A 72089-nucleotide genomic window follows, 5' to 3' on the forward strand; every position below is an offset into this window, starting at 1 on the left:
GCCATATCATCATTAAAGATACTGAATATATTATCAATAACTTTCCCACAAATATATCTCAGGTAAAATTTATTTTACTGGTTAATTTGATCAGACATTTAATGTAGAAATAATGTCAATCCAACATAAACTCAGAAAATAGAAAAGGAAAAAAAAGCACTTTAAATTATTTATGAGGCTAGCATAACTTTGAAACTTTGGGGTAGGTAAAGTAAAAACAAAATATAAATTAGACATTAATAAAGACATTATACCTTAAAAAGAAAGGCAACATTATAAATATGAAATACCAGTAAATAATCTATGGACTGGTAGAAAATACCACAATACATACAGATGAGCAGGATTTCCATCTCGAACATATAAAGAATTCATACAACTCAATTATAAAAATGAAAAAAATAATTTAAAACATAGACAGAATATTTGAATGGATAATTTAGGAATAGAAGGATCCAAATGGACCACAAGAACCTGGAAAGATGCAAGTTGACAAAAGTATGGAGTGAAACAGTCATTTAGTAAAACAGTTTGGGGGTATTTTATAAAGCTATGCACAAATGCCATTTGATTCATCAATTCTCCTATTTATCTAAGAGAAAGAAAAACATGTCTGCACAAAGATTTCTATGTGAATTTAATAGTGGCTATATTTATAATAGCCAAAACTGGGTGGGTGGGTAACAAAACACATGCTGGAGGGAACCAATAGATGTGTCTCTCTCACATCATCTATGTTTCTCTTTCTCTCTGTCTCTCTGTCTCTCTCTCTCTCTCTCCTCTCTCTCTCTCGCTCTCTCTCTCCCCTTTCTTCCCTCTCTTCTATTCTCTCTAAATAACCAATGGGAAAAATATCTTATGGTGAGGATTAAAATTAAAAACAAAATAAAAAGTATCCAGTTTGTCGTAAAATTAAGCCATCCACTCTTCAAAATATCATAGAATCACTATCCACAAAATCCACTGCATGACTTTCTGTGGGCCTCAGTGAAAGTGTTCTGAGAGCTACCTAACAGTGTGCCATATAAATATGTGAAAGATATATTTGATTGAACTTGGGATACAAGTAGTCAATAAATATTGGTGTGTTTTTTTTTTTTTCTTACTTTTATTCCCAGGGTTTCATGGGTAAACAGTGTCCTTGGGTGGTTGAAAATGCTGTGAAAACTTAAGACCAAAAAATAGCTTTTGAGATTAGATCTTGTAATATATCTTATCCATCTCTTCCTCTCGGCTGAACATAAGCACCAGTGTATTTACTCCTGTTCACTAATGTGGAAGTCACAAGCAGTAATGGCCCACACTCTAGTAGGTACTCTCAACTGCAAAAATGCACTCTCAGTCAATAACTTTCAAATCAGTGAGGTGTGTGCCAGGACCATCAGGGGCAACAGATTGTTAAGTCCAAAGAAAATGAATATTGAAATTAAGTTCAGTATATTTACTCATATTTAAATTAGCATGTCACTTCTACAAAGAAAAGAATTGGCAGTTAAGTGAAGAATTTATTGAGGATCTTGAAAATGAAAAAATACAATTACTGAAATTTTTAAAAATTAATAGGTGGGGTGAGTAGTGGAATGCATATAGCTGAACAAAAATGAATGGTGTGGAAAATTAAGGGAGAAATTTTTCCATCAGTCCAGGATAACATGGAAACGAAATAGGAAAAGGGAAGAGAGGTGAAGAATAGATACGGAGGTGCCAATCTCTCTGGCAGAGTTTCAGAGTAGAGAATAAAGACTAAGATAGTGAGGCAATTATTAAAGTAATGAATGCTACTAGTTTCCCCCTATGAAAGGAAGATAGAATCCTCAAATTAAAAGACTTCATTGAGCATCAATCTGGTTAATAAACAAACAAACAAAAAAGAAACAAACGAACAACAAAAAAACAACTACACATTTCAAAACAAAATGATAATTTTTTTAAGGCAAGGAGAAAATCCTAAATGCTAGTAGAGTGAAGACATTAATGACTTACAAAGCAATGAGAATTAGATTGACTTCAGAATTAGTTTCACCAGGATTCACATTAATAAAAAACAATGAACACTTTATGCAAATACTAAAGAAAAATAAATTAGATTTTATAAATTCCTTCCCAGACACATTATTTTGTATCCCACAATTTGAATAAATCTTAAGATGCTAAGTAAACATTTAGCAAATTTATCTCTATCAGACTCTCCCTGACCCTGGAAAGATATACTCCACTGAGGATGAATAGATTAATACAGAAGGAAAATAAATAAATACTAAAAGCAATGTTAAGCAAATAAAGTAATGAACTCACTTTTGTACAAGTAAGCATTTAAAAGAATGCATGTTTTTATACTAATCTAAAAATAAAATGTTGAAAGTATGAGTTAAGGGGTAGAAGTGTTATAATAATTAGCTAGTTAATATTAATAAAAGGAAGAGAGCAAAGGGAAGTCAGACATTGTAAGCATGGTCACCTGGGAGGCTTTACCAGGAAGTTGTAGCTTCACCCAGCATTGTTCCTCCAACGGATTAACACCCCTTCCCTTCTCCCATGGCGGGTTGTAAACTGAGGGACAATTCCATTTTAGAGAAAGAGACAAGACCACTAAATATAACCTGTGCTTCTGGAAGGAATACTAAACCATAAAGGAAAAATACCTTGTTGAGACCAGTGCCACAGTATCAATGGGGTTGTTGGATTGGATAGGAGAGTGTATTGATGTTGTTGGTTTCCTCAATTGGAAGATTATAAATGGGTTATTAGGAGAATGTCTTTGTTTTGGGGGAATACTGAAGTATTAACAACTTGCTCTCAAATGATTCAGAAAAAGACCAACTGATAATATTGAATGTTGTGTGCATTGTGTGTGTTTGTTTATGAAATGTCATGAAATGTTAAAAGTTGGTGTACATCAGTAAACAAAGATATGGAAATTTTTTGTATTATATTTACTAATGTTAATGTATTTTTACAGCTTTAACAACAAAGGTTCTAGTTAGTGTACCTTTCTTACTAATTTTTGCCACAAATTCATCAATTCATTAAAGAAGGTTTTTTTTAAATATAGTTTTCTTAGCTTACTTAGAGCAATTCAGTAACTTTAAGATTCTGTCCAGCTTCCTTTTAATTAGATGAATTGGAGCACAGTTAAACACATTTCATAAATTATTCATGAAAATTTAGTAATAATTATATAATCGTCCAAGATGATAAGATGTTGTCAGTAGTTCTCGGTTTAGACCTGAAGTGAAAAATACCATAGTTTTAAACAGGTGTAACAAATTTATTAGGCTTTGACTGGTGGAACTCAGTGGTTAGAGTGTCACATCTGTCTGCTCACTGAGGTGTTGTGAGTTTGATTCCCAGTCAAGGGCACATACCTGGGTTGCAGAGGTTCGATCCCCCCACCAATCAGGGCACAGGTGGGAGGCAACCAAAAGATGTATCTCTTTCACATTAATGTTTATTTCTCTCTCTTTCTCTTTCTCTCTCCCCCTTTCTCCTCCTCTCTCCATTCTTTCCACTCTCTCTGAAAATCAATGGAAAAATATCCTCAGGTGAGGATTAACAACAACAACAAAACAAACAAACAAACAAACAAAAAAAAAAAACAAAGTTTAAGAAAATTAGTACCAGAATTCTTTTTTAAAAAATATATATTTTATTGATTTTTTACAGAGAGGAAGGGAGAGGAATAGAAAGCTAGAAACATCGATGAGAGAGAAACATCGACCAGCTGCTTCCTGCACACCCCCTACCGGGGATGTGCCCGCAACCAAGGTACATGCCCTTGACCGGAATTGAACCTGGGACCTTTCAGTCTGGCAGTACCAGAATTCTTGGTTATTGTTTTTAATGGACTCATATCTGTTGTTAGAAATGGATTGGCATCCAGTTATTAAACTAATAATGCTGTGTGCGTCTCATCATCAATCCATATCTATTAACAGTTCACTCTAACAAATAATATATATTGGGCCTCTAGTATATTATATAAAAATGTTTCATAATCAATATAAGCCACCTTGACTATGAAACATTTTTACAAAATACTAGAGGCCCGGTGCATGAAATTCATGCACGGAGGGGTGTTGTCCCTCAGCCCAGCCTGTACCCTCTCCAATATGGGAACCCTTGAGGGATGTCCGACTGCCCGTTTAGGCCCGATCCCAGCCTAAACGGGCAGTCGGACATCCCTCTCACAATCCAGGACTGCTGGCTCCCAACTGCTTTCCTGCCTGCCTTCTTGATTGCCCCTAACCGCTTCTGCCTGCCAGCCTGATCACCCCCAACCACTCTGCTGCCAGCCTGTTTGCCCCCAACTTCCCTCCTCTGCCGGTCTGGTCACCCCTAACTGCCCTCTCCTGCAGGGTTGATCACCTCCAACTGCCCTCCCTTGCAGGCTTGGTCCCTCTCAACTGCCTTCCCTTGCAGCCCGGGTGCCTCCCAACTGCCCTCTCCTGCTGGCCATCTTGTGGTGGCCATCTTGTGTCCACATGGGGCAGGATCTTTGACCACATGGGGGCAGCTATATTGTGTGTTGCAGTGATGATCAATCTGCATATTACTCTTTTATTAGATAGAATAGAGGCCTGGTACAGGGGTGGGGGCCAGCTGGTTTGCCCTGAAGGGCGTCCCGGATCAGGTGGGGGTTCCCTTGGGGTGTGGGGCAGCCTGAGCGAGGGGCCAGTGGTGGTTTGCAGGCCGGCCACGCCCCCTGGCAACCCAGGCAGAGGCCCTGGTATCTGGAATTTATTTTCCTTCTACAATTGAAACTTTGTAGCCGGCAACAGAGCCAAGCCTGGGGCTCCCTCCGAGGCCAGCAGCCATTTGTGTTGGGGTTATAATTGAAACTTTGTTGCCTTAAGCGGGTGGGCCTGGCCAAGGTGTGTGGAAAGCTTTGCTTCCCCTGTTGCCAGCAGCAACCCTGGCCTGCTCTCTCAAGCTGCATTCTGCCGCCATTTGTTTGAATTTGTTTACCTTCTATAATTGAAACTTTGTAGCTTGAGTGGAGGCTTAGGCCTGCCAAGGGCATTGGGAAAGCTTGGCTTCCTCTGTTACCTAGGAAACCTTGCTCTGTGGCTGTAACCATCTTTGTTTGGGTTAATTTGCATGCTCGCTCTGATTGGGTGGTGGGCGTGGCTTGTGGGCGTGGCTTATGGGTGTGTCGCAGGCATGGTCAATTTGCATATTTGTCTATTATTAGATAGGATACTAGAGGCCCAGTGCACGAAATGTGTGCAAAGGGTTCCTCCCTTGCAGCCTTGGCTTTGTCCAAAAATTCTTCCAGTAGGACGTCCAGAAGGTCATTCAGCTGTCCGGTCTAATTAGCATATTACGCTTTTATTATTATATATTTTTTTATTGATTTCAGAGAGGAAAGGAGAGGAAGAGAGAGATAGAAACGTCAATGGTGAGAGAGAATCATCTATCAGCTTCCTTATGCATGCCCCATACTGAAAATTGAGCCTGCAAACTGGTCATGTGCCCGGACTGGGAATCAAAGCATGACCTCCTGGTTCATAGGTCAATGCTCAACCACTGAGCCATGCCAATGGGGCTATTATGAAATACTTTTAATAAGTAGATCAAATAATGATCCTCTTTCCTTGGAAGAAATTCCTTCATAGTACAGTCATACACTGCTTAACCATGGGGGGCAGAGGGAGCTGTTCTAAGATATGAGTTGTTAGGTAACTTTGTCATTGTACAAACTTAATAGAGTGTCTAACACAAATGTGGGTGGTATAGCTTAGTACTACAATTGCATGTGCTTTATTTTTTTATGTAATTGGCAGCATAGTAGGTTTATTTATACCAGTATCACCACCAACCAAATAAAAGTAATTTATAGTGTAAGTCTGAGAGTTGGCTTTTCTTTGTGTAATGTAAGTAACTGACTTAAGCTTTGATGGACTAGGCATCTGCTACAAAGAGGTATTCATTCATATTTTTGGATTCTTTTTTCTTTTTGCTCTTCAGATCGGGTGATTTTTGCTTCCTCATATTCCAAATTATTGACTTGATTATCAGAATCCACTATTCTACTGTTGAATCCCTTTAAATTATTCATTTCAGTTAGTGTATGCTTAATTTCTGATTGTTCCTTTTTCATGTCTCTGAAATTCTCACTAAGATCCTTGAAGTTCTCACTAAGAACCTTGAGCAACCTTATGTTTTGAACTCTGTATCCAGTAGTTTGTTTGCTTCCATTGTATTTATATCTTTATATATATATATATATTTCTTCTGTTCTTTCATTTTGTGATATGTTTCCTTGTGTCCACATTTTGGCTGCTTCCCTGTGTTTGTTTTGAAGTATTAGGTTGAGCTGCTATGTCTCCAGGAATTGGTAGAGTTGTCTTGTGTAGTAGGTGTACTGTAGGGCCTAGTGGCTCAGTTTCCCCTCACCTGACATGGGCACTCTAGGTGCACCCCTGTGTGCATAATTTTGTTGTAGTTGAGCCTTGATTGCTATTGGTGTCACTGGGAGGAGTTGACCTACAGGCCAATTGGCTTTGAGGACCAGATGCAACTACAGTGGGAGAGCTGCTGTGCAGGAGACATCCAAATGGAGTAGGACTTGCTTCAATGGGGCTTTGGTGCTCACTGAGTCTACCCCTTGAGTGTGTCACTTGTGTATATGTAGACTTATAATCTGGTATAGTCTGAAGCTATCCATTGGGTGCAGTGGCTCTGGGCCAACCCAGGAGTTACAAAGTCAGCCACTGCCTGGGACCACCTGGCTGGAGTTACAGAGCAATTTACAGATGGCTATAACTTATACTGGGTTTGGAAGTGCCGAGGAGAGGCCAAGCTGTGAAGCAAGTGCCCAGTGTTGGTGCTCAGTCTTGGACCTCTTATTGATAGGAATGGGAGGTGCTGACATCAGCTCCTTCTTGTTTGAGAGATTTTAGGAAAGTCTGAAGTCTGAGCCAGGACAGGCCATTCATATGGAAAAGGCACCACAAACAGCTTGGGTGGAGTTGCAAATTGTATGGGGTGAGTCCTCAGGGAATCACCAGGGTGGAAAGAATAGTGTGAGCCAAGCTGAAGTAAACTCAGATATGCCTGCCAGTCAGCTGCCTGACAGGGGAGGTCCTAGCACAGGAATAGTGACTCCTGTCTGGGATAAAGTTGACCCTGAATTCCTACCTCGAAGCCGGACAATCCAGTTCCTCCCCATATGTTCCTGGTTCCCTTAATGCCACCACCAACATTGGAGCTCAGAGGGAGTGGGACAGTATAAATTCATGCACTGCCCCTTTAAGAGGAACTGCCTGGGATGCCAGCAGCTTCTATGCCAATGAGCAATAATCCCTGCTGGTTTACAGCTGGAGTTAAAAGTAATTCTGAACCCCTGGGCTAGGGTCTGCTGTGGGACTAGGATCTCTTGCTTCTCCTGGGAGGCCTCCAAAGCAGAGATATCCCTCCCAATTAAAAAATTCCATAGGTGCGTGTCAGCCTGGTCCATGCCCCCATCCCTCCTACCAGTCTCCATGTACTTTCTTCTTTACTTCTTGAGTTGTAGGACTTCCATGCAGCCAGATTTCAGGCGGTTCTGCATGATAGTTTTTCTGTATTTTAGTTGTAATTTTAATGTGGTTCCAATGAGGCATTTCTTAAGAACACATTGCATACAAACTATAGAGTTTAGTTTCAATTGTCCAATGGAGGAATGCATACATGAAATTTCTAAATATAATTTTAATGCTATGCCAAATTAAGCAGGAAAACCAATGATAAGATTTGATTACATTTAATTGCTATGTTGCTAAAGGGACTCTTTTATACCAAATAACAACAACAAAACCAGTCCAATTTGTGGGGGTTTTCATTCTGGGGAGATGGAATAGTCATGCTTTTCACTATCCTCTTACTGAGTACAAGTAAAAGCCATGCACTTACATGTAAACCAAACATAAGAAGACTTCGGAAAGTATTCCTTGGAAAATATTCTCCTAATGATTTGTTTCAGAAGACAATAATTTTCTTCAATTTGCAGAGTCATTGATTGGTGCTTTTAAAAGAATTAAGGCTTTCTGCCCTGGCTGGATAGCTCAGTTGGTTGGAGTGTCATCCCCGTACATCAAAAGGTTGCAAGTACAATTTCCGGTCAGGACACATACCTACGTTGGGGGTTCAATCCCCCTGTCGTGGTGGTGTGTATGGGAGACAACATTAAATTGTCAATGTTTCTCTTTCACATCAGTATTTCTCTCTCTCTCTCTCTCTCTCTCTCTCTCAAAATTAATAAAAACATATCCTCAAGTGAGGAATAAAAAATAAAATAATAAAATAAAAAATGTAGTCTTTCTAAATCTTACGATGATTTATTTATGAAATGATTAGGAAGGTGATAGCAATCTTGAAACTAGATGATATTCACACTGCCCCACACACTCTCATTTTCTACTTTTCAAATATGTTTCAGTTATAGGTGAGATGAGGGTATATAATCACCCACCAAACAATTTTCTCATCATTGATTTGTTGAAAGAGTATTAAATTCAGGTGAAGAGTCAACCATCCACTTATTCCTCCAATATTTGTAGTATTCTGTTTGCCTTTTATATGTCACTATTATGCTGAGTTCTGGCACAGTAGTGAAGAAAATAACATAATCAAATGCAAAGACTAGAAATGTTGGGGCAGGTAAGACCAGGTCTCGATTCCCCAGCTCGTGTTGGGGGACTTATGGAGTGGCTCTTCCTAAGAGACCAGTTCACCTAAACAGAAAGAGAATAATTTTCCTATAGAATGAATTAGGGGTGGAAGGCCAGGTACTTTAGCTGACAGCAGCAAAATAAGGAAAACAAAACAAACAAAATACATTTTAAAATCACATATAAAAGCCTTAAGATTGGGAATCACAATGGTTGGTGTAAAATTGAATGAAAACCTGGTCCTGTGAAATACCGCCACCCCCCAAAATGCACACTTGCATGCTATTTTCATAGATATGGGACTGAGATTTAATGTCTTGAGGAAGAGAGTGTCACAAACTGCTTTTTCTAGACTTAATCACAAAGGGAATAATTTCCTTCTAAATCTGGAAACACATATTTATTCTTGTTCCTAGATTATCAGTTTTCTCAAGGAACGTTAAAGAATACACTGCTTTAACAGATGATTATAGAATGTAATGTATATTTTAAATATGCAGCGGATAGCATAGCTGATAACAACCTTCACGTTTTGGTCATTAATTTTAAATTGTCTATTGGGAAAGAAATGCATACTCAGCACTGGCCGGCATCACTACTTTATTTACACATTTTTAAAAGTAAAATGGAAAAGTTCACTCAAGCTCTTTAAGGCCAGTTAAGAGAAACAACATAGTGGGCAGGATCTTATGGAAAGAGAATACAAATGAAAGGTGGTGAATTTCTCCATACTAATCACACACAAGACCTACTAAGCATTTGTTCTACATCAAATTCTTAGAAATTGTAGACCAGTCTTGGACAAAATGGAAATATAAAGCTACCACAGACCCTTCTACTCAGACAATTTAGTGAAGGTAATTTAATTCTAGTAGATTTTAAGCTAACCTACATAGCATTTGGTGAGTCTTAGTTATGGGGAAATGTAAATTATTTATTTTTTGACAGATGCAATTTAAAAAAATTAGAAATATAGAAGTAAAATTGGTAAGTACAGTAATTAGCTTAATAAGAGACCATATAGAAATGGAATAAAATAGATTTTTTTTCCTATAACGAAGCCTCTGAACTCTTGCCACAAATAATAAAAGTTAAAAAATGTTGCTTTAGATGATTATTAAAATGACAATTTACTTTGTTGCTCTTTCCAAGTACATTCCTTTCATTTCCAACCCTAAATTGAAGTTGATTATGTTGTAGTATAGTGAATAGTTTTCTATTTTTTACTAAATATATATATGACTGGACATAGTATATTTGGTTTGTCTTAAATTCTAAACCATATGCCTTTACCCAGCATCTCAGGATAGAGGATATATCCTCTAGACTGGCAGCAGGCCTGATGTGTGACATGAATGAGAAATAAACAGCATGGTTTCAATGACACTAGAAAGATGACACATATATCTACTTTTCTCAGTCTGCTTTCTACACCCAGGATATTGATTTTTGAGTATATGTTTTTTACACATGACTTTAGTTCAAGGGTTGACAAACTAAGGTCCACTCTGCAGGTGTTTGTATAGCCTGGTTTTTGCATTTTTAAAGATTAATGGAGAATGATGGCTCCTGACTTGTGAGAATTATGTGCAGTTGGAATGTCAATGTACATCATAAAATTTTGGTGGCACACAGCCACACTCATCTATTTACCTGCCATCTATGGTGGCTTTCACGCCATGGGGACAGAGTTGCATAGTTGTAGAAGCAGTTTATCCAACTTTGACTATTGTATAATTTTCCATTTTATGAATATGTCTCCAGTTTGTTATCTACTTCTCTATTTATTTTTTTTTTACAATTTTACAATGATTTGTTTTTTTTACAATAACATAGTAATGAATATCCTTATCAAGTCTCTTGGTACATATGTACTTCTTTTGCCTTTTGTGAATTAAAAAATAATAGTAAATATTAAAACTAAAGGAATCAAAGAAGTCATTAAAGCAGTACTATGTCCCATTATATTTTTACCAAATGACATCCAAATTGTCCTTTTGATTGTATATGGTATCTTACCTGATAAATACTAGTTATTTTCTAAATTCTTCTTGTTACAATTAAGTCCATAGTGTTTCTTTCCCCTTTTATGGCATGCTTTTTCTGACATGCATGATTGTTTACATTTAAAATTTGTATATACATACATATACACACATATACTACACACTTATATACATATGTTCTCATTTGAGAAAAGCCATCCATCCCTGAACTTTTTCTTTTAGCCTTTAATTATTATTAATAGATTATACATTTTTATGTGACTTTACAACTTACTTCTTACAAATTGTACCATAAAAGATTTTTAAAATAATTTGTTTCTTCTTTTGTCTTAAAAATATATATAATTATTAAAAATTTAAAATACCTAATATTTATAATTAAGATATTATGTTTAAAACATGGCACTTATTATCTATACATCTAAATATGTTTTGGGGCAAAACAAATTCAGATTTCACTTTATCTTGACTTGTACTTACAACTTGAGGGAATGAATAGTAAACACAGGCTGAGGTCATTTGTAAAATATTGATAACTCTAATTAGTTCAGAAATAGGAAAGTATAGTCATTAACCATTTCTTAAAGAAAAGAAAAAAAGATTGCCCTTGCCGGTTTGGCTCAGTGGATAGAGCATTGGCCTGTGGACTGAAATGTCCTGGGTTCGATTTCAGTCAAGGGCACATGCCTGGGTTGCGGGCTCAATCCCTAATGGGGGGCTTGCAGGAGGCAGCCAGCTGATCAATGATTCTCTCTCATCATTGATGTTTCTATCTCTCTTTGCCTCTCCCTTCCTCTATGAAATCAATAAAAATATTCTTTAAAAAAAAGATAATAATAAGTAACAAATGTTCAGAAGGAAATTAAAGATTTGAAACACTGGAGTGCTTACACACACACACACACACACACACACACGCTCACAAAGATACAATCTTTATTGAAGTGATTTTGAAGTTCTGAGATTAATATATTTTGTCACTAGCATTCCAAATGTGGAAGTGAATATCTGACATAAATGTTGGAATAGAATTGTATAATTTGTTTTTGAATTCTGAATGGTAGGTATGACAGCATTTCTAAAAATTGGGGCAAGCTAGCCAGCATTTTTCTAAAGAAAGAATCAGAATTTTTCTATAAGTCAAGAAACATAACCTCGCTATCTGTAATACTTAATATTCAAAAGAAAAGATGTTACTATTTTATTGATGTAAATTACATACAATGCAAGGAATCTCCAAACTTTACATTCTGCTACAGAATAACCTAATAGCTCCAAATCTAGGACAGGTATCAGCAAACTTTTAAAGCAAACACAGGTCCAGAGATGAAATATTTTAGGATTTGCAGACCAAGTGGCAAAACTGAAGATACTGCGTAACTTTCTTATTGCAGCTCCTCAACTCTTCCATTAAAGTGTGAGGACAATCATAGAAAATACATTAACTAACTAGTATAATTGTGTTCTAATGAAACTTTGCTTATAAACATGAACTTTTGATTATTCTTTTCATTCTTTCAACTATTTAAATATCTAAAAGCATTCTGTGTCCATGTGCTATATATACAAAAGAGGTAGGAGGCCAGGTTGACATGTGAGCTTTATTTGCCAATGCCTGATTGAGACTCTCAACAAAGGAGTGATCCTGCAATAGGGATACAATTTAGAGCTATAGGATTAAGTATTGATTATTTCAAAATCTGTTGATGACACAGTTTGGTGTGAACCGTGAGACTATATATATCTAAGGTGAATAGCTCTAAGTTCCTGAAATATTGGTATTTAGTACTGAATTTCTGACACCTATTTGGAATTCATCATGTCTAACTACCATCAAAGAAGAGAATGCACGCCCTTATCCACCAAGTAAAAACTTCTACTTGAGAAAACAATCTGTTGGAATTTTCAGAAAGAGCAGTCATGTTTCAAAAGCTATTCAATCTGTCATCTCTGTCTTCCTAAAGAATATACTATAGTGGAAAACAAGACCACTCTTCTTTTCTTTACCTCGCTGCTAAGTTGAATACTGACTCCCTCATCCTAGTTCCTGGAACCTATGAATGTTACATTATTTGGAAAACGAATGCTTGCTGATGAAATAAGTTAAAAATCTTGAAATAAAAAGATCATCCTGGAGTGTGAAGGTGGCTCTATGTCCAATAACAAGTGCCCTTACATGTGTTCTGACAGAAGAGGGGTAGAGCGGACTGGAGGGATGCAGCCACGAGTCAAGAACCAACAGCCACCAGAGAAGCTGGAAGAGGCAAGGGACAGATTTTCCCTAGAATATATGGGTGGGGGTGGCCCTCTCAACGTCTGAGTTTTGGACTTCTGGCAGCCAGAACTGAGAGGAAACATTTATGTTGTTTCAGCCACCAAGTTTGTGATAACTTGTTACAGCAGCCTCAGGAATCTAATAACAATGTCTTCATTTACTTCTTCAACAGGTAGTAATAAAGAATTAGACTCCATGACCCTTAAATACCATCTCTTTTGTATCAATGAAATTAAAAGGAGATTTGTGCATCTCTTTTAAACCACTCAATGAAAGACAGTTAAGGCATTGTAAAAGGGTGCAGATGAATTATGTATAAAAAGAATAGCTTTTCACATTAGCGATTCTTCTGAATATTAGAGAAGCCAACAAGATTCTAAAGTATCAAACAATTGACAGAGGAAGGAACGTTTTCCATATTTAAATATAAGCACCTTGAGGGAAGATTCTGTGATTTATTCATTTTGTAATATCCACAAAGCTAAAGATAGTGCCTCCATGCACTAGAAGGTCAATTTGTGCTTGGAATCAATGAGTGAATCTTGAAAGCTACCGTAGTTATGACATTTTTATTACTCTTGTGTTTTCACTTAAGATGAGTATTATAGTGAATAAATTGTCAGAGCTTATCAAACCTTGTTCTTTTGACTAGAGCTGACATTCTGAGTTTTTGGAGTATATAAAAATGACCTTGAAGCCTAAAAGCAACTTAGAAATACAAAGATGCTGCTAATTATCTCAAAGGCCATAAGAGCCATCCATGAAACTTTCTATTACTAACAACAAAACACTCTCAAAATTCCCTCAATATTTGTTTTATTTTAAAATGGTTAATAAATTTGAGCTAAGAGATTAAGAGCTTTCAATGAATCAAGAAGTTCACCTACTAAGAAATAGTTTTTATTTTACCTGTCTTCTCTGTTATACACTATAAGAAATGACGACTGCCTCATTTTATTGCTGTAGCTGTTGTTTATGGATTAATTGTGAAATAAATTGTTAAAAATCAGTGGACAGCCCTAGCCAGTTTGGGTCAGTGGATAGAGAGTCGGCCCATGGACTGAAGGATCCCAAGTTCCATTCAGGTTAAGGGCACATACCTTGGTTGCAGGCTCAACCCCAGCCCTGCTCTTGCAGGAGGCAACCAATCAATGTGTCTCTCTCACATTGATAATTCTCTCTTTCAGTCTCTCTCTTCCCTCCCTTCCACTCTCTCTGTAAAACAAACAAATAAACAAAATTCAATGGAAAGCTATACTCTGTGAAGATTAACAAAACAAAAAAAAAAAGAAAAATCAGTGGACAGCAATGTCTGAATCATTATTTTCCAAAGGAAAATAAATCTTGCATTGACAATTACCAAGTCCAGTTTGATCTACACGTGTTATAAAAATAAATGAAAATTTTCTTTAATGCCAAATATAATCCTATTCAAACTAATTTGACAGTTAGATGGGATAGATTTATATTATTTTATATGTTCTTAATATTACTATGGCCATTATTTTCCAGTTTTGCTTTTAATTAAAAACTACCTTTGGCAGTTATATCTATTTGCCCAGGGAAAAGTAAGAAATTTGCTTGAGGAAACATTTTTGCCTTGAAAATTGAAATATGTTTAATTCATTCACAGTTGATTTCTAGGCAAGAAAATAATTTTAAATTATGGAACAAAAATGTAACCATGATTAAAATTGATTATGTTCTCTCTCTTCCTCTTTCTTGCCCATTGAGGAAAAAAAAAAGGTACCGTATTTTCCGGCGTATAAGACAACTGGGCGTATAAGATTTTCCTGGGTTAAAAAGTCATCTTATACGCCGGAAAATACGGTACTTGAGTTTTTCACACTTAATTGGTTATCAGAGGGACAGAAATCAGCAAATACTGTATTTTCCGGCATATAAGATGACTTTTTCACCCAGGAAAACCTATACGCCCAGTCGTCTTATATGCCGGAAAATACGGTTGGTCTTTTTTTTTATGGACAACTGACTAGTATATGAACAAAAATCTAAATATGTAATAAAGTGAATTATTCCTAACCAAATATTATTTAAATAAATTATATTTATATAGAAGAAAAAAATTTTAAATGTTCTGAAATGTTAGCAAGATACCTTCATTCTGAAAGAGGAAATACTAATTTGCATAATAGGGTTAGATAATTTCCTAGAAATCTGAGAATTTTAGACTGTCTCCCCTGTACCCCTTCACTGAAATGCAATTCTAAGGATAAATAATAGCTATGATCATTAAGTATTTGTTGATTGTTGGTGAATATTAATCTTATTTGAGAGTTCATTTGCTACATGTTCTGATTGAATGGAAATGCATTTTGACTTTTGAATTCAAACACTGTATGTTCTTTCTACCATGAAACTGGTATATAGCATTATATAATCTTGCTTGGAACATGCAGGCCTGGATATCTGACTATATGGTCACATGGTCATTTTAACCCTGTATTCTTTTGAATTTCTTTAGTTTATGTAAATTACCATAATGGCTTATCTTGATAAAGAAACTAAAGACATTCTACCCAACTTTTAGTTTTCATTATCTCTTATATAACCTTAGGGCTCCTGTCATCATATGCCTCATCATTTGCCTTAAAACTGATCAACCCATCATAGAAAAAAAATCACTTTATCCAAGAAATTTACAGGATTTATGCACACACACTTAATTCCTTGGTGTTGAAACCCACAAATTTCTTATCGAGGGCGTGGAGGGTGGGAAACAATGTGTGGTGTTGTGGAGCAGACACAACAGAATGACCACTGGAGTCCAAGCCAATTGAAATTTAGGGAGCCTTTATTAGCCGACCAGCGACTGCTCAGACTTCCTCCATGCAGGGAGTCCAGAGAGCAGCCCCGACCTCAGGTGCAAGGTAGCTTTTAAGCACTAAAACCACATCCTTGTTGGCAGGCTAAGTGGAACAATGGCAACCTCAAACAAAGCAGTTTTCTTAGCTATATCGGCACACTGTAAAGGTATTAAACCCACATCCTAGGCACTCAGGCTAGCAATATCCTGTTCAGCTAAGCTACTGGCATCCTGTTCTGCAAGGTGCAACTGGATTTCATGGTCAGGGCAGTCATAGGGAAGTGCAGTTAAAATGTTTCCACTCTCTAACAGTGGAAGCAGGATGACACATTTCTCTTTTGTGGATTTGTTACCCCCACATCACAATGTAGCAACATCTTCTTGTTTAATTTGTTACACCACTCCCTATTTGGGGTCTCTGCCATATGCACCATCTCTCCTAATGAAAATGAGTTGCTACCATAATAGGTCCTATGATTTTTCTTAGTCCATTTATTTTTTTTTTTTTGCCGGAAACTTTCTTCAATATTGATTTCCCAAAAGCAGTATTACCAATATTAACATTTTAATAATTAAAAAGAACATACCTGTTAAAAATCACAATATATGGGCCTACAGATATAATTATTGATTAAGAAAAATATCAGGTCTTACTGTTCTGCTTTCTTTTTGTGTCAATTGAGGATGAAACATCTACTCTCCAGTGAAGTATGGTCCTTTGGAATATTTGGGTACACTTTATAATTTCTACAGAACCAAAAAAACTGCTAGTCAAATCATCTGCCATTTATTTATAGATCAATACAGTTGTGTGACACAATTGTTCTGAAGTTCCTAGCGAACAAGTGGTGATGAGCCTAGTATTGATTGACTCATGTCATAAGCTGTCATGGAAGAGAAGAGTGCTAAAATTATATGTATGGTGTAAAAATAGAAAGGGCTAAAAGGGAAAAAGCCATAATATTTATCTTTTATTTTCTCAGTTATTTCCCAATAAGGTTCTATAAAAACAGGATAGAGATGTGTTTGGATGGCTAAATATTTTATTAACACTTTGTAAACTATAAGTGTTACAAGTTTTTACTTCCAACCCATAAGTAAAAAAAAAAAAAATAAGTGAGAAATACAGAAAATACTATATAATAGTCTGTTTAAAATCCATATAAACAATGACTTTAAATGGCAGACCAGTATAAAAAGAAAGTTTCATATTTATTTCCATCAAGCCATGAGAATTATGAGAAAATTGATTTCTTTAAGCTGAGGAAATATTGGCATTAATTTCATAGCTGGCCATTGTGTTTCCAGTTTGAAAACATTCTTGATATAGTCAGACCTCAAGGAGCTAATGCAGGATTTGGTGATTTCTCCCCCATCTTGGTTATCTTGCAGAGCTCCAAAAACCTCACATTTCACTTAGTTGGAAATGCTGCACACTCCTCTTCCCCCTCCCACCTTCTAAATAAGTCACAAGGCGGTCTGTCTAGTTCCCCAGGGTGACCTCATTCCTCATCCTTCTCATCCCAAGTTGACAACTGTGCACAGGTAAAACACTGTGGATTTGTAAGAAGATTATGCCACATCCTGTGATTAAAAACAGAAAATGAAACAAAACAAAACATTGGCTCCGACTAATGTTTTGTGCTCATTAGTAAGTCTTGCTTTTCCTGGAGGAGATTGTTAATGTTGTTTTTTGCCTCATAATGATTCATTTTTACCGACACAACTTGTGAAGGTAAAATTTCCCTGTGGCTCAGTCAAGACGGTGGATCTGTAAGTCCCTGGAAGACCAGCTCTCTGGATTGGATCACTGCGGTAGTAATGTGCAGAGTGAAACTATCATATTTCTAGCTCACAAATGGTGATTTCACTAATTATTTAAATCCAGCCTCCAGTTGGCATACGCCAGTATGCTCCGGAGGTGCTCTTCCAACTTATTATTTGCAAATTATGCTCTCTTGTGCCAGATGAAATTTGAAATGTCTCCATCAATTTGAATTGAAATAAAGAATATCACTTTCTCACTTTCTTTCCCTGATAAATATATTTTTATCACATTAGTATTTAAATATGGATTTGGTCTCTTAGTAAGATGGGATGTGTGATATAAAAAGAGGGAGAAAAAGCAAAGTACTGGGAAGGAATCTTAGTTCCCTGATGGAAACAATCTTGAGCTCAGAGTTGGAAGCAGAGGAAAAAGTGCAGATACACTATGAGTACTCCCGAACTATGAAATATCTACATATAAATATTAAGGACAATGTAAAATATGCATGCATAATATTTCCAGTCATACACTAGAAAACAATTTTGAATCTTTCAGTGTTCTAATAAATATTTAATGGCCACATTTACCCATATGTTTACATCATCAGGCTTTTTATTTAATTCTCACTTGACAAAATCAAAAAAAGGTTTTATCTTACTATGCACTAATTTTAACAATTTTATACAAACATAGTTAATGTTGCATTTACTACATATAAGGGTTAATGTTATTTTCTCTTGATTTAAGGATGTAACTGTTGACACAGAGCTTCCAAATGAATACCCTAGGGAACTCACAGCAATACAGAGAACACAGGTTGTGTGTTTTTTTTAATATAAAGTTATCCTTAATGAGTATGTGTATGTGAGTGTTTGATATGAAAGCAGAGATAAGTTCAGTGTGAGGGACTCCATGTTAGCATATGCCACTAGATACAACGTACTACTAGGCACTGTTAGAATTGCTTCATCATTATGGATTCACTGTTTTAAATGAACTTAATCCATGCATTAGCACAAATATACCAGTGGCATAACATTTATGTTACTACATGTGTGCTTAACCCTATGTTCTTTCGAGAACCAATATCTTATCAATTTCGTAGGCTGACATTAGGGGAAATCACAATGCATGCATGTATGTCTGTTGTTGCAATGAATGCCATTGTTCTGTGACAGCACTACCTTCCCAATTTCTCCCTATTTTCCCCCATATCCTGACAACTGCTCTCTTCTGAGCTCTCACCATGTGAGTCCTGGACAACCTTCTTGTTCTGACCTGAACCTGACACTGGGTATGACTGATGAATATTTCATTGATTTTTTGCCCGATAAGAGAAAAAAGGTTTAAAATATCAACATCAGGACCTCTTGGAAATTCTATCACTCCATGAAGAGCAAGCTTCTCTGCTGCTCAAGAGAATGACAGCTGAATGCTGAAGTCATGACAGAATTCAGCTCTTCATTTCTAGTTAATACTGAGTCCCGGTGGCAACACCACTGTCCCCAAGATTAACTTTTTCAACCCCTCCATTAATTATGTAATGTAGTATTAGTTTTTGTCATCCAAATTGGTCTGAGTAGGATTTAAATAACTTACAAATAATGTGCTTTTTTGCGGGTGCCAGATACTGAGTAAAATGTGTGTTGACCCTGTGGGAACCAATTATTATTCTTTCTGTAACAAGGAGTGAGAAGTTTTTGTTGTTGTTGTTTGGGGACTTATGAGAACAACAACAAAATAAAATGAGTTAGAAAAATTGAGGCACTACAGGGAATTACTTTAAAACTTTTCATTTTTTAGTTAATTATTTTGAAAATGCAACATAAAAATAGATTTATTTGCAGAAATAAACTTGTTCTTAGAACTAAAATCCAGGGTGTGGCAGGTCTGTGCCTATTCAAATTCACTTAACCTCTGTGCCTATTCAAATTCAGTTATTTTCAGTTAATATAAAATTATATAAGTAAAGATAAATATTAAAGCACAGACCATCTCAGATATAGACGATCTAATACATATTAGATGATTTACTCATTTGTGAAATAGGAATTGAGGCCAACTAAATGGGGTGATGTCCAAAGCACTGGGGATACATGGTGATGAAGGAGAGAGGCCTGGGCTTCATGAATAGGGACTTGTGGTGGTGTTAGTATTGGTTCAAGGTTGTCAGACAATATAAAAATACATGCAGCAGTTTCAGAGATGAATATGTCCTACGCAAGAACTAGAATAAGACTGTATTATATAATGGTGAGAGATGGATAGATACACAAGGTAGGAAATAGTGATAATTTATATACAGAATCATGACAAAGACTGCCCACTACTGACCTGACATCTACATAACTTTTTTTTTTTCACTGAAGACCTCTCACTTAGCTTGCCAAGCTTAAATATTATTTTTACCAATTTACTTTGCCCTAAGACCAAGCTCAGGCCAATGAGAAATACTTGGAAGTGTTGTGTGGGGCCTCTGGAGAAGCTGCATTACGAAGTTAGCTCAGTTGTAGATGTGCCTTCTTTGCAAGGATATAATCTTTAAAATACACCCCCTCCTCCTTCCACTAAATAATCAAGTGAACTAGCCATAATCTCAGTCCTACTCTGCCAACTTATATTATGTGAGAAGTTCATTTTTACTTATGCAAATCTTCATCTATTTGGCTTTGTTTTACATTGGTTATGTATAGCCAAAATCAATCCTAACAGGTGTTCAGGCAAACTGTCTCTGAGGAGAAACTAATTTAAGCTAAGACCTAAATGTCAAAAAGGAGCTACAGTTAGGAATAACTCAGAATTTATATTGCATGATAGTAATATTTGCCATATTAGAATAGGGAACATTGAAGATGGAGTTAGAGACGTAAGCCATGTAGGCCTTGGTTAGAATATAGATTTTATTCTTGGACACAATTAATAGGGATACTGATGGACTTGAAGCAGGAGAATGACATGAATTAACACATGCTTAATAAAATTCATCCTAGTTTGAATGTGGAGATACGATTTTTGGAGTTGAATAAGGGAGATTGCAAACTAGAAAATACAATAGAAATATATTACTGCAGTCCAAGTTCAATGAAAGCAGAAGTGGAGTGAAGTAAAAAGACATTGGTGACACATTTAGGATGTAGAACTTACACATGTGCTGATGGATTAGACACGCATGAAGTCATCAAGAGAGGTGATGCATTTATTGTTGCGAAAGATTCTTTGTCCTCTTTTGCTCTGCTGCCACTTCTCATGTTCCTTTTTGCCTTCCTCCTCAATATGTCGATTTCATGCATTATGTTTCTTTTGTTTTATTCATTTCTGTAATTGTAACTGCACCGATCTACACAAAGTTACTTATTTATTTAAAATTAAAAATTTAGCCCTCCTGTGTAGTAGTTACTACAGGGGTACTTAAGCTGCAAAATGAAATAAGGTCGTCCTTAAAATAGCGATAAATGGGGAGGTAGCTATTTAAGCAACACAATTGAGTGAAATCATATAAGGGTTGTAGGAACGGAGTGTTCAGAGTGCTTTGGAGAAAGAAGATAAAGAAATAAGAGAGTTCTAACTACAGTAGAGGCCCTTCTGAAAGACTTCAAACTTATTGAGAACCAAGTTGAATTAATATGAATGGTGTAAGTTTTGCAAAAGTATAAGGAAGAAAATTCCAGGTAAAAGCAACCACGTGATTAAGATGTATGGAAACAAAATGGTCTGGTTATGCCCAGGGAAACTTGCGCAGTTCAGTGGAAATGGAGTAGGCCAAGATGGTTGTCAAGAAATCGGGATTAAAAAGCAAACTAAGCCATATGGCATATTAAGTGAATATTGAAGGCAGTTAGAGATTTTGAAAGTTGGACTTCTCACATAACATAAGCAGGCAATATAAGATTGAGAGGGTGGCTAGTTCTGTCCTTCACTTGATTATTTGAATGAAGGTGTAGGGTTGTATTTTAAAGGGTATCATAGCACCCTAGCCTGTTTGGCTCCATGGAAACAGCGTTAGACTGCAGAATGAAGGGTCCCGGGTACGATTCCGGTCAAGGGCATGTGCCTCAGTTACAGGCTTCATCCTGGTCCTCATTGGGGTGTGGGCGAAGGCAAAGGCAAACAATGGATGTGCCTGTCTCACATTGATGTTTTCTCTCTCTCTTTGTCTCTTTCTCTCCCTTCCACTCTCTCTAAAAATCAATGGAAAAAATATCCTCTGGTGAGGATTAACCAAAATAAATAAAGGTTATCATAGTGAAGAGGGAACATCTCCAACTGAGCAAAATACTTCATCTTCGTCATCTTCATTGATTGAGTTTCCTGTTATTCTGTCTGCCTTTGAGTTCTTACTAGAGTCAGTAATTCTGTCAAGTATTTTACTTATTTTCTCTCCGTTATTCTTCAAGAGGGATATTTGCCTTCCCATTCTATATATGAAACCAAGGCTATGAAACTAACTGAGGGTCACACACCTTTAAGGTATGTTTTACGCCCCATCTAGCTGTTTTTGATTTTGCTATCATTTTGTTTGTAGTATAGATAAGATTGTGATAAAGGTATATAAAACTTTCTCTGTAGGCAGGACAATAAAGAAAATAAAAAATATCAAGAAAGGAAGTTTTGTAAGAGTAGAATGTCATGGACATTCTTATGAGACATTTTTCCTTGAATAGTAATGAGCAAATGACCAAGGATAATTTCGTTTTTTTTGTTCATTCACACTTTTTAAAGAAGCCAAAATTAATTAGATTGTTAGAGTTTACTCAGTTGTCCAAACTAAATCCCACTGCAGTTTCTTCATTCTGTATGGAAATGTGTGTGCATGTGTCTGTGTATAAACTAAATATAATTTAATATTCTTTAGTATATAACAGGAAAGATGAAATATAATTTATGTAAGTAAAATATAGAAATGAAAGTATAGAAATTTTAATATGTAAATGTCACCAAGTTTTCATTTTCACAGCACTGAAATACTATATCAAAATGACTAACATATTTTTGGGAAGATAATTAGAATAAGACAATTTTCATGTCTAGTAATTAATTTTCTTCAGATAGACAAAAAGTTTTGACCACAGAAAGTATCATTAACCACAAATAATAGAATGTTCTTGTACTTTCTACTGCTGAATGACTTTATTAATTTAGTATTTATGGATTTCATTATTGAAATCAAGTATAGAGAACAGTCTCTGAGATATTGATAACACTTGGGAGAAATGAAAGTTACTTAAAAAAAATCTCAAATAAGTTGTAGAATTTAGTCTTCATTTTAGCTGCTGTATTTCTCTGGCTTTTGCTGGCCTGTCACAGAACTGAGGTTAAATAAATCCCAAATGACTCGGCCCTGCAGGCCCGCCCTGTAGAAATGATTGTGAGATGTGTCTATTAATCATCTGAGTCCGGTTCTGCTTCTGGCATTTTGTAGCAGGTGTATGTCAGCAGAGCAAACGCATCCAGCTGAAAACATGCCTTTTAAAATTAACATGTATTTTGTAAGAATTTTTGGGGGGGACTAAAGACAGTGTTACAATTTATTGAATGTAAACTTGAATTCTTAACAAGTAGTCAACCTTTCTTACCTTAAATCAAATTAATGTTTGCTTTTGTTTTTAAAAATATAATAGAGGTGACAATAATCGGTGTAAACTGCAGAACCCTGAGGCCCTCCATTTTTTGAATTGTGTGGGTTTCCAAGATCAGCAATAGTGATGAAGCTCCATTTTTTAAATAATTCATCCAGATAATATATACCAAGGGAAGAGCTTATCTTATTTCCCATAATAGTTAAGAACTACGTATGAAGACTTTTTTAAGTTTAAAATAACTTTTTCATCAATTTTTTCATCTGGACCTCAAAAAGTACTACCAGATTAAGATGGACAGATATTATTTTTTATCATTTATAAAGAAGGAAGTTGGGACTTAGTTAAGGGATATACAAGGTAATATGGTTACCCATTGGTAGATACTGAACTCAAATCTGTATCCTGTTTTCAAGTTCCACCAAGAGACAGAGCATTTCAAAATAGAAAGCACTTAGACTCTGAAATCACAGATTTCTATATTTGAATTACAGACCTGTGTGTGTGCTCTAGAGCACATATAATAACTTCCCATAATATCCACTTCCTTTTCTATAATACAGAACTCACAATACTAAACATTTTAAGTTTGAGGTGAGGGTTACATGATATAAAGAAAGAGTATCTTGTTAATAGCTATTTATATGTCATTTGTTTGTTTTAATTTACATATCCTTTCCACACTATATTTACCTTTTTATAGTTTTATTAAATTTTGATCAAAGTGTAGGAAAATATGCTAGAAGCATTTCTGTGAAATGACAGGAAAACTCAAATTTGCATACCAACTACTCTGATTTGGATTTATAGAGCATGACATAGGGAAAAGAGCAAAAGAATAATAACTGGTGGACCTAGATTCTAGTCTGCTTTCTGGTTATACCATGTGATAATTAAATTTTTATGTGTCAAGTTGGCTAGACCACCCTACCCAGTTTTTGGTCAAACACTAGTCTAGATGTTACTATGAATATGTTTTTTTAGATTTTATTAATGTTTTAATGAGAGGCTTGGAATAAAGCAGATTACTCTACAGAGTATGGGTGAGCCTTAGTTGAAGGTCTTAAGAAAAAAGACTGAGGGCCCCTAAGGATGAAATTCTGCCTCCCAACTGCCCCCTTACTTCAGACTGCAACATCAACTCTTTCCTGGGTGTCTGGAGAATCCTGACAACTTTTTCCTCCATTTTTTTCCTGGTGTTCAAATCAAAGCAAACAGGGAATTTGGAAGCACTTTAAAACATAGGGGCAAAGGGCATTACAGAAATAGGAAGCATTATTATAAAATAATTAGCACTTAGCTATAATAACATAAAGTAAGTATTGAGCACATCATGTATGAAAGGAACTATTCTAAAAATAAAATGAGGGGTAACTCATTAAATCCTCAGAGCACACTGTGATATAGGTACTATTTTCTCCCCACTTTATAAATTAAGAAACTAAATCCTATGTACTTTTAAAATATATTTTTTATTTATTTCAGAGAGGGAGAGGGAGAGAGAGATAGAAGCATCAATGATGAGAGAGAATCATTGGTCATTGATCAGTTGCCTCCTGCACACCCCCCACTGAGGATTGAGCCCTTAACCAGGCATGTGCTCTGACCTGGAATGGAACTGTGACCTCCTGGTTCACAGGTCTGCACTTAATTACTGAGCCATGCCAGCCGGGCATGAAGTGTATGGATTTTAAGTAGTTATCACAGGAGCAGACACTAAGTGGTAGAGCCAGGATGCAATGAGGAATATTGATTTCAGAACCTCTGCTGTATACCTATGACCACATATATATTGTGTTTCTCTACTAAATTTTCTCTCTACCTTTTCTAAACAATAATTTTTACATTATTTCCTCTTACCTCAGTTCTCCAAAATCTCCTCCGTGCATTTTAACCTCAACAGATGAATTTATGAATTTATTTAGGGGAAAACACAGACATACACAGAAGCATTCAGAAAAGATGTTTCACAAGTTCCCTACACTATATCAGGCAAGCCACCTACATCTGTCTTCCCACCTTAACTAAGCACATACTCCCCAGGCCTGTATTTCTAGCCAAACCCTCCCTCTGCTCTTGACAACCACTGGACTCTGAATTACAGTATTTGTCCCACTTTCCATATTCCTCCTCATCAGTATTTCCAGATCTATGATCATTTCCCTAAATGTACACATTTGCTGACCTATTTTCCATCTGAAAATAATAATAAAAACACTCCCTTCATACCACATGCTGTTCTAGCTACTGTTTCATTTCTTCCTTTCCTTTTATAGCAAGATGATTTTAAACTATGTTTAAACCAGCTGTCTCCACTTCCATTTCCCATTGAACCCACTCCAATATGGTTTTCTTTCTCTCACTTCCTCTCCACCTCACTTCCCCAACCCAATCTATTTTCCTCATAGCAACCAAAGAGAGCCTTTTAAAATGTAACTTGGATTCTATCACTTCTGTACTAGAAATCCTGCAGTTAGAGCAAAAACCAGAGGCTCAGAACAGCCCATTAGGTTGGCTCTCTGTAATCTGCTTTGTGCTGCCCCTATCTCAGGTTCACTCTCTCCAGCCACACTCAGCTCCTTTCTGCTCCTCAAATACACCAGCCATGTTCTGACCACAAGACATTTACACTTGCTGTTTCCTCTGCCTTGAATATTTTTCAGCCAGTTATCTTCATAGCTGACACTCTCCTTTCTGATCTTTTCTCAAAGTTGACCTCATCAAAAAGGACTTCTCTTACCACTTGTCCTAAAATAGCAATCTTCACCCTTCCCTCACACTCTCCATCTCTTCATCTACTTCACTTTATCCATAACTTTCATAACCATTGGACGATTTATGTATTTATTATTTATTTATTTATCATGCCCCTGCATAAATTTGAGAGCTCCATGAGGGAAAGTGCTTTGAACTTTTTGTTACTACTCTAATCCCAGCACCTAGAGCATGTAGCAGCAGCCAATGAATATTTCTTGAATAAAAAAGTGAATGCATGTTTTTCATAGCTTATACCATGATCCCTGTCACTCAATAAGTGCAAACCCTGGTATTCTTATACAAACTATACTCTCCCTGCTTCAGGAACATCATATGTGCTGCATCCCCCACCCTACCCCCAGTCCAATTGACCCCATTTCTCTTCCATGAACTCTCTCTGTGGTGAGACTCTGTAACTGTCACCTTAATTAAATCAATCAATGAGAGTTCTTCCTCACTCCTCTACTGAAAGGAATAATTCCACAACCACCTACATTCATGGGTACAAAATTATGAATAAAAGTACAATACATTTCTAAGCACTTTGTCATATAATTTCGGATGCACATTTAAGAAACAGCATTAAGGCTAATTGAAATTGTGGTACAATATAGCATACAAAGGCCATGACATCTGGGTCAGGGGCAGGTTAGAAGGTGTCAATAGGGGAAAAAATACAGGCATTATGTAATACTTTTAACAATAAAGATTTAAAAAATAATAATAAAATGAATTATTTACTCTCAGAAGGTATCTAAAGCCTCACACTGGAATTTTGAAATCTTTCCATTCCATATTGCCTTCCCTCTAAGAACTGAAGTTTTATATACACATATACATAAGCACATATATCTAATATGTATATATAATATTTATGAGTTATATATAACAGTATATCTTATTTTAAATTACTTTTATATCTTTATAAAAATGTAGCATCCTGTAAGTTAGCATCAGTAGCATTATTAAAATTAATCTTTTTCAATTACATTGAGAAATACCACCAAAATCTTTAATAAAATATTCATCTCATATTAAAAATATATTATAGAGATTTACTTTTATCTGAGTTAAACATAAGTTTAAGGGTTAAGTTCATTTTCTTAGAAATGCAAATTTCAGAGAGAGTTAACCTCATACATGATTTAGTTTACAGTTTTAACTCTATTTTTATTAATATTTTTGCCCTCATTGGGCTGACCATCTTCATCATCATATAGTTTATTTTGAATGTGTACTGTTTTTGCGATTCTTTGCTAAAGATCCATTTCTCATTTAAATATGAAATAGTTTCCCATTTCACAAATAAGACAACTGGAGCTTGGAGGAGATGTACACTTCTCCCCAAGTCCTATAGCTCATTTGTGACATTCCGGGAACACAACTCAGCTACCTCAGACAGGAAGGATGCTTTTAAACTCCTCAACAATAAACTATAATTGTTCCAGCTAGGAGTCCACTCTGACTTTCCTGGACTGCTAATGTGAAACATTGGTATACGCGTGGAACTGCTTCACAAACAGGGCGTATGTTCTGAGTAAATGTGGAATCATCAGTCTAAATAAAATGACACCTAGGATTTTAAAGCACTTGAACTTGTTAGTTTGTCTTAGTTATTTTCATGTCTACCAGTAGATATGCCTGCCTACTCATCATTACTGGCAAGACCTCCAGAGCACCTGTGTCTTCCGGTGCACACATTTAATAGGGGTTTACAGGAAATACCAAGTACCTGTAGAATGAGCAGTTGTTTTTTACCTTTAACAACAAGCAAATTGGAACTCTTCCTATCATATTATTTTTTAAAAACATCCCTTCTGGAATGACAAGAAAGTAAAATAAACCTGAATATTTAACTGTTAAATAAAGGTGTCCAATATATATGTTGTCAGCCAATAAACATCAAACTGATGACTTCATTTGCATAAAATATGCAAAGCTATATCTCTCTAGGCTTGTTACACTTCATTAAAGGGTGAAAAGAGTTAGAATGACGTTATTGTCTATGTACTGGTATGGAAATATATTTAAGGTATTTTTTATTAAGTGCAAAAAGGCATATACAAAGGTCTATAGTTTCTAGTTTTGTGTAAGAAAGGTCAATATATAAAATATGTAGCATAGATTTTGCTTATACCTGCCAAAGAACACTGCAAGACTCCATAAAAAATACTAGAAATAGTTGCCTATAGGGTATAAAAGAGGTCAAGGTTTGGTCTGTCTTCTCACTGTGTCTACCTAATGAAGCAGTTTCACTAAAAACATACTTTTAGTTCTAGATCTTGTTTTAACTTACAAATCTCCAATTATTTTTCCTGGGAGTTACTAGTACTTACCTAATGAAGAGCAGTTGCTCTAAGTAATTTTGTTGAATTTATATTAATCATCTTAAATATAATATCATTCAAGGTTAGAATTCCCAAAATGAGAGGATGGAGTCAATAGAAAAGTGAAAGTACCCATAACAGAAAAAGTGAAAACTATTAGGTAATGATTGCTTACTTTTCCAAAAGTTACAGTTATGACATGAAATTTAAAAACAGCTCATATGCAATCATTAAATTCAATAAATGATGCCAGAGAACACATGTATATGTTTAAGGCCATAATGTATGAAGTATTCAATATTCATAGATTTATATGAGAAGCCAAGACTCTGGTTCCCAAATTCCTCACTGCCTTAGGAAAAGTGCCAATCCATGACAAAGTTGACATCAAAGCTAGAGAAATCAGAAAGATGATTTGAGAGTGTTTCTTAAAAATTAGGTCTTATGATTTGAAAAATTGTCATAGTACTACAGTTGTTATTTCTAATTTTTAATATCTCTTTTATGACATATTGGTGATAAATTAATCATTTTTGTTTTTATTTTTAATACGCTGACCTGGAAAAAATGCAACTTCATGTGCCTTTTTTGGCTCCTTTTTTCTAAATGGTTCAAAATCCCAAAAATCTAGAAAACACTATTCTACAGAAATTATAAGACATCAAGTGTGGCAACCAGGAATTCTATTCATAATGTTACACAGGTAGTAGCCATGTATATGCTCATGAATATATTTGGCTCATGAATAGATTTGGTTTCAGCTAAGGCCCTACGTGGAATTTATATTATTCCCCTGAAACAAAGGAAATTTAAAATCTGACTCTCCTTTTTATATCAAGGTAAAAAGCATAGCAGCAAAGAATGGCTCAGTCACAAAGTTGTAAGGTTATGTGCATAAAGCAGAAATCATTTTCTTTTCTGAGAGAATTAGAGGGAACTTCATTCTTTAGCAATAGAGGAATTCTGCATTTAAAACAAGGATTCTGATTCATTGTACAAAGAATTGAATGTTTTTGTTTAAAGAAATAATCATTTCTTTGGTCACAGAAAAAATTAAGCAATTGCTACAGAATTTAAAAAGAAAATCAGTCCCAACAGAGCAGATTGCACTCTCTATCTAAAGATCCAAAGGAATCCTACTTGGTAGGAGTTCTGATTTATTAACAGAAGGAAACTATTTCATTTATTGTTTATGATTATCATCTTTTCCTGTCATGAAATGCACTATAGTTGATCTTCATATGATAGTTAGTTCAAAGGCAATGGATGAAATTAGAAGAGAGGAGAGATCTTTGTGAGTTTGATGTCAAAGGCACAGTGACCCTGCCAGCTGTCTGGCCTTCCTCTAGAGAAAGGCCACTTCATTCAGTCACCAGCTCGTGTCTCAAGCTGTCCAGCTGGGCCGAGAGCACTCTGACCGAGTGCACTCAGGAATTCCCCCAGCGGCTGAGGAGGGCAGGCAGACAGTTTAAGCTACTGTCATAGGACCCAAAGTTTCTGGGCTTTCGGTTGACTTTATTGCCTCATCTGGCATAAGCTGTATGAATTTTGTTAATGTGGCTTCATTGAACTCAGATGCTGGGGTTCACAGTCTCACTCTGGGACAAACATAGCATTAAAAAAATGAGGGGGGTGAAGCTGTTAAAACATGAGTATATTACTGTCATGACATTTTCACTTATGTAAACCTCTTTTGATTACACAGGCTTTGGAAATCTCATTACTGTCAGTCTCTGAAGCTCTAGAACAAATTGTATGTGGATTCCCAACTCTGTGTATTATTAGGTTAATTTACCAGTGTAATAAATTGTTATATTTAACTAGTTCTTTGTCCCAATAGGGTACAAAAAAAAAATGTCAGCTTTATTTGGTATAGCTAGTTAATTCAGGGGTCATAATGGAAACAATTTTTTGTGTGTGTCTGGAGTGGGAATTTCATTTAAGTGAAAACAAAACAAAACACCTTTACACCTTTATAAGTGCTTCCTTAGCCAGAAGTCTTCCTTTCTGGTTATGCCTAATATCAAATTGATATAATTTTTTGAGATCATGCATGTAAAATAATTTATTCTACAAATTTTGAAATTTTGTGACACTAATTTTATAGAAAAGCTATTATTCCCCATGTATTATGATAATCATTTATGTTCAAAAACATGATCCATGCCATAAATTATGCTAGTAAGCAACAAAATTGATGTAAAGACACATTGGGAGAGACATTCATTAAATATTCAGTGTGTATTATTATTTATTTTTTCATTATCTTTTCTTAGCAATTATTTTCTCTTTATAAATTTTGGCTTTGTTTTTTGTTTTGTTTTATTTTTATTTATTTATTTTTTAAAACTCTGATTATGTTTGATGTATGCTGAAGACCCCAAGTCTATTTTCTTGGAAATTTTAATGGTGTCATTAAAATGACTCAGATGTCATTATTCACAAAACACAGGCAAATAGTCCAATATTTGAAGTTAGTTATTCATGCTCTTTCAGAAAGAACTCATAACTCTTTGGGAGCAAATACTTCCACCCTTTTTTTAATAGCCTACAACCTGGAGTGGATGGTTTTACTATAATTTTTTTGTCTGTTGGTATGAATTAATGCTTTCCTCAAGAAGAGACTGAGCCTTGTTCAGTCGTGAAGTGAGCAGTGCTTTTCTCTGTATTTGGTTCCATTAGTCTCCATGGAATTATTAACACCAGCTGAAAGTCTCCTTTTTCTGCAGCAAAGCAAAGGTTTCACAGAATTGATTTGATAAAAAGGTTCACCAGGTTCATGAAGTCTCTATGTGCACAGCTCAACTATTTTATATCTTATCATTGTATAAATACTACTTCTGAACAACTTTGAACTCTTTGTGAAATTCTTAAATAGATTAAAAAGACCTGGATTTCAAAAATGTTAAGGGGACCATTAAAATAAGGTTTTATATACTATCTGAAGCCTGTTTTGTTAATGAAATCTTAGAGCAAAAAAATTTTCAAACTAACGTGTGGGTGATAGATTGATATGGAACTATTAGAATCCAAGTAATTTTTTCACATAATGTAATTTTGTGAAATATTTGTGGTCAACCGATATAAAAAAGAGGTAATATGCAAATTGACTGCCACACCCTCACACAAGATGGCTGCCCCATGTGGTCACAAGATGGCCTCCACAAGATGGCCAGCAGGGGAGGGCAGTTGTGGGCGACTGGACCTGCAGAGGAAGGCAGTTGAGGGCAACTGGGCCTGCAGGGGAGGGAGGGCAGTTGGGGGGGACCAGGCTGGCAGGGGAGGGCAGTTAGGGGCAACCATGCTGGCAGGGTAGGGCAGTTGGAGGTGACCAGGCCAGCAGGGGAGGGCAGTTGGAGGCAATTGGGCTGGCAGGGGAACAGTTAGGCATCGATCAGTCTGGCAAGGGAGTGGTTAAGGGGGTGATCAGGCTGGCAGGCAGAAGCAGTTAGAGGCAATTAGGAAAGCAGGCAGGTGAGCAGTTGGGAGCCAGCAGTCCCAGATTGTGAGAGGGATGTCCGACTGCCGGTTTAGGCCCAATTGGATCGGGCCTAAACGGGCAGTCAGACATCCCTTGAGGGGTTCCAAATTGGAGAGGGTTCAGGCTGGGCTAAGGGACACCCCCCTCCAGTGCACCGGGCCTCTGGTTTATAGATAATAGATAGCATATTGATTTAATTATTCAGTTGTTTGTTGCCTCAACAAATACTTGAGGGCTTATTGCATATCAAGTCCTATGTGCCTGCCCTGAAGAAAAAGCTCTTATCTAATGCAGTATATTCTTCATGTAGTTTATACTCTTGGAGTTTAAATAAATAGGTACACATCCGTATATAGCATTTTTCTTAGACATATTGCTCATTAATTTATTGAAGATTTATTAAACTTATGGCTGTGTCAATACCTACATTAGTATTGTAAACAAATGAATGGCCAAATTTAAATCTAAATAAGAAAATAATGACAGTTTTATTCCCTCTTTTTCTATTTGGATGCCTTTTATTTCTTCTTGGCTGATTGCTGTGGCTGGGACTTCCAGTACTATGTTGAATAAGGGTGGTAAAAGCAGACCTCCAAGTCTTGTTCCTGATCTTAAGGGAAATGCTTTTAGTTTTTGCACATTGAGTATGATGTTGATTGTGGATTTGTCATATATGGTGTTTATTATGTTGAGGTATGTTTCCTCCATTCTCACTTTGCAGAGAGTTTTTAGCACAGATAGATGCTAGATTTTATCAAATGCTTTTTCTGCATCTATTGATATGATCATGTGGTTTTTTTACCCTTCATTTTGTTTACATAGTCTAAATTTTTTTAAAGTTATTATATGCTACAAAAAGCAATGGTACCCAGACAAGAATGCAATTAATTCTGCTTTATTGTTCTTTTAAATAAATTAAAAATGTGGAAGACTAAAATAAGGACTATAGTGTCAAATGTGGAATCTACAAAGTAAACTGACCTGAAAACAAGAAACTGAAGTAATATTTATGTATTTTATATCAGCTTTGCAAACCTACTTTCTGATAGTTTCACTACCTTCCTCTATTAAATGCATAATCTCAGTGCTATATATGTAACAGGTACATCCAATGTTAGGTTTGTGTTTGACCAAGCTCATTAAAAGTCCACCACATGAATATTACTACTTTTCAGTTTGCAATATAAAGTGTAATTAAGATAAAATGTTCTGAGCCTGTATGGAAGATTGTACTGGATCCCATTCTTCATGTGTGGAAACTCAGCCACCAGTAATGCTAATGGATCAAAAAACAGCAGAATTATGTTGAAAGGGTCTTTGGTTCCTTTGTTCATATGTTCACTTAGTATATATTAATTTTAAAATTTATAACATAGAATTTTATTGGGAATGTACATAAAATAGCATATCAAAAATAGTTTTTTTAAAAGTCAGTCACTTAAATAGGATTTAATTAAAATCAGTGAAGGCAATTATTTTTTAACCATTGTGCTAAATAATTTTTAACATAATTTATGAATTTTTATGGAATTATGGTGGCAAAACTGGAAATAAAGACCATGAGGCAATGCTCCTTTACTACTTTTAGGCCTTTTCCATAGAATTGGATGTAAAAACAATTTTTTTCAGATCCATTTTATTAAGAAAAATATAATATACTTTATTGTTATTTGTACCTCTATGCAAACAGAATTCCATGATTATTTTTACCAAATTTTTGTTATGCCTTTGTTCATGGGTTTTGCTTTTAATATATGTGGATAAGTAATGGTAGTATCTTTATTTTGGTATCTAAACCAAAAGGGGTTTAAATACTTGATCAATAAATTGGCCAACAGGGATCCTAAACAACAGCCTCTATTAACAATTGAACTTCATTCTGCTGTCAACTCGGATCTGGTCAGCCAGGTTTCATTGAATTTTCTACATAAATCAATTGATCAGAGCTTATTAAGACTGTCAATAACAGTTCTCCCACTTACTGTCTTCATCCTGCTCTGGCATTCATGTCCTGTTAAGCTTTTGCTCATGCACAGCTGACTGACAGTTTCTGATTATACAGGAGAGATTCACTCATCCAATCTACAAAAATAAGATTGTTCTGTCTGCAATAAAAAAAAAAAAGTTTATTTCTTTTTTCCCCCCAAATAAAATTCCTGGCATAGTTGTTAGTTATTGCACAAAATACTCAGGATGTCTGTGTGTATTTGAATAGGCATGAGCTTTGGAGCTCTTGATTCAACCCTGCTAACTAACCCTGACTAACCAGCTGGTTTTCTTGGTTTCTAACCACATGTTAGGTTTATCATCTGTAAAATAAAATTTCTACATGCCTACCTTTCTGGACATTTATTATGTGATTTAAAAATATAAAATTCTCACCCTATCTGGTTTGGCTCAGTGAATAGAGCATTGGCCTGTGGAAGGAAGGGTCCCATGTTTGATTCTGTTCAAGGGCACATGCCTACGTTTCAGACTTCTCCCAGGCCCAGGCCCTGGTTGGGGCATGTGCAGGAGGCAAACAATTGATGTGTTCTCTCTGTCTTTCTCTCTCTCTTTCAATCTCTCTAAAATTCAATGGAAAAATATCCTCTGGTGAGGATAAGCAAGCAAACAAATAAATAAAATATAAAATTCTCAGTACTTTATCTTATACAGTCATTTCCAAAATATTAATCATTTGCATCCCTCTTTAAAATCTGAGTCCTCTCTGTACAAATGTATATTCTCTCACTTTTTAATTGGGAAAGTGACATGATATTATTAGCACTTAGAGCAAAGAAGTATGTTATATACTTAATACTATTCTGTGATTTAGCCAAAAACTTTCTTTTTGAATGTTTTTATTGATTTTCTTTTTGAGAGGAAAGTAAAGAGAGGGACAGAGAGATAAAAACATAGGTGAGAGAGAAACATCAATTGGCTGCCTCCTGCATGCCCCCTATTGGGGACCTAGCCCACAACCCAGGCATGTGCCTGACTGAACCATGACCTCTTGGTTTTATTCCCCGTATCTTTGGTAAGTGGACATCCTCTCTTACCTCACAAGATCATCAAGTTTCTCACAGTTTAATTGAGTGGCGATAGAGGAGGATTTCACCACATCATACAGTAACAGACAGGGAGAACAAGTTAGTGTTTGCCGACAAGAATGTTTTCTCCATTAAAAAATTACCAATATAAACTGTTTGTTTTAATTCTGAGTCATTTTCTATCTGTTTTGTAATCCCTCAAAAGACTGCTGGGACTTACTATATTGTTGACATTTGCAGACAAATATTTGGCATGCCGTCATTCTATGTACTGCTTTTAGATAAGGAAATAACATTTTGCTATTTACCAAAACCCGACAATCATTCATTTGAATTTTATTAGACTGCTGCTTATTTTGAAACACTCATTATTGTTTGCAAGTATGTAAGTGGCATGCTAAGTAGTTCCATATCCCATCTTTTAATTTTGTAATTAGAATGCATTCAAGCTGTGCTTCTGAGTTTTCCTAATGCCCTAAACACTAAATTGGAGTGTATTCCAAACTCATACATTACACAGAAAATCTTTGAATTAGTAAGTTATAAAGTTTAGCTTTATACACCAAGGAGTTTTACTCATTAGCAGGTAATTTAAATTCTCTCTTTTACCCACCCCTTTTGCCCCAGGGAATGCTAAGCTTCTTTCTCACACCCTCCTTCTGAAATATGAGGGGCAAAAAGAGTGCAAAAAGGATTTGAGGAGACACAGAGAGCCTTTAGCATCCGTGAGCTCTCTATGTGAACTCTTTGTTTCAATCTGCTGTGTTAGGATAAGTGGGCTGTCTTTGGCAAGGCAGAAAGAGTCTTGAAAACTGTATCTGCAAAGAGAATACTGGCTTTTTAGGAATTGCTTTCATTTTAGCTCCTGTACAGGTTTGCAAAGGCTACCATAAAAAAGTATGTTTTTTAAATGTTAAATATATTTTTTTTGATTTCAGAGAGGAAGGGAGAGGGAGAGAGAGATAGAAACATCAATGATGAGAGAGAATCATGGATTGGCTGCCTCCTGCACCCCACACTGGGAATCAAGCCCACAACCTAAGCATGTGCCAGGACCAGGAATCGAACCATGACCTTCCAGTACATAGGTTGATGCTCAACTACTGAGCCATGCCAGCTGGGCATAAAAAAAAAGTATCTTAAACAACAGAAAGTTGCTCAAAATTCTGAGATTGAGGTATGGCAGGATCGATTTCTTTCTTCTAAAAAGGACATGAGTCATATTGGATTAAGACCCACCTGAATGACCTCATCTTAACTTAATTATCTCTTTTAAGACTCTATCTACAAATATGGTCACATTCTGAGGTACTGTGGGTTAGGATTTCAACATATGAGTTTGGGTGTGAGGGGACACTCAGTTCAACCGATAACACACTCAATAAACTTTCTCATTTCCACAGAAATGATCCTAACACAACCTAACCTCCTGGCTGACTGTGATGAAGCAGCAGAGCTAAAGGTCACTGGATGCCGTGGCTCACACAGGTAACAGTTGAAATAGAAAACTGTTGATAATTGTGACAACTCTACACATAAAAAAGTCTGCCCAGTTGTGTGGATGAGCTTCTGACCTTTAATGCCTCTTCCTGCCTTGACATCCCATAATCTTTCCTCTCAAAATAAGTGTATGATTGAAATGGTAATGTTTTCTACAAATTCATCATGGATGGGGCTGACATAGATGGTATAAAATAAAATGAAGATTAAATTTGCCTTGTGAAGTATTCATAGGCTTTACTATCCAGTACAAAAATACATGAGGAAGTGCTTTTTCAAGTTTTTGCTAAGCCAGATATCTGAAGAATGTTCAAAGATGTTTTACTGATCTATAAATGCTATGGGTTTTGCTGATGGAGTAGCATATTTTGCCCAACTTAAGTTCTTATGCACAAATATATGATTTACAATCACTCTATTCTGGGATTTTTCCATCTAGTAGATTTTCTCACCCAATAAATAGCTGCATGGGCTTTTGTGTTCTAATTTATGTATGTTGGCTGTAGATATTAAGTTGCTGAGATGAGCATTATCCCAAAATTTAAATTTAGATACAGAAAAATAAACCATGATAAAATTCTAAAAATGTTTTAAATAGAGTAGCTAAGAGTTCTATATTTGTACCTACATTGAAAACCATTCCTCAGAAAAGTATTTGAGGTGGAGAAAGTTTCCTTTGAGATCAGCTCAAGTAATGCTCTTGTGATTCCTAGGGCTACCATCTTTGATGAGTCCCCCTGGGGTCCTTTCCCACTGATATTTTAGATTTTGTAGTTTGTCACCCAGCCTTCAACTTAACACAGCCCCCAAATACAAGCAATAATGAATATTTCTCCCTGAAATACCAAGGGGTGGGGTGAGGCACTGAGGATCAAAGTGCCAAATCCAAAAATATTATTCTTCCACTTTTATGCAAAAATATATTTTCCTCTGGCCTTGCGAAATCCTGCTGTATCTTCCTCTACTAGACAACAGGGTTTCACCAGGCATTTGGGAACTTGATTTTTAACTCAAGTCATGTTCTATTCCTAGAGGATTGTGGCCCCATTTCAGATGACCATTTTATTATAAAGCCTCAAAGTCCATTACATACTTGACTTTTTAAACTTTCACTACTATTCCAGTTTTGCAACTCACTTCCAAGACACATACTGAAAATGCTCCTGACCTAAACCTACTCTTTAGTAATGTGATCCCTCCCATTCATTTGCATTCCTTATTCAGTAAAATAACCATCATTTAGGATTGTTTTGCATGTAGCTTCTCTTTCATCAAAAAGTCCCACCTTGCCCTAACCAGTTTTGCTCAGTGGATAGTGCATCAGCCTGGGGACTGAAGGGTCCTGAGTTCAATTCCAGTCAAGGGCACATGCCCAGGTTGCAGGTTTGATCCCCAGTGGGGGGCATGGAGGGGGCAGCCAATCAATGACTCTCTTTCATCATTGATATTTTAGGCTTCATCCCCAATGTGGTGTGTGCAGGAAGCAGCTAATCAATGATTCCCTTTCATCATTGATGTTTTTCCTCTCTCTCTCTTTTCCTTCCTCTCTGAAATCACTAAAAATATATTTTTAAAAAAGTCCCACCTGCAGGTCTCACCTTTGGCCAGTCCTAAATCTTTGGCCAATCATAGTATCTCCACTTCAGTTCCTGCAGTCAGCCTCCATGACTGTATGAGGTAGCATCTGCCAATGCTTTTTTGTCTCTGACAGCTTCCTTTCTTCTTCCCCTGAGATGTTATTCCAAATTTTTATAAGTTTTCACAGGTATCTGTCCAATTCCTGTGTATCTCTCTGCTCTCTCAGTAGAGAAACTGGCTTTATCTTCCACAGATAAATGGAGATTATTGGGTAAAAATACTTCATATTTCTTATCATAACCTAAAAACCTATTTATACCTATCCTATGCCTTACTGCAAGTCTCCATTGTGTCATGTTCTTCCTAACAATGGATGATCCTGTGTGTGTGCTGAATCCATATCTTACTTCTTCATCAGGAATTTTCTCCATCAACCCTCTTTCCTCTCTGTATTTTTGGTCTTACCTTCTCAACTAGAGGACATACCTATCTCTCTTTTTTAAAACAATGCCATTCTTTTACTCCACTTTCCTCTAGACTTATATAATCACTCATTCTCCTTCCCATTCACAAACAAGTTTTTTTTTTTTAATACACTAGCTGCTACTTTCTCTCCTTCTAAAACCTCATTCACAGAGAGTTATCTGCCTACCTAACTCCTTCCACACTGTTCCTTCTGAATATGTCAGCATCCATGTAAGTGCCAAACCCAAAGATTATTGTTAAGTACTCATTTCCCTTGGTTCTTATGTGGCATTTTCAATGCTAAAAACTCATCATTTTTAATGATTTTTTATATGCTTGGTAACACCATTCTAGTTTTTCTTCTATTTATCCCCTCACTTTTCCCCCAGTCTCAGTTCTTCACTCCTTTCCTACCTGTCACTGAAATGTCAATCTTCCCCTGTTGGTCTATAAACCTCTTATGCATTTACAATCTACATTCTTGAAATTGCCTTTTGCACACCATGGTTCCTCTACCACCTGTGTGCTGGTAATTCTCAAATCTTACCAATCAACACCAATTCCTCTACTATTGCATATCAGAATATAGCTATTCCTCTAATGTTGCCTATTATAAGTCTTCATATGAAAGCTGTACAGAAATCCAAACCTCAGTGTGACCAAACAGAAGTCATTTTATCTCCCCTAATTCCTCAACCTTTTCCCGTATGCTTCAGTGTATAAACACTATGATTAGGAGCACAGCGGTGAGAATTTATTTATTTATTTAAAATAAATATTTATTGTTCAGATTATTACAGATGTTCCTCTTTTTTCCCCTCTACCTGATTTCCCCCCACCTGACTCCATGCCCTTACCCCCCGCCACTGTCCTCATCCAGAGGTGTAAGATTTTTGTCCAATCTCTTTCCGCACCCCTCACACCCCATTCCCCCTGAGAATTGTCAGTCCACTCCCTTTCTATGCCTCTGATTCTACTATATTCACCAGTTTATTCTGTTCATCCGATTTTTTATTGACTTGATTTTTAGATTCACTTGTTGATAGATATGTATTTGTTGTCACTTCGTTGTTCATAATTTTTATCTTTACCTTTTTCTTCTTCTTCCTCTTCTTAAAGAATACCCTTCAGCATTTCATATAATCCTGGTTTGGTGGTGATGAACTCCTTTAGCTTTTTCTTGTCTGTGAAGCTCTTTATATGACCTTCAATTCTAAATGATAGCTTTGCTGGGTAGAGTAAAATTGGTTGTAGGTTCTTGCTGTTCATCACTGAATATTTCTTGCCACTACCTTCTGGCCTGCATAGTTTCTGTTGAGAAATCAGCTGACAGTCGTATGGGTACTCCTTTGTAGGTAACTAACTGTTTTTCTCTTGCTGCTTTCAAGATTCTCTCTTTGTCTTTTGCCCTTGGCATTTTAATTATGATGTGTCTTGGTGTGGTCCTCTTTGGATTCCTTTTGTTTGGGGTTCTCTGTGCTTCCTGGACTTGTAAGTCTATTTCTTTCGCCAGGTAGGGAAAGTTTTCTGTCATTATTTCTTCAAATAGGTTTTCAATATCTTGCTCTCTCTCTTCTTCTGACACCCCCATAATTCTGATGTTGGTACACTTGAAGTTGTCCCAGAGGCTCCTTACACTATCGTAATTTTTTTTCTTTTTTCTTTTTGTTTTTCTGGTTGGGTGTTTTTTGCTTCTCATATTTCAAATCTTTCATTTGATTCTTGGCTTCCTCTAGTCTACTGTTGGATTTCTGTATATTATTCTTTATTTCAGACAGTGTATGCTTAATTTCTGACTGGTCTTTATCCATTTTTTTGGCATTCTCATTCAGATCCTTGAAGGTCTCACTAAGTTCCTCGGAGGTCTCACTAAGTTTCTCAGCGGTTTCTAGAAGATTCTTGAGTAACCTTATAACTGTGGTTTTGAACTCTGTATCCAGTAGTTTGCTTTCCTCCATTTCTTTCATTCATGACATGTTTCTTTGTCTCCACATTTTGGCTGCTTCCCTGTGTTAATGGAGTGGCTTTGTGTGGTAGGTGACATATAGGGCCCAGTGGCTCAGCCTCCCCAATCACCTGAGGTGGACACTCTTGGTGCACCCCTTTGTGGGCTGGGTGCACAGTCTTGTTGTAGTTAAGCCTTGATTGCTGTTGGTACACTGGGAGTAATTGACCTCAAGGCCAATTAGCTATGAGGATCAGCTGTGTCTATAATGGAAGAACTGCTGTGCTGGAGATACCCTTATAGGGCAGGACTTGCTTCAGTGGGGCTTTGGTGCTCACTGAGTCTGCCTCTTGAGTGTGTCGCTTATGGATGTGAAGAGTTGAAATCTGGTGTCGTCTCACACTGACCACTAGGTACACTGGCTCTGGATCTTCAAGGAGGTACAAGTCAGCTACTGTCTGAGGCCACCCAGCAGGAACTACAGCGAAATCTACAGATTTCTCCTCTTTGTTTGGGGTTTGGAAGTTTTGGAGCTGTCTGACCCAGCTGCAGTTTGTTAGGTTAAGCTGTGATAGGGCAGGCCATTCATATGCAAAAGCCGCTGCTTGGAGCTTGGGTGGGTTTGTAAATTGGGTGGGGCAGGGTCTCAGGGAATCACTAGGGCGTGGCAACCAGTGATGGCTGCCAGTCAGCCGTCTCTGTGTCTCCACATTTCCGTGTCACCGTGTTTCCACGTCTCCTCGTTTCCGTGTCCCCACGTCCCGTGCCCCAGTGCAGTAAACAATGATTCCTGCGCACACCTCTGTGAGAAAGCCACCCTCATTTTCTGACCCAATGCCAGACAGTCCAGTTTCTCTCCGTAGGAGTCTGGGTCCCCAGAGTCTCACCGGAAACTAGAGTTCAGAGCAGTCGGGAGCTTGTATCTCCCTTCCAATTGAAAAAAAACAGCGCACCCAGTCATCAGTCCGATTTGTGCGCCTTCGTAACTCTGCTTTTCCGCACCTCTGTACCTCCTACACAGTCTCAATGAGCTTCTTTCTTTCCTTCTAGTTGTAGAACTTCTACTCAGCCAGCTTTCCTGTGGTTCTGGGTGATAGTCGTCTTGTCTTTTAGTTGTAGTTTTGGTGTGGTTGTGAGAGGCAGCACATACAGGTGTATACCTTATGCTGCCATCTTGGTTTCTCTTCAGTGGTGAGAATTTAAAAGTCCAGGCTCTGGAGTAAGGCAGCCTAAGTTCACATTTCTGTACTGTAGCAGGTAAACTAGTTAACCACTTTAAGTCTTAGTTTTCTCTTGTGTAAAATGGGCATCATAATATTACCAACTTTGCTTTCCAATTTAGAGGATTAGACGAAATCATTGAGGAAATCCATTGGTAACATTGGCTACTTATCAGCATAAGGGAAAAGGCCAGATCAAAGTACCTGTCACCCCTAAGTTTCATGCTGGGGATCACTGGGCTCAACATAAAAAGCATCAAAAAAGACACTGTAATTTCTCACTCTAACTACTCACATCAAGATTCCATCCTTTTCTCCCAATAAAGAAGTGGTTTTAGGAAGGACTAGACTTTGAATTTTAATTCAATGGTCATAACGGTTTGGAGGATAGTAGTAAGAACATTTGCCTAGAGTTAACTGAGCCCCATCCATTTTTCTCTGCTACCTAAATCACAGAAGGTCAGATATGTTCTGATTTTACTCATAAGGAAACATGGACCAGAGCATCAATGCACTGCCTGATGGATTGTGGTTGGCACTATTTGTCTAAAGCCAGTGGTGGGGTGGGGCTGAGATGGTGGAGACCAAATAGGTGGGTAGTGGGTGAATGTTTATGGTCCAAAGTGGAGGTGGTAAATGAGAGAGCATGCCTCCATTCTTGATTGTGCTATATTATTCTGCCATAGTGATGCCTGGTTGTCTCCTGCTTTAATCTAAAGCCACCTCTCTAGCCATACCCTCTGTCACTTAACTGTTTTCTCATAATTATCTGTTTGTTTCCTTCTATAATTCCTCTAGGCATTGATCTTTGAGGAGGAAACTAAGAGTAATGCTAAATTTAGTATTGTCATAGAAAATAGAATCAGGTCAGAATCTAATCAGGACCTATTTCAGTTTCTCCCATGTCCTAAAATATACCCATTAAGAAAAGTTTGGTCTCTAGGAGCAAAGATGTTTTATCAGTGGGCATTTGCTTGTGGGTATGTGTGCTAAAATGGAGCACAATTTCTCACATGACACTCATCATATAATCTTTTTATGAATTGTTCAAAGTTTCACCAAGACTTAACTAATGGCAGATTCCTCCAAAATAAGAGAATGCTGGGCTTGTTTTCCATTGTCAAGTGACACATTAGCTGTTTTTATTGTCTCACAGTTCTGTAAGTGAGAATTCTAGGCGCTCTCTGATGAGGCCCTCTGCTCAGGGTATCACAGACTGTAATGAAAGATTCAGCCAGGTCTTGAATATCACCTGAGACTAAGGGATGGGATCTCTTTTAATTTCAGGAGTTGTTGACAGAATTTCTTTCCTTTTGGTTGTAGGACTGAGGTAACCACTATCTTGCTGGCTGTCAACAGGGGCTATTGCTGACTGTCATTTCCTATCCTTTGATCCTCTCAAAACATAGAACTCTGCTTCTTAAGGCTGGCATGAGAATCTCTTACTCCTTTTAAGGATATTGCTTATATGGCATAATATCCCTTTTAATTAATTGAGAGTCAACTGAGACTATAATTCTTTATGCCATAAAATATAACATAATTATCACAGTGATATCCCATCACATTTGTAAATCCCACTCACACTTAAGGCTAGGAGATTAAATAGGGCAGGCACACTAGGAGGTCATATAAGAATGTTATAATGCCATATAGCATAAAATAAATTAAGATATATATTGCATTAATTATAGATGTTCAATAACTTGGTCAATAAAGAGTAAATGGCAATTTTGATACCATCTAATAATAATTATGCAGACTGATAAAGCTTAAGTCCTTTCAAAATGTAAATTAAAGTGGACAAGAATTAAATACCAGTAAGTCATTTAAGAAAGTCTTTTGACAGGAAGTTGGTCTTAATGTAAATATTAGCACCTTAAAATAATTAATAAAGGAATAATAATTTAATTTCTTGCTTAATTCTTATGAATTATGAATAGGTGTCTTTATGAGACCACTATAATTTAATTACAAAGGATCAAAAGGCTATAAATAATAAAGTCTCTAATAATAACTTAATGATGCCTTCATATGTTAGATTGCTCTCCTTTTTGTCATTCTTTTCAGAAATCTCAGGTCTACCTTTCCAAACCTCTCTCTCAACAATTGCTTAAAAATATATGAATTTCTGCTAACTCTTAAAGTAATGCAATAAAGTTTACATTGACCTTTAATATCTAAACCTAAAGGAGTAAAGCTAAGTAAGACTGAGTATCTCAGGGCAATCCTATAAAAAATCTATTGTTAACATGAGTACAAAATAAGGACACTTTAGTTAAAGAGAAGGCTATGAGATCATCAGACTTTTTCTTTCATCTTCACTAGCCTATGGTAATCTGATATAACAATCTTTAATTTTGTGGATCCTGTTTTATAACACCTTATGAAAGTTGATAATATTTAGAGATAGTTTGAACTACCAGCTAAGTAAGGTAAAGACAAAAAAATGCACGCATTTACTTTAACAACAACAAACAGAAAACAAAGTAATGAAACAGCCATTTTTACTGAAATACAATGTCAGATAGCTCTGAAAATTTGGGAAAGTTACAAAATTTTGTGAAAGTTACAAAGCAAATGTACATTGCATTCTTTCTCAAATGTATATGCTGCAATAGAAATTGTATCTATTTTGTAGTTCTGTTAAATGTATTATACTGGCATTAAAATGGAACATGGAACCTTGAGAAAGTTAAGCTTTTTAAAATCTCTCAGTTGCAAAAGTCATAAAATTTAAATAATAAATTCATGAGTTTAAGACATAATTAAAATATTTGGCACAAATGAACGGCTATGAGGGTTGAAGTATACTTACATATAATGCTATTACTACTTTAGTTTTTCAGTGAGACATGATGCTGCGTAAAATACATCATGCCCAAAATGTCATATGCAGTGGTGATAAACTATTTTAAACTTAAAAAAAAATCAAGATACTATGAGGTACAAACATATGAAAAAGATAATGGAAACGTCCATTTTATAAGACTTGTGCTAATAGAATCAGTGCAAAGCTGTCAGTGGCCTGGTGTAAATGGGTGTACAAATACCTTGAAAATATTAAATGATAACAATTTAGGCTAATGATTTATTTAAATAATTTTTTAAATCAAGATATAATTCTAGTATGTAGATAAAACTAAAAATATATTTGCTACTTTGGTCATTGACTTACAAATTCTTAACATTTTTAAATACAAGAAATAAAATATTCTCCTTGAATTCCTTTTCTTCCCTCCCTTGATTCCTCCTTCCTTTCTTCCACCCTATCAACTCCCTTTATTCCTCTCTCCCTCTTTCCCTGCCTCACTTCCTTCTTGCCTGCTTCGCTTCTTTCCATTTTCTTTTGGCTTAATAGATCTATGAATAAAGGCATCTTCATTGTATTATAAGCACTGGATTACCTTCAATGGTTCTATTCTTGTTGAAATGGATGTTTGATGAAAAGTCCAAAGGTGAGAATTAAGAGTAGTCTTATACTACATGGAAAACAGTGTGCATTTGAATACAATCAATGTGTTCATTCACTTTACAGAAGTCCTTATATAGAAAACAAGTTTACCCACCTGAAAATAGAGGTTTTGCTAATAACTAAATTGCAATATGCTATACTTACTGTGTGTTTAACACCCTTAACTCCTTCATGAGAGTGTTCTTGATACCTCAAAATGATCATAAGTATCAGTGAACATTTCTTTCAGCGACTGATATACTATACTATTGAGCTGGTATTCAGGTTATACTGTTGAAGGTAATAGAGCACAGCAAGCAAGAGAGGAGCTATAGAAATATGGGAGATGGGGTCCGTTTTTTAATACTGTGCTTATCTTGAGCAAATTGCCTAGTCACTTAGGACTTGATTCCACTTCCGTAAACTGAAATAATAAAAAAAGACATTGCTCATAAAGTGATACAGTGGTTAGAGAATAGGATATGTAAAGTACTTAACAATGCCTAGCATATAAAAATATTTTATAATGGCAGTACTTTTAGTTTCTTGAAAAGTAGTTCCATAATTCAGTAAGTATGGACAATATCCCATAGTTTATCTCTCTTTTGAGAACTCACAATGCACTATTGTTAATGAAATACTCCAGGGAAACATAAGGTATCCTTTGCATTTATTTAAGCCTAATATTATGTCATTTATTTGATAGGGAGCCTGTGTATTCATGCTGAAATATACTGCTCTCTTGCGTTATTTCTACTTTACCTTTTCATCATTTTAAATAAGGATCTTTCTGTTATATTTCTGTTGATAAAAGCAGTTCTTGAAATTCCACAGACAGATATATTTATTTTACTTTTTTCTCACAGTTGAGGTGTTTCTACATTCAGGTTGATGAGGCATGTTTGTTTGGCAGAAAAATTAGAGTCCTAAAGATTTCTTTCCAACTTCATCTGGAAACACTTCCAGTTTTGTTAGTGTAAACTAGCATCTCTTTAGATCTCCCTATTTGATCATTTAAATCCCCATAGATATTTTTCATGCATTTACCAAAATTTGAAGTGAAATTTTCAGTGCTTTCTTCAGTTATTAAATATGCCCCATCCTTTCATATAAGGTCAGTTGACTAATGTTAAAAGAAAGCACTATGAAAATGTATCAAAACTGTTTCAGTTTCAATATCAAATACTCTTTAATGCTTGGGAATCTCAAGTCAAACAAATTTGAAGATAATTCCAAACGTAGAAGCAATGCAGGTATATTTAAAGCATGTTTTTTTTTTTTTTTTGAGTTATGAACTGGGGATTGCAAAAGGGAGAGGAAAAGCTATAAGAAAAAGATTGCGCTTGCAGGTGAATGGCAATGATTTAATCACCAGGGAAACTCTCTTTCCAGATGTTGCCCTTGTAGCATATTTGTAGCAGCTGTGCACATTTTCTGATGCTAAAGGAGTAGCAAAATATCCTTCTTTTAAACTTGCCTCTTTTCCCAGAGACAACATAGGCAGGTAGAAATGGCTCTCTGAGCACAACTGCATTCACAGCTTTAAAAAGAATATAGAGGTGGGGGAAGCAGAGGGTAGCATTATGGCTTAGTAGCAGTTCTCAGGAAATCAAAGTTGGGGTGTTAAATATATTCTTGTAAGTATTATTGCTCTTATTCCTCTCTCAGAGTTCAAAAATATAACAACGTGTGTGGGTTTCCTTTTTTCTTTTTTTCTTTTTTTCTTTCTGTTGTTACCATATTCCTAAAGATCCTAATGTCATGCCAGGAGGAAAATTGAGGACAGACTTTCACACAAGAATAGCAGTGAAACAGGGCACTTATTGTCCCTGTCTTCCACTGCCCCCTTCTTTTCCTGTTGCTCTCGTTTGCCCCTCCTGTACATGCCTTGTGGTGCGTAATCGTTATTCCCTCAACAAATCTGCTCACAAAAAGGTATTTTTTTTTCATGAATTTCCTCCCAAATGTTATCTCTCTAAAGTTTATTTGCATTTTATTTTAAACCTTATCTCAGACTGTGGAAGCAAAGAATTTAACACCCTGTTAAGGGGATTTTAAGCATCACTTGGCAGGCAGGGGTATGTTTTCTGTGAGCAAATCCTTTTTCTGCTTCTCAGAAATTATATTCTCTGTAGTTGCTTCTCCAGGTGGGAAGTCAAAATAGCTCAGAAATAAAAAATCACTGGGTTTAGGGATGGGCAGACATAAATTTGGATCCTTGCTTCTGCCAGTTGCATCTTGAATGATAGGGGAACAGTCACTTACCTTCTCATTTTCCATTTCAGTTAGATGAATTTGTAATCAACTCTACCTCACATGGCTGCCATGAGAATTGAACAGGTTATTGAAAAAGCATATAATTAATAAATGGAAACTATTATTATTACATTAGCTTGGTTTTGGTTGAAGAGTTAGAGTATTTTATTTTCCGTTAATTATTAAATTACCTGTAATAGGCCATATGGGTCTATCCCGTCTTATAGGAAATGTTAAAAACTTAAAATATCCATCACCTTGGATGGTCGCCTGTATTCAATCCAACATCCTTTGGAAATATCTTTGCAGTTTCCACTTCAGTACCTGCCTGTCACATCATATTCAGCATTTTCTCTCTTCTCTTTGCACAAGAATCAATACTTACCTATAGCAACCTAGCTTCCTTCTGACAACAAATAATGCCTGAGAAGAGGAATGCCTCAGACTCAGCAAGAATGCAGCAGATTAGAGAGCAAGCAAAGTCGACTATACACTCACAGAGGAACCTGGCATGGCCAGCACAGAAATACAAATTGCATACTTTCTCACCTCTCAAGGTTGAGATATAGCTCTGTAAACTAAGGCCTGGCTCAGTTGGCTTTCTGGACCTGGCACACTAGTGGTGATATCCAGGGACATTTTCAAAACTTTCATTGCTCAAGGTAATATCTGGCTATCTGATAACACCTCATTAGTAATCATATCCTATGACTTGTTCCTTTTATTTATTAAACAATTCACATTCATTCAGCATTTCCTGGATGCCAACATTAGGCATTAATTTGCTCACCCAGGATCTGAGTCTTTTTAAAATATCCTGTTCCAATACGGTCAGAGATAATTGTTTTATTATCACCCTAGCCAAATTATCTTCTTCATTTCGTATTTTATTCTATTATCACCCCATTTTGTAATCATGCAATAACAAAATTGACTAGCTATAAAGTCTGGCTAATTCTTCCTTAGTAATAAGTTCAGTATCTCCTACACTATTTTTAAAATTATGATTACCATTAATCTAATTCAGATTCCTACCATTTTATGCTAATACACCTGTGTATTTACTTCATCTGCTGCTATTGGATCCCAAACTTGTGTTTATGTCCTCGATAGAATAAGCACTTGCAAAGTACCAGTCTCTCCATCTGCATAGGCAATGCTGCCTTCTCTAACTTCCTACAAATTCAAAAGAATGCTTGCTGGCTTTGGTCATTATAATTCTAGCCAACAACAAGCTGATGATAAGTATTTTTTATCACTTCATCTAAATAATTAAACTAATGAATTTAAATGAAAAGTAGTGTTTATTGATGTATCTAGGAAAGGCTGCATATTGTTTTCATAATTTGTTCTTAAGTTAGAAACTCTGGAAATGAAAACCATCTAAAAGTTATATACTAGTAAATGCTTATTTATGTACATGGAAGTGAAATTTAAAAAAAAAGAAACTTATTTTCTCACCTAGCATTATCTGTGTATCCTAATGAGTCTATGCTTCCAACAGTTTTCTTTTCTTTTTTAATTTGGGTGGATAGAAGGAGTACAGGATGATAAGTTATAGTCAAATTGATTAATAAGGTGATTCGATTCTCCAACAAATGTTTGCACTCTTGTATTAACAAAACTGAAAGATAAATTATTTTGTTATTAGTTTCTTGCTGCCAGCTTTGGATTCATTTCTCAAATGCATAGGTTAATAAAATTAAAATTAACACGTCATTCTTCAGTGACTTGGAAAAATATATATTTAAAAGGGTACCACATTAGAATAGAATCCTTAAAATGTCTGAAATTTTACTTCCTATGTTTTCTTCTAAGATTTTTATGGTTTTGAGTTTAACATTTAAGTCTTTAATCCATTTTGAGTTTATTATTATATGTGGTGTAAGAAGGTGGTCTAGTCTCATTTTCCTGCAAACATTTGTCCAAATTTCCCAGCACCATTTATTGATTAGACTATAGACAGGGTGACCCCAAAAATGCATACAACTTTGAATAATTACTAATTCCAATGGGTTAAATTGGAAAAGAAAGAAACATCAATACATCAATTGAGCTATCAGCTCTTAAGTGTATATACATTTTTTGGGACACCCTGTATATCTCTTCCTTCTGTATAATGCCTCCCTGAAATCCAAAGGAGCATCACTTTTCCGCAAGCAAAAGGGAAGATCATCATTATTTGATCCCCTTAAATAAATGCGTTAGTCAAAATGACAATCCCATTGCCAATCAAAAATCCCATTTTCTCTATAACAAAAACATAGAAACAATAGCTAAAGCAAGTGGTCAGTTCAGTAAATCAGTTTAGTTAAACAATTGCTTGTCTAAGTGAGCAAGATTAATAGTAATTCATTTCAAGTAAACACTACAGAGCATATTGGTCTAACCATTCATCCATTCCTATCTACTTTTCACCTTTCTCCTTTTCCTAAGTCCACTTTTACTGATGACTTACAGATTTAGTGAAATAGCTCATTATAAAGTCTTACCTTATCAATACAAACTAAAGGTTCTAAATGGTTTAATATCACTGATTTATCTGTAATGAAGATTTTCTACTTTATAAGAATATTCCTAATACTTCTTGTATGGAACATATTATAATTCTATAAAGTATCCATGTGTACTTGATTAAAATTTCTAGAAGAAAATGAATAACGTTCTTCCTCACCATCTCTTCATACCCAAATCCAATTCACTTTTATGATATTATTAGAAGCCCAGTGCATGAAATTCATGCATGGGGTGGCGGGGGTCCCTCAGCCCGGCCTGCACCCTCCTGCAATCTGGGACCCCTCAGGGGATGTCCCACTGATTGTGTAGGCCCAATCCCGCAGGCAGTCGGACATCCCTCTTGTACTCCAGGACCGCTGGCTCCTAACTGCTCGCCTGCCTGCCTCATTGCCCCTAACTCCTTGCCTGCCTGCTTCATTGCCCTAACCACTTGCCTGCCTGCCTGATCACCCCTAACGGCTTCTGCCTTGGCTCCCACAACTGTGGCTTTGTCCAGAAGGCCTTCTGGAATGACGTCTGGAAGGTAGTTCAGCTGTCTGGTCTAATTAGCATATTATGCTTTTATTATTATAGATAAGTGGGTTTTTCTAATAATACTTTCTGATCCTCTTCATCCTCTGTCTCTTTCACTTTTCTTGTCTTTGCACTTCCATTGATTTCTTAAGTTTTTTATGGTACATTTTTCATTTATTCAAAAAAACTTTTTTTTAAAGAATTCAACATGTTCCAGATATTAGGTATTACACTGGGGCTGGGGAAAAGGCAATGATTTGATGACTTCTATCCTCAGAGATTTAAATTTTAATGAAGTCCCAAATTTGTGGCAATTATTAACATAATACAGTATTATGTGCTAGATAGATGTAAGCAAAATCTTCTTGGATAGAAATAAATGTTACAGAGGTACTAAAAATGGCCCAAACTGGTGGAAACAGAAGAACCTTATCTTGAAGAGTTCTAGGGCCAGTGACTTTTAAACTTTTTGAATAAGCCTTCTTGATGTACTCAATGTCAATAGTAGAGGAGGTGGTCCAGGACAGAGAAAGATACACAAACGCTAAAACACAGAAATCAGGCAAAAAGAGAAATGCTACAAAATGAACTGCTTATATTACAGATCTCTAAAAACTGCATTTGGTACTAAGAGTTTAAATGTCTTATTGTAAGATTTCTAAAAGAATAAGCCATGGTTTTTAGTAATAGGAACAAGTTGTATTTCATTAAAACAGGAAGATACAGATGTATATCTCCTCCTAGACTCACCAGGAAATCTAGAGAATAGGTCCTGAGGATAGGACAAGGAAGAAAGTACAAAATCTGACCACTGCCACTGCCTCTTGTGCTAGGAATGGTACAGCTGGACCCACCACAGTGGACCTAGGAAAAGTTGACAAAGAGATGTGATATTGCTTAACGCAACTTTCAGAGATAGCTTCTCTCAACTCAGTGACTCTCAATTCAATGTCTGTGTCGGGTATATCTCATAATTCATCCTAGCATTTTCTGTTGCCATAATGAGTATAATGGTTAATTTTATTTGTCAACTTGGCTGGACATGATACCCTGATATTTGGTCAAACATTACTCTAGGTATTTCTCTGAAGGCATTTTAAATGAGATTAGCATTTAAGGTGGTAGACTTTGAAAATGCAGGTTACCCTTCAGAATGGGTAAGCCTAATCCAATCTATCTATCTATACCCTGTTGGTATGTATCTCTGGAGAATACTAATACAATGAGCCATAGCTTCTTTTTCAAGACCTATAAGGTAAGGGATCCCTTAAACCTAATAAGTGCTTCAAAGGCTTAAAGGCCAAATGTAGCCTAGTCAATGTAAAAGAGGTTATGTTGTGATAATAAAAACCCCTAATATCTTAGTGCCTGTAAACAATATAGGGGCATTTCTTGCCCTTTATAGGAGGCCAGAGCATTACAAGGCTCTGTCACTGTCTCCTTACTCAAGGACCAGGTTAGCAGATCAACAATACAAACATTTTGAGGGACAATACTAATCACTGTGGCAGATGTAAGAGAGAGTATAATAAACATTATACTGGTCCTTAAACTTAACTTTCTCTACAAATATTTTTCACTTACCTCATTAGTTAAAGTAATCATAGGATAAAATCTGAATTTACAGACCTGAAAATTGATAATCCTTCAGGGAGAAGAAATATTAGGGAATAGTATTTCTGTCTAACCCAAATATACACTTTTTAAAAAAATATATATATATATTTTTATTGATTTCAGAGAGGAAGGGAGAGGGAGAGAGAAATAGAAACATCAATGATGAGAGATAATCATTGATCTGCTGCCTCCTGCATGCTCCTTACTGGGACTAGAGTGCACAACCCGGGCATGTGCCCTGACTAGGAATTGAACAGTGATCTCCTGGTTCATAGGTCAATGTTCAACCACTGAGCCACACCAGCAAGGCCCAAATATACACATTTTAATGCAATGATATGATTTGTAGAAATGCCACTTTATCTGGAGGAATTGAATTGTATAGAGTCAGGGTAGGTGAGAGGGCATTCAATTTAGGGAACTATTGTAGTAATTCAGACATGAGATGGTTAATGATAAATTAAATAGTGGTGGTAAAAATAGAAAAGAGTGAAGAAATTGGAGAGTTATTAAAAAAAATAAAAAATTTGACTATGGGATATAATGAGAAAAAGAGATCAATGATGACAGCCAGGCGTTTAGTTTAGATACCTGAATAAATAAGTTGTTTTTCTTTTTATGTAGCTAATATAAGTGTGACTGGACCCATTCTCTCAGATAAACTTTATAGGAAAAGTAAAATATTTCAGTTGACAGGTATTGAAGTCAATCACTGCCATTTTGAGTTTGGGATACCTGTAAAGTGTCCAAAAAGTGTTATGCAAACAAATTTTGGCTATAGCTATAGATTTAGGAATATCAGAAAATCCTTGATGATTTTTTTTTCATGCAAATGTTATAGAGAAGGAAGATAAGAAGGGAGAAGACAGAAGCTGATAGTTAAGGGTCTTTAATCAGAATATAATTAAATACACAATAAAATACACGTACATATGCACCAAGTGAGAATGAATAGACATAGAGATAGAAAACAAACCAAGATAGAGTGGAGGGAGTGAACTTAAAGCCAAGGGAAAAGAAAATATATTTCAAGAAATGAGGGCAAAAAAGCTTTTGTTATTAAGATAAAAAGGAGCTGAAAAGTTAACATTAATTGCAAATTATTGTGGTAGGGTAGAGATTATCCTATACCTGTAGTATATTCTGGCTGTTGACCAGGGCAAGCCAGAAGGTTGTTAGGGGAATCATCCTGCTTAGCCATAAATCTGATTCTTATAATAGAAACGTTATTGTTATTATAAAAATATTGTGTGCTTTTGACATACATGACTAGACCCTCTGGGTATGTGTTGACATGCCATAGAGAAGAAATCATCTGCCCTTGAGTAAGACAAGAGTGACAAATTGTTGGAGATTTGTACATGTTTGTATAAATTTAATACCAATGGACATATTTTGCAACATTTCCAAAACAGAATTTTTTATAAAGCTGTATATCTAGTTATAGATACTATAGCAAGAAGGTACATTTTGACATATTCTAGGGTAAACAACCATGTGAGAAGGAAGAAAATATTTATATATGTGGCTATCTAGAGATGGAATGATGAAATCAGCTTCTATTTATTTTTTAATCCTCATCTGAGTATATGTTTTCATTGATTTTTTTAGAGAGAAAGGGAGAGGGGAGAGAGAGAGAGGGGAGAGAGAGAGAGAGAGGAGAGAGAGAGAGAAGAAAGAAACATTGATTGGTTGCCTCCCATATGGGTGTTGCCTTCCAAGGATTGAATTTCCAACCTAGATCTGTGCCCTGGCTGGAAATGGAACCTGAATCTTTTTGGTGTATGAGTGATGCTCCAACCAACTGAGCCACCCAGTTAAGGCTCCGGTTCTATTTAAAAGCTGTAGTTTCATCCTCATCCATCCGCATCCATGATGTGAATTCATATGTGATAGAATAGACTGGTTCTCACACCTATAAACACAACATTATGTGAAACTATTATTTAAATTAAGTTAAAACACACAACCAACCAGTTTTAGATTCTATAAAAAATTAAGTGACATCTGAGAATTATTTACCCATGTATGCCACACTAAATAAATATTATATTAGATTTCATCTAATATGTAAATCAGAATACTAACCACTTAGAAACATATTTGTGGTAGGAGTTTATGTAATATAATGCCAAAATTATTTTTATTGTTGTTTATTGGCTTTCTGTAATTCATATGTACAAAGTGATTTCTATATAAATTAGTATTCAGAAGAGAAAGAGGATTTTGTTTAGAGTGGGGTTTCCATTGACACACTTTAACTTTCTAATGCACTAATGTGAAAAATTCCCCTGTATTCTAGTTGATTTCTGCTGTCTTCCTGACATTAACAAATCAAACCAATTGCTGCAGTGACAAGGACAAAGGAATTAAAGAGTAAAATATATTTACATGGGGGTTGGGGTGGGGGGAGAAAAACAAAACAAAAATTCAAACTTGCTTTTATTATTTTTGTGTTCTTTCTAAATTGGAAGAATGAACCTGCTGTGTATGTGTAGGATATTTATCTTTTAAAGCTTTTTGCTGTATTAGATAAAATACTAGAGAAGAAATAAAAAGGGAATAAGGAGAACTACATCATAATGCTAATGTCTTTTTCTGACCTTGGGCAAGTCATTTAACCTCCTGGTGACTCAGCTTTTCCATCTGTAAAACTCAATGGTAATTACCTCATTTATTCTGCACTCAATAGGTTGCCATTTGTATAAGTAAAACTTGTTCAGCATCAAGGACTTTTTATCAAGGATTCCTTCTTTTCAGAGCCTGGTGTCTATTTTTCACAATTTTAATGATGATTAATATGATTGCTATAAGTTACCTACTTCTGCTGATAGTAAAGTCATAATAGCATGCACCATATATGTTTTCCAGTGAGTTTAAAAGTGTAGATGAAAGGCAAGAGCCAAACAGAACAAACTACACTTACTTAGATATCACCAAAGAATTATTTCTTAGTGGTTTCTGTATTTTATTTCAGCTCATATATATGACTAAGTGACCATCTGACCGTCTGGCTGGTAGGTATGACACACACTGACCACTAGGGGGCAGATGCTCAATGCAGGAGTTGCGGAGCTGCAGTGACTTGGCAGTGTGGTTCTCGGGTGATGCACCCCAGAACCAGACAGGAGGGAGCTGGATTCTGGGGTGAGTTATGTGAGAACTGCCCTCTCGCAATCCGAGACCCCTCAGGGGAGGTCTGAGAGCCGGTTTTGGCCGGATCCCCGCAGCCAGGCCAGGGGACCCCACCTGCAGGAGGGACCCTGCTCACTCTGCAGACACCCTTCAAGTCATGGTGCTGCCCCAGGTGCAGCCAGCTGGGGAGAGACCACAGGAGGTTGGTTCCAGGGCGTGTCTGGCCCATATCACCCAGTCCTGCCCTGCTGGCCACCTTCTAATTAATTTCCTTTCAATGTGCATGAATCCGTGCACTGGGGCACTAGTAATATTTATAAACTCAAATCAGAATCAAGGCTATCAAAGAAGGCTTTGTACCATCTTTTGTACATACACATTTTACCAATATTTTTCTCAGTATTTACTCATAAGGTCAACTACTTACTTCACTCTTATCCCTTAAAAATGCAAACAGATGTTTCTTCTTTCTTTCTCATATCACCAAATCTGACTAATGATGGTAAAGTTCAAGTTGTTGAATTTTTCCTGAGCCATATTATATCTTCCAAATAACTTTGTGTCTCACTAGTTTCTTGAAAACACTTTTATCATTCTGTAAACACATTGATTACTTTACAAAAAATATTTCAGCTAAATTGAACATTTTTAAGATCAATTTAGACACTGTCTCATTATTAGTAGAGCTAATACAATTTTAAGCACATTTATATTTCTCATATCTGGAATAATGGCCTACAAATGCACTGCAATTTTTTCAGTGAATCTTATAATCCAGAATCCATAATTATATGATAACTAGTGGCCCAGTGCACAAAATTGTGCATAGGTGGGGTCCCTCGGCTTGGTCTGTGGGGATTGGGCTAAAACCTGCAGTCCAATGCCTCCTGCTGCTCCTGCCTGCCACTCCTGCTTGTCCTGGCTCCACTGCGCCTGCTGCAGGCTCACGCCCAATCAGTCCTGATCAAGAGAGGTTTGTACCGCCACAGCAGCACTCACCAGCCATGAGCCCTGAATCTGATGCCCATCCCAAGAGGGGTGGGAGGGCCAGGATGTGATCAGCCCTTCAGAGGAGTCAGTGGGATGCCCTTGCTGGCCCAGGATGCCAATCAGTCTTGCTGATGTTCATGCAGGTTGTGGGGAGCCACCTGGTGGCCACTTTTATATTGTTTTTTCCTTGTGGAGCTTCTAGGGATGGGAAGCAGCCACGGTGCCTGAGGCCAACTTTCAGGAGGCCAGCAGTGCTGTCAGGATCATACTGGTGGTGCTGGTCCGTCAGTGCCTGGCCTGTTCTCTGGAAATTGGACCTGCAGGTCTACTGAAGGATTTAGTGGCTGCCACCGGGCTGGTGGCCGCCAGGACAGTCCAGTCAGCTGAGTGGCACTCCTGGTGTGGGAGTGCACTGACCACCACAGGGCAGCTCCTATGTTGAGTGTCTGCCCCCTGGTGGTCATTGCGCATCATAGTGACTGATCGTTTGGTCTTTAAGTCCCTTAAGCTTTTATCCTATCTAATAAAAGAGTAGTATGCAAATTGACCGTAACTCCACTACACCCACAAGCCACACCCACCAGCCAATCAGGGATGAGTATGCAAATTAACCCAACCAAGATGGCTGCAGCCACAGAGTGAGCAGGAGGCTTGGGTTTCCCCAGCAATTGAGGAAGCCAAGCTTCTTGCACACCCTGGCCGGCCTAGGCCTCCACTGAAGGCTACAAAGTATCAATTATAGAAGATAAATAAATCCCAACAAAAATGGCTGAGGCCATTGAGGGAACAGGAGGCTTGGGTTTCCCTGGCGATGAAGGAAGCCAAGTTCCTGGCCTGCCCTGGCCTCTGCTGAAGGCTACAAAGTTTCAATTATAGAAGATAAATAAATCCCAGATACCAAGGCCTCCGTTTGGGTCACTGGGGGACATGGCTGGCCTGCAAACCACCACAGACCCCTTGCCCAGGCCACCCCATGCCCCAAGGGAACCCCCACCCTGATCTAGGACACTCTTCAGGGCAAACCAGCTGGACCCCACCCATTCACCAGGCCTCTACCTATCTAATAAAAGAGTAATATGCAAATTGACCATCACTCCAACACACAAGATGGCTGCCCCATGTGGTCAAAGATGGTTGCCCCCATGTGGACACAAGATGGCCACCACAAGATGGCCAGCAGGAGAGGGCAGTTGAGAGGGATCAGGCCAGCAGGGGAGGGCAGTTGTGAACGATCAGGCCAGCAGGGGAGGGCAGTTGGGAGGAGCAGGCCTGCAAGGGAGGGCAGTTAGGGGTGACCAGGCCAGCAGAGAAGGGAAGTTGGGGGCAACCGGTCCTCCAGGGAAGGGCAGTTGGGGGGAACCCAGGCCTGCAGGGGAGGGCAGTTAGGCATCAATCAGGCTGGCAGGGGAGTGGTTAGGGGGTGATTAGTGTGGCAGGCAGAAGTGGTTAGGGGCAATCAGGAAGGCAGGCAGGTGAGTAGTTGGGAGCCAGCAGTCCTGGATTGTGAGAGGGATGTCCGACTGCCCATTTAGGCCTGATCCTGGTAGTCGGGCAGTCGGACATCCCTTGAGGGGTCTCAGATTGGAGAGGGTGCAGGCTGGGCTGAGGGACACACCCCCATGCACAAATTTCATGCACTGGGCCTCTAGTATATATAGATTAACATCCATGGTTAGTAACTCTAGAAATGTGTATAAGCAATAGAGGAATGTATTATTTAGATTTAATTCATAATTAAAATATTTGATAATTGTGATTACTGATTTGTATATCCAAGTGACATAATGAAGTGTTAAGCTAGAAAGTAATTTAAAGAAGTTGAAGATCAACACAAAGGAAATGAGGTGTATGAAGTCACAGGAGGTGTATGAAGTCACAGCATTACCCAAATCAATTAGAAGCCATGAGACATTCTTGTTGGACTTACAAAATACCATTATAACACACATTCTTACTTTTAGGGTTTTTTTTAAAGTCACACGTGTGTATTTCTATTGTTAAATACTTACTGTAATACAACCCCACCAATAAAATAATGCTGTCATTTTAGTGTGCCTTGTATTACATCAAAACATACACTTTTAAAAACCTTCTAACCAAAATTTAAACACGTTGCACAATTAAAATCTAAGCATTGTTCTAGTTATCTACAGATGATCATGTTACCAAAATTTCCCTCACATAACAAAGGTCCTGTCCTCTTTTCTCCAGGCTCCAATCATAGTTTCCTTATTGATTAGAAACTTGAAGGAAAAGCCCTTATCAAGTCTTCTTGAGGCTTTTTGAGCTTTCACTATCTTTTCCCTTGAGGTCCTTATAGCTTTTGCTCTCACTCCATCCCTAAAACAATGCTATAGGCCGATGACCTTAGGAAGAATCCCTCTTTCAAGAACTAGATTCTTGATTCTGCTGTTGTTTTCTATTTTTGCATAGCAAAGTACCCCAAACTAAGGACTTTAAATAGCAACTTTTAAAATTATATTTCATGATTTTATAGGTCTGGCATTTGGGTAGAGCTGGGCTGGTTAATTCTTCTGGAACATCACATTAGATGTGATGACATCACATGTGGTATTCACCTGACATATGGGCTTAATTGTAAATTACATAATGTCTTCACTCACATGTCTAGTGGCTTGGAGAGAATGACTGCAATGCTGGCTCAGCTCGAACTGACAGAAGTGCCTTTATGATTCAAGTGCATACAGGGTTGTTGGATTTCTTATGTGGCAAGAAAGGGACCAGATTCCTGAATTTCTGTGGCATTTGAAGGACTTCAAAAACATGAGAGTGCTAATCCAAGACTAGCAATAAATATCAAGAAATGATTTCTTATATATAATGTATTATGGTGTCATAAATATACATTATAAAGACAGTTGTGTCTCAATGTCAAGAGAAACTAAATTGATTCAAAATGTATGAGCCAGTGTTCCAGTGGAAAATATGACATACCTTTATTATGATGATTCAAGAAAGGCTTAATAAAGGGACTGTTTACAAAAATACATGAGGAGTCAGGGAATCCTGAGGGGTAATAAGATAATACAAGAACAGTAAGAGTGGAGATGCTGTAAGGAGAGGGATTGACTATAAGAACCTGAGAACTGCAGAGACAGCTGGTACAGGTACAGTCAACCCAAGTTCCTCACAGGGAGAGAACGGTGGAACAAAACACAACCTCAACCCCCTGTGATTTCTGATTTGGGTTTTCCATTAGCCAAATCCAGCCAAACCCAGAGAACAATGATATAACCTATTCAGTCCAATCATGAAAAAATTCAGGAGCTAAATCCCAATTGAGGGAAATTTCACAAAATACATAAATAATACTCCCCCCACCCAGATGTTAAGGTTATAAAAAAAAAATCGAGAAGCTATCACAGCCAAGAAGAACCTAAGATGTGATGGATAAATATAATGTAGTATTCTGAATGGAATCCTGGAACAGAGAAAAGTATATTGGATAAAAACTGAGGAAATCTGCAGAGATTATGACTTTAGTTAATAACTAGTATTAGTTTATTAATTGTAGAATATATTCCATACCAATGAAAGATGTTAAATACAAGGGAAACTATGTATGGGAATATGGGAACTTTCGGTATCACTTTTGTAAAATTTGTTGGTAAAGTTAGAATTGTTCTAGAATAAAGGTTTGTTTGTTTTCTAATTGCAAACATTTTTTTTTTGTTTTTAATGATTTTTATGTTATTTTCAAAATGATTTAAGTGAATATACTTCCCATTCCATTTGTAAGCACCAAACCACTTTCTACAATAGAATGTGCCTCAAAATTCTCAATAACTCTCAGTAATACCTGTTGTTTCATGTATGTTTTGTTCTCTTCACATTACCTAGTAGAGTGCTTGGCATATTGTTTGAACTCAATTTTTTTTAAATATATTTTATTGATTTTTTACAGAGAGGAAGGGAGAGAGATAGAGAGTTAGAAACATCGATGAGAGAGAAACATCGACCAGCTGCCTACTGCACGCCCCCTACTGGGGAAATGCCCGCAACCAAGGTACGTGCCCTTGACCGGAATCGAACCTGGGACCTTTCAGTCCACAGGCCGACGCTCTATCCACTGAGTCAAACCGGTTTCGGCTGAACTCAAATTTTAACTAATCTTTTAAGTTCAGAAATATTAAGGATGAACTCACAGTTTGAAACAAGTTATTGCTATAGAAAGATTAACATTTTAATATTTAAGAATGAAAACATTAAAATGAAATAATTTTCTTATTAATTAAACTAGAGGCCCAGTGCATGAAATCTGTGCATGGGGGTGGGGGCGGGGGCGGTGGGCGCTCAGCCCAGCCTGCACCCTCTCCAATCTGAGACATCCTTCTCACAATCCAGGACTGCTGGCTCCCAACCACTCACCTGCCTGCCTGCCTGACTGCCCCTAACCGCTTCTGCCTGCCAGCCTGATCAGCCACTAACCACTCCCCTGCTAGCCTGATTGATGCCTAACTGCTCCCCTGCCGGCCTGATTGCCCCTAACTGCCCTTCCCTGCCAGCCCAATTGCCCCTAACTGTCCTCCCCTGCATGCCTGGTCGCCCCCAACTCTCCTCCCCTGCAGGCCTGGTCAACCCCAACTTCCCTCCCCTGCCAGCCTGGTCACCCCTAACTGTCTTCCCTTGCCAGCCTGGTCACCCCTAACTGCCTTCCCCTGCAGGCCTGGTTGCCCTCAACTGCCCTCCTCTGCCGGCCAGGTCATCCCTAACTGCCCTCCTCTGCAGGTCCAGTCATCCCTAACTGCCCTCCCCTGCAGGCCTGGTCACCCCTTACTTCCCTCCCTTGCCATCCTGGTCACCCCTAACTTCCCTCCCCTGCAAGCCTGGTCACCCCTTACTGTCCTCCCTTGCTGGTCTGGTCACCCCCAACTGCCCTTCTCTGCCAGCCCAATCATCCCTAACTGCCCTCCCCTTCAAGCCTGGGTCCCCCCCAACTGCCCTTCCCTGCTGACCATCTTGTGGCAGCCATCTTGTGTCCACATGGGAACAGCCATCTTGTGTGTTGGAGCGATGGTCAATTTGCATATTACCTCTTTATTATATAGGGAGTACTGATATGAGGTATTGAATTCCTAAAAATTGAAATAAGTATGCATAAGGCATAAGTTGGAAAATATATATAGAACAACAAACAACAACAATTTAAGTCACCAGTTTTTACCACCATGCACAAATATTAATACTTGGGTTGCCCTTTACTCTGCTCTTGACAATAATTTGCATTGGTAGCATGTGTCATTGTGCTTTATTGTATGTTTGTAAATGCAACAACAACTAATTCCACTTTGCAAGTTCTTGTGAAGGTGACAGACATCAGATGAATTACTATAGATGAAGCTTAGGTAAATACTGCACTCTGTCAAAAAATAATAACTGCAATGATTATCCAAATAATACTGGGTAAAGTTAGTTGTCATCTCTTTGAATCTTAAACTCACTGTAAGCTCAATGGAAAGAATTCATTTCAGAGAGAGAGAGAGAAATGGCAGTATGTTTTAACCCATTAGCTCTCAACACAATCTGTCACCTATGTATTTTATTAGCAGTGATTGTTAGAGTTTTCTTGCTGGTGTTCTGACATTAGAATTGTTTAACAAGTATCCTGGGAATTAGGGGGCATCCCGCGGGACTCACACATAGCCTTCTCTGCTGCATTCACAGTAGTTCTGCATCTCCCAGGCTGACCGTATTAACTAAACTGGATGGCAGGTATATCAACATGCCCTAATTGCCAGTGACATTGCTATGCGGGCTCCTAAGATGAGAGACAAAACACCCTGAAAGGAACAGAATGCAAGATTCAAAGAAGCAGGTGGAATGCAAAGTGTCTGTCTTTTAATTTTGGATGCCCTGTATTCTGATACTTTAGTGCTTTAGTGAAACAACTGCCATAATTTTCTATCAAAAGTGGGTGTAGAGGCATTGCTTCCTTCATAGACTTGCATAAACCCAGAGAGCAGTGCAATTAAAACTATGGCTTAAAATGTGCAGTCCTCAGTTTCTCTTAGATCCTAGCTCATGACAGTTTCCTTCCTCCTACTGGCACCTAACCTAAGTTTGAGAGGTATTATTATAGAAATGATGTTCCTTTATTTGCAATATCTTAAATAGTGGTAACTCTTGAAACCCTGGTCACATACCTAACCAGTATACGTTTATTTTTTTAATTATAAAAACATATTCGGTTTTGCTAATAGAATTAAATTTAGTGTAGCTATGTTATAAACATAAAATAAATAAAAGATTCAACAAGCCTACTGATTTCCTGTAATAGGAATGCTATGTCTTTATTAAACTGCCTACTGGTGTCTTCTAGATTAGATTTCACTCTATTACTCCTGAACTATTGTTTAAGAATTCTGAAGCTAAGAAGAAATGCCTTAGCTTTAATCCCTCCTTCAAAATGCATCTGAGTCTATACACACTTTAGTATGCTTCTCTGGATTTCTTTAGATTATAATAGTGTTACATTTATAATTTTTTAACATTTTTGGACTATGTCATAAAATCAGCATTGCAGCAACTTCATATATTTTATCCATTAGATTATGTGCTCTCTTAAAGATATATATGAAGAAAACTGTTAAATTGACACAAAACATTAATATCCATTGTCCCACTTCCATTAGTCGAAGAAGTCCACATGTTAACCAGCAGACCGTTGTCCAGAATAAAAGACTACATTTCCCAGCATCTTTTACAGGCCAGTGTTATTGTATATTAATGTTGACTGTGAAATATGAGAAACATTGATGTGAAGGGCTTGCGGGAAACCTTTGTAAAATGCCATTACTTTTCCATTCTTCTGCCTAGAAGTCTGTCGCAATGGCTGTAGTTGTGGCTAACGTTCTGAAGGAAGAGGTGCACTGGAGGGCATGAGATGAGGAAGGCAGGAGCTACAGTCCCTGGCGATAGTAGCACCTTTATATAATGTCCAAGGTTCCTGGTTTTAAATGTGTTTTTTGAGATATCTCATATTCTGTTTTAGCCTCACTAAGACTGTGTGGTTTCTCCTACAATCAAACCTAATCCTAAGAGGGACACAGAGGGATGAGAGGACTAACTTAACATTTGATTCTAACAAATTGTACAATCATTCATTTTTCTTCTGTATCATTTTAATTCTTATATTTGTCAAAATTTATATTTTTAAGCATACTTAGTTAAGAGTACCCTTTCACATAAAGTTCCCAACATTCATGATGAGGCATACAGGTGTATTCTAATCAGTTGTACCAAGAATCACATGTAATTTGTTTCTAATTAGATTATTTCTATTTTTAAATGTTTATTTTTGAGAGTATTACAGATGCCCCCTTTTTTCCCCCATTACCCCTTCCACCTGGTTCCCACCCTATCCCAGGCCTTCACCACCCTATTGTTTGTATCTATAGGTAATGCATATGTTATTGATGAATTTTTCCCATCCCCATTCCCCCCTTCCCTCTGAGATTTCTCAGTCTGCTTCATGTTTTCATGCCTCTGGTTCTTTTTTACTAATTAGTTTATTTTGTTCATTAGATTCCTTCTTCTTTTATTTTGATTTTCTAGATTTAATTGCTCATATATATATATGTGTATATATATATATATGTATTTATTGCCATTTTATTGTTCATATTTTTTTTCTTGTTCTTCTTGTTGTTCTTCTTCTTCTTGTTCTCATTTTCTTCTTTCTCCTTCTTAAAGAATACCTTTCAACATTTTATGTAATACTGGTTTGGTGGTGACAAACTCCTGTAGCTTTTTCTTGTCTGTGAAGCTCTTTATCTGACCTTCAATTCTAAATGATATTTTTGCTTTTGCTGGGTAGAGTAATCTTTTTTTTTAAATATATTTTATTGATTCTTCACAGAGAGAAAGGGAGAGAGATAGAGAGCCAGAAACATCGATGAGAGAGAAACATCGATCAGCTGCCTCCTGCACACCCGCCACTGGGGACGTGCCCGCAACCAAGATACATGCCCTTGACTGGAATCGAACCCGGGACCCCTCAGTCCACAGGCTGACGCTCTACCCACTGAGCCAAACCAGCTTTGGCTGGGTAGAGTAATCTTGGTTGCTATTCATCACTTTGAATATTTCTTGCCACTCCCTCCTGGACTACAAAGTTTCTGTGGAGAAATCACCTGACATTTGTATGTACACTCTCTTGTAGGTAACTAACTGTTTTTACCTTGCTGCTTTTAAGATTCTCTCTTTGTCTTTTAACCTTTGGCATTTTCACTATGATGTGTCTTGGTATGTGCCTCCTTGGGTTCTTCTTGTTTGGGGTTCTCTGTGCTTCCTGGACTTATGAGTGGACTGGTCCTGCCTATGGGCATCATTACATGTATTAATGGTGATTTACTCATGGATTAGACACATTTAAACTTGTTCTTTCAAATATAGTTATATTGATAAAATGAAAATCTTTCATCATGGTATAATCACTTTAACTCTGAAATATCAAGACAAGAAATATTTCGGTCTTATCTATATCTGTATCTGTATCTGTGTCTATATTTGTGTCTATATTTATATCTATAGCTATATCTAGATGTAGATATAGATAGATAGAAATAGATATGTCTGTTTGAAGAAGTAACTTGGAATAAACATCTGCTATAAAGAACTAAAAAATGGGGCTACATTCCTGAAACAAAAGTTTTTAGACCTTGTACAACAGATAGCACAGAACTGTGACCACTGAGAGGAAGGGAACACTACACAAGCTTTATAATACCCACAGTCTTCTAAACATAGGCACTATGACAGTACTGAAGAATCATCAGACAAGGACTTTAATACAGCTTTTATAAATATGCTCAAGAATTTAAAGCATATGCCCTAGCCAGCTTAGCTCAGTGGTAAAGCATCAGCCTGCGGACTGAAAGGTCCCAGGTTCGATTCTGGCCAAGGGCACATGCCTGGGTTGCAGGCTCGATCCCCAGTGGGGTGCGTGCAGGAGGCAGCCAATCAATGATTCCCTCTCATTATTGATGTTTCTATCTCTCACTCCTCCCTTCCTCTCTGAAATCAATAAAGAAATATATTAAAAAAAATAAAGTAAATGATAAGCATAAAGAGAAGATAAATGTAATACAGTATAAAAGACCATAGAGAAATTCTAGACTTGAAATATAAATTAAAAAAATCATAAATGAGATTCAATGCAAATTAGACTGTGATGAGGGTAGATCAATAAAATTAAAGCATACAATAGACACTATTCAAGCTGAAGCACACAGGCGAATAATAAACTGGAAAAAACACACAACAGGACTGTAGTGGGTTTAATGGTAGATCTCTGAAATATATGTTTATGCCATCACCCCTTCAGCACTTAAGGATCTTGAGCTAAGATCATCCTGGATTGCCTGTGACGGCTCTAACTTCAAAGAATGGCATCCTCACAAATGACACACAGGGGAGACACACATAGCATAAAAGAGAGGAGGAGTCATGTGAAGGTAGAGGCAGAGATGGACAAGTCAAGAAATGATGCTAAAATTACCAAAAGCAGGAAAGGCCTGGAAGGATTCTCCCATAGAGACTTCAGAGGGAGATTTGCAATAAAAGAACACTTAAATCAAGTTCTTGGTATTAACATAAAATAATATGAAATTGATATTGAATTTATGCTGGAAACAATAATTAATGATTAAATATAAAGGGGTTTCTTTTTTAATTTAAAAAAATTCCATACAACAACTAATTACTTAACACAAAAATAATAGCAGTATATTGTGGGGGGTTTTCTATAGCAAGTGATTGCTTTTATGTATACATATACATATACATATACATATACATATACAGTATATTAGGAAAGGTAATTCAGTAGGGAAAAGTGAGAGTTTTACATTTTTAAAACAAATGGTGCTAATTTGATATGAATATAGAAAAAATGTGAACCTCTACCTCTACCTCAAAGCACACAGAAATTTACTTAGAAATAAAACAGACCTAAAATTAAAACCTAAATCCTTAAAATTTCTAGAAAAAATGGATAAGCAATAATGTTTGTGACCTTGGGATTGGCAAACATTTCTTAAGTGGGACCAAGAAGCTCTAGTGTAAAGTAAGACAGTTGCTAAAATTGGAATGCATAAAAATCTACACTAATAAAAAAGAAAGATGCAAATTGACTGTACCTTCGTGACGCCCACCAGCCAATCAGGAGTGATTATGCAAATTAACCCAACAAAGATGGAAAGTTAATTTGCATATGCAGGCACCAAGCGGCCGGGGCGGGTGGGATGCTTGTGTCGTCGCCATGGCAATGATGCAGGCATTCCACACCACCCCAGCAGCTCCTAGCCTCTGGGCAGTGTGGGAAGGTGGAAAGGCAGCTCTGGGCAGAGCGAAGGTGGTGCCAGTAGCCAGGGGAAGGAAGGCCCATTCTTACATGAATCTTCATGCATCGGGCCTCTAGTAAGAAAATAAAAAGGTAATTCAAAGACAAAGAGGAATATATATATATACTAGTAGCTCTGCGCAAGAGTCTGTGCACCAGTAGCTCTCTGCCGCCCTCTTGTAGCTCTCTGCCTGCTGCCCCGCTCTCCTGTAGCCCCCCAGGCCCCACTCATAGCTTGCTGCCCTGCCCCGTCCTGTAGCTCTCCGCCTCCCGTAGCTCTCCACCGCCAGCTTGTAGATTGCTGCCCCACCCTCCTGCAGATCCATGATCCAGTCGTTATGTGGTTGGTTGTTATGCCTCATGGTGTAATGGATAATTAGCATATTCCTCTCTTATTATATAGGATATGGTTGGTTAATAAGCACATGAAGCTGTCAACATCACTAGTCACTGGGAAAATGTTAATTAAAGCCACAAGAAGATAACACTACAGAGCTCCTACCATGGCTAAAATAAATTGATAAGTGATGAAGTACATTTGGAAGAACAGACACACTCATACTTGCATTGTAGAAATGCTAATTTGTACAACACTTTAGAAAACATTTTGGCATTTTACTATAATATGCACTTATCATATGGCCCAGCAATTCAATTCAGTCCATAATTATTAATCTAAAGGAAATGAAAACATAAGTAGATGGATGTTTATAGTAGTTTATTTATCATAGTAGGCTTGAATTCAAACCAAGTATCCATCAACTGTGAATTAAAAAACAAATCATGACCCATAAACACAATGGCATATTACTTAGCAAAAAACAAATAATAAGCTAATGATACACACAAAAATATGGACATATCTCAGAACATTATTCAACAAAAAGAAGCCAGAGAGAAAACAAAGAAAGTGTGATTTCATTTATATAAAATTATATGGAAAAAAACAAAGTAATCTATAGAGATAAGAAAATCAGGTCCCAAATTGCCAAAAGTCAGGGGTATTGAGAGGATTGACTATAAAGAGGCAAGGACAATATTCTGGGGTGTGTGAAATATTCTGCATCTTAATTATGGTGAAGGTTATACAGGTGTATACTTTGCCAAAAAGCATTGAACTGTTTTTATAAATGGACATATTTATTTTATATAAATTATGCTAGCATAAAATTGATTGAAAATTGCTAATACTCTGATTCACATATGCTATGCATATTTGCATATAGTGTTTGTGGGATCATTGACTTCAGTGATATTCACAAATGTTTACCTTAGTATGTTTTATAAGCATATTCTTTAAAAACATTTACATAATCACTTTTTTGCAGGTGAATTTACACTCTTTAAGCTTGTGTGTGTGTGTTTTCTTCAAGTTCATGTGGCTATTTAAATAAATTATCAAACAATTGAAAACCTCACAAGTTTATAATCACAACAGATATCATTGGAGGGTGGGAGAGAAGTAAAATAATAAAGGACAACCCTGCATACTTACAAATGATTATATTGCTTTCTTGCTGACTATAAAAACTGGGTTGTAGTTGCATGCCCTAGGTGGGAGGTGAAGCAATCAATAAGCAAGAAGTTTCAAACCTTTTTGCTCACCTATCATCGAAAGACAAATACTTAGAATAACAGTCACAGGCTAGAAGCTTGTGTTTCTTTAATTAAGTAACTTCATTAGGAAAACTTTCTACTTCCCACCATTTCTTATTTCAAACTCAGTTCATTACTGATAAGACTGGTTAACCTATTATGCTGTTTTTATTTGGTTAATTTTTTTAAATAATTGATTTCCTTGTGAACAGAATTCAATTAGAAACATAAACTACTGGAGTAATATTCTGTGGAGTAGTTCACCTAAATAGGTACATGGTTGAGAAATCATTTCACATCAAAATAAATTTTATTTGGGAGTATATGTTTCTGTGTGTGTGTGTGTTTGTGTGTGTGTGTGTGTGTGTGTGTGTGTATGTGTGTGTGTGTGTGTGTTTGTGTGGTTCCTTCATTGTTTGCTTCTAGAGAGAAAAGCTCCCAATGAGTTCTTAGCTCTATAAATTATGCCCTAATTTTTAGAACTAAGTAATATTTCAATAATCATTTGTACATCATTATTATAAAGGAGGAGCCAAATCAATCATGTGTACCTGGTATGTGCCCATATATAAACACTTTATGGATCTATACTTTAATATTGAAAGAAAGTGATAGCCTAGAGAAGAGATGAAATTGCAAATATAACAAAGAAGGAAAGCCACAAATTGCAAAACTAAATTGAAGAAAGTAAATGATTGATAGTGCAATCATTGTGCAAATAGCTAAGGAGAATATTGGGAAGCATAAGGACATCAGGACAATGAAATGTACTAAACAAGAGTGAGAGTTGCAGGTTAATAAGTGTCAGTGTGGTAGACACTCATATAGGGGAAACAAGGGATTAGAATACACAATTTAAATGAGGACCATAACGCAATCCCTGTGCATATATTTGTAATGTGCATCCAGGATTGGAAATGAATATCGTAAATAAAATTTTGCTTTAATATATCGTTGTTAGATATTTACAGTACAATAAAATCCTTAAAGTTAGATATTTGGCTATTGAAAAAAGCTCAGCGATTGCAAATATATACCAGGTAGTTAGGCCTATTGATATTTACAATCTTCTTCTACTTTGCAATATATTAGCATATAAAATCCACCAAACCTCCAAAGGATAGACTCACAAGTTGACTTTGAATTATAACCGTAGGTAGAAACAGGCTTACTTTTTTTTTTTTTTAAGTTGGCCACAATGTAACCAAACAAGCAGTAGTTTTCTATTGGGCATAAATCTGTCTAAAATCAACTTCACATCCTCAAACTTAGAGTAACTAGAAAATCCTCCAAAGAGAATGAATCCAAAGAGAAAGACAAACATATTGAAAGGCTTCTTTAGTGTCTTTGTATACCATTTGCATAATAATGGCATCTGAAATAAGTCAACACATGTTTAGTAATAATGGAGTGAACTACGCATCAAGTACCCATATGTGTAATAGCAAAAATTAATAGGGTATCAAATTAATAGGTTTGATGTAGATGTGTTTACTTTTCTCTATATGTATGAGCCATTTCCATCATGGTTTGTTAACGGGAGGTTTGAATACCAATGTTAGGAGCCTAAGAAATATTCCTGTGATTTATGTTTGCTAGTCTGCCATCTAGTTTAATGTAATGATTCTGTTGCTAATTACAGCTTCATGGCACTATTTGGTGAAAAGAGTTCTTGTTTTGTTACAGTGCAGACAGATTCCTCTTTAGATAGTCCAACCAGTTAGTCCACTCAGTCTGTATTTCAGAGATCAGAGGGAGCTCAAGTGGCTATGCAGCTGGGATGACTATTAATATCCAGCTATTAAAGAGATTTATAGTGCCATGAAAAGACCACAGCTTTATATTTTCTGTGTTCTATATAACCTACAAGATTGCTTGCTCCCTGGTCTCACTAGCTAATGACTGAGTCAGGTGCCTCCTGCTCAGTACTTGATCCTCCTCTCCCCACCAGGCCCTGGATGAGACCACAAGCTTAGGTGATGCCACACTGTGCACTTTGGGAAGAACTGCATAGAAACCATAGTTGGGCCATTAACCAGCAGAGTGGCTTCAGACAAATCACATAGATTTTGAACTTTCTCATCAACCATGAACTGGGTATAAAATAGAATGCACATGGTTGTGAAGAAAATTCAATGAGACAGAAATAAAATGTCAGGCCAGGCAACAGTAATACAGTGGCTGGTTATTTAGTGTTACCTCTCTTCCGTTCCCCTTCTGTAAGCAAGTTAAACAAAATACTTTTGTATTTTAACTAGAGGCCCGATGCATGAAATTCATGCAAGTGTAGGCCTTCCTTCCCCCGCCTGTCGGCAAAGGCTTCCCTCTGCCACCCGGGACCCGGGCTTCCCTTGCAGCCCGGCTTCGTCCAGAAGGATGTCAGATCTAATCAGCATATTACACTTTTATTATTATAGATTTTTAATTTTCTTTTGGTAAGCTTTATATAACATATATTTGAATTATCTCTCATAAATGCCTAACCACCAAACATTGCTATAGCATACATCAGTATTCCAGGATATGGGTTCTTTTCCCTCCATGGAAACGACTAAGGCATAACAACCATGAGCCATATGTACAGTGCAAGATATATAACATTTTCTTGGGAAATTCAAATAGCAGTGTCATTAATTCAAGGTAATAAATATCAAAAGAAGAATATTTTTATCATCATGAAACAGTTAAATGCTCAATATTTTCCTTGTTAATTAATTGACATCTGCAGTACAGATTTGTTAACATGTGTGATGGATAACCCAATATTAAATTAGTCTTGTCTCTATTGATCACTGAATCATTTCTAACACTTCCTATACCATTATTATGTTTTCACTTTGTATTACAACACTTGATGGCAAGAGAGAGCAGGATATTAAGTCATTTGTTTCCATTACAGTTAATAAGTTCAGTTTTAAAACTTCCATGTTCAAAAGTTCACATTATTTTCTCTGGGTGCTTAAAAATGGAAATGTTTTATAACGAATTGTTTATTCATCTCTCTCAGTACTTTTGAAAGAACAAACTGACATTTGTTATTATAAATTATCCTCTGTTAAAAGCTGTTGTTGTTTGATAATATAGTTTCTTCTCCCTGTGAAACTAGCTATTTAACAGCCATTAGGTTTGTTTTTGTTTTCAGTGCAATTCCAAATGGCTAACTTCAGGCATTGTAACTCCTCCGCTGCACTAAACCTCCTGAATATAATTTCAATTAACTTCTCCAAAAATGTTAGGGTTGACATATCAACTTGATTCACATATCAACTTGGGAATTAAATGGGTCCACTTTCTTTTATCAGAAGGACATTTGTGGATACATCAGATGTTTCTAAGTAAAACACTTAGTATGTCTCCAAAGATCCATACTCACTTTGGAAGGTTTAATTATCTTTATAATTTACTTCATGACGGTTGGAAATCCATTTAACAAATAATCTACAAAAGTCTACACTGTTCATCTTGGAACAAGTCTGTCTTTTCTAAAAACATATTTAACCTCAAAATATATAACACTTTATTTGAGTTTAGGTGAATACAATTGGCAGTGTGTCGTCAAAGTGAAGGCAGATGGTGATTAGTTGGCAAGAAATAGTAGCCTTGTTTTCTTGAGTTTCGGTTTGTGTTTTTTTTTTTTAGTTTTGCTATGATTTCCTAGGAGATTTCATGTTATAAAGTATGTGAAATATGTTTTAAGTTTTAAAGTAAAATAAGTTGATTAACCCACAACTTTTATAATTTGTTAACAAATTAGAAGATACTTCTTTGCCATGGTTTAATTTTGGACAAAAGAAATCCAATCCCTCAAAGATGCTTAATTTAGCCATATTTATTCACATGTGATCTTAATGAAATTATGTAATATTTACCAAAATAATGGATTCATCAAATATATATTGATTGACATCTATCAGATGTCAAGCTCTGTCCTTAACACTTGCAGGGGGGGAATTGTAAACAATAAATAAGTGCCACCTCTCTCCACTTGGAACTTATTCCATAGGAGCAGGAAATTATTAAATTGGAGCCATAATAATATCAGAAAGTGGCAAATGGCATAAGTAATCGAAATGGGTAATATCATAGAGATACTGCAGGTGATCAGAAAAGTTTCTTCAGAGGAAATATCTGAGATCAGAATGGTGAAAGAGAGTGATGCTATTATGAAGTCTTAAGCAGAGGTAACAGCAAGTGCAATATTCCTATGTTAGAGCAAGTTTGGCATGTTTTAGGGAAAAAT

This window comes from Eptesicus fuscus, chromosome 4 (genome assembly GCF_027574615.1).
Source record: "Eptesicus fuscus isolate TK198812 chromosome 4, DD_ASM_mEF_20220401, whole genome shotgun sequence".
NCBI lineage: Eukaryota > Metazoa > Chordata > Mammalia > Chiroptera > Vespertilionidae > Eptesicus > Eptesicus fuscus.